The following is a 72,089-nucleotide window of genomic DNA, read 5'->3' as shown; positions in this document are numbered from 1 at the left end:
ACAGTGGTTGTCCTCTTTTTTGTTCCTTGCATTTTCATGTATGTTAGACCTGTTTCCAACTTTCCTATTGACAAATTTATTACTGTATTCTATGCAGTTTTCACTCCCATGCTGAATCCTTTAATATATACCTTGCGAAACATGGAGATTAAAAATTCTATGGCAAAACTGTGGAGTAAAGTGTTCACTCCAGGCATATTAAGAATTTCTCCTCACTGAACATGTACTATTGGTAAAGCAACATTCAGTAATAAATAATAGTTTACATTTGCACCAACTCTTGACATTGTGAGAAGTTTGATATTTTGTGAATGCAGAACATACAAGACTGATGTTCACTGCCATCCTTGTTTTGCTAGTGCTACTGAAGTTGCTTATATCTTCATGTTTACTGGAAATGCCACTCTTTTCATCCTTTACGATGTTTTTTGTTCAATTTCTAATAAATTGTACTTCTAATATAATTCCATTGATGTATGTCTTTGACTGCACTGTGAACAAATTATTTTTCTATATTACCACATTTATTATTTGTGAGTTTTGTGCCATTATTGGTGTTTATTTTGATGAACACAGACTTATACTTTAATAGAATTTAATATTGTTTGCATTTACTAAGAAGGTCATTTATATTTACAACGTACATATTTTATTCAGAAACATGTATGTTTTTGTGGGCCCCAACCTCCTGTGGAAAGTACCATGCCTATGCAGGTAGTATATAAGAAAGCAAAAGGATGATGTGATAGGGGACAAACCGCTAAGTAACGTTTCTGCACGGTCTCTACCTCAGTCACTTCCGCCTCTGCTTCCTGCCCTGCTTCCCTTCATAACAGTCTATAACAAGTTGTTTTGTTTATAATGCTTTATCACAGAAATAAAAATTTATCCAGGAAAAAATATTTTCACCAGTGAGATATCGATATGGCATACATTTTAGGGAGAATTGAATGGAGGACTTTGAATGTGATTCTGGAAATTTTACGGAGTGCTCAGAGCTCAGAAGTCAGAGTGTTTTATGAGATCTTGGAAAATAGGAACGTTGACAGCAATGCCAATGATGGAGGCCTGGCTTGTGAAATTTAGAAGGAATCAGAAGACTCTATCGGGGACACTGTGTCACAGTTCGAAGTAAGGTTATGTGGCTCTGGTCAGTTTGAGATGAATAATTGGCTCTAATTAAGAAGACACCAGAACCATTGAAGTGAAACTTTTGCCTTGCCGGGGCAATCTCTCCTGGTCAGCTGTTGTAATAGAATGAGATGTGGTTGAGAAGAGACCAGCAGAGTGGAGACTAAATTTTCCTTGAAATATTTCTTCACAATCAGCACATAAAAGCTGTGATTCAGACAGGGCCAAGGCTGTTCTTTATACTGACAGCTCCGCCTGATGACAGGCAAGATTTCCCAGGCTGTACAGGTTTTGAAGTCATGGCGAGGTCATGGAGATGCTGGTGTTTGATGCTATGAGATACAAGGAAAGACCATTGTTGAGAGGGCAGCCTCAGTTGCCGGAGAGACCCTAAGACAGAATGTATCATAAAGTGAGAAAGTCGTTGTATACGTGCTATCTTGCATAGCATCTTTTGGGGGTGAAATTGCATAATTCACTTGTAAAGTAATGCTATATTTGAATATTTGCTTTCATATTATTGGGATAAGGAAGTATTTCCAACACATTTATTAAAAGCAATCTCTTCCGCTAGTTGGTTTTAGTGGATGTTTATTATTCTTTATGTGCAAATATCAATGTTTCTCAACTGAATTAAAATAATTAATTGTTTATAATTTGGTATGTTATTATTACTTGTTAGTGAATTAGGCTTTAACACATAATGTGAAAATTTATTATTCTTATTGAAACATAATCTAGTATTGCAGGAATTTTAATGTCTGAATGAATGTAATAATTTTATAGACCAAGAATAAATTAAATGTAAGTAATTTTAAAAGTAATGGACTTCTTTTCCACACCCAATCACTCTCTTGGAAGGAATTATTTGTTTTATTGATACTTTCCAAATAAAACTGTTTTATTAATTAGTGCTATAATATTTTTCATATACATTAATTTTATTACACATACATAAAACAAACTACATACAGCAGGGAGAACCATGTGACAATCATGAGTTCTATAAATGTTACATTCATAGTGATTTGGCTATTTGTATTTGTCAAACTTGCAGTAAACATCTTTCCTGTCTTGTTGGGTCTAAATTTCTGAATGAAATTCAATATCTATCCTATCTTATCTCTTTAACTCCTTTATCTTGATCTAAAAAGATCTTATCCCCTAGCCAACTAAACTGGATTGCATAACTAAACTATCTGCTCTTCTTCATCCCTCAGAAACTTGACAATGAATAAGACCTAAATTCCTGAGTGAACCAGCAGTCCAGGCTAGCAGCTTCCAAAATGAACAAAATGACTGAGACAGTTTACTGCCTGAACAGTCACCCAACACTCTCTGTAACATTGGAGCCTTATGTTTGGCCTTCTGGCCCAATATCTCTGCCAGACTTATCCGCAAGGCAGGAGCTATTGAGGACTTCCTTACCCTGTCTTGGCAGAGTTCGGCTGTTGACTCTGCCTGCATCTAAGCTGCCCATTTTTAGGCATAATTCTGTTTGTAGCAGGAATGAGGACATTTTCCCTAGTGGCTTGTTTGCCGCATTTGAACCCATCTCCATAAGGAGGTTCTTTGATGCTCATCATCTTCTTTGAGGTCAGCTGGGTGTTGTTAGGAGTTAACTTGTCTTGTCAAAGAAACTTTAGGATAACAAAAACATCTTTAAATGTCATATTCTGTTTGTCTCTGAGGCTTTTGAAGACCTTATTTAACTATTTTACCTCATGTATCTATAGAGTCGTATCTATCTGTTAGGCTTAGGATATATATTATTGTGCTAGAATCTGAGAGGTATTTGACATGCCCATGTTTTGTATCATATACTAAATTCTATACCAATTCTATATAAATTATGAGTAACAATTAAGGCCTTGAGTTAAGGAGTAGGTTCAATCATCTACCTTTTGTTCTATCCTCTTTCTATATTTCTGCATCTCCCTTTCCTTCTTTTCAGCTCCTATCTCCTTACCTACAGATGAAAGATAAAGGAAAAGAGAGACATCCCAGGGTTCTGCCTAGTTTTTTCTCTGTGTAAGACCAATAATGACTTATGGCCACCTCCCAATGTGAATAAGCATCTGTAGACCAAGAGAGCAAACAGAAGCCTACCTGATCCACCTTAGAGGGAATGGGATGTCATTCTCTTGAGGTTTCTTCATGCTGAATTGGGGTGAATAATACCTTAGAAGGCCCCCCCCAAAAGTGGGGAAAATGGTTAAGCAAGCTAGAATTGCATTTGTGGTCCAGTTTCTAAATGTTGTGAGATTCCCAGCTTAATCCAAATTGGATCAGAAGCTTTCTACAATGCTGTCCAAATCTGATGGATGACAACAAACAGAGGCATCTGGGGCTGGAGCAAGGAGGACGCAGGATGTCAGCATCCAGCATGCTGAGAGGCATGGATCCTGTCAGGTCTGATCCAGCATCAGTGTCCGGTTCTTTCGTTCTGCAAACATAATTTCTCACAAGCATTATACAGCTCTACATTATAACTGTATGAGGTGTGTGGGATGCACAGAACAATTAAGGCTGCTTCTCTGCTCACTGTATGACCCGACATAAGGTGCCTGCAAATCTTCCTTCATGCTGTACTAACAATGGCTTCTAGTAATAAGTCACAGAGAGTCTGTGGCCAACATGAAGCCTTTCTATGCATTTATATTCATATCTCTGACAGTCTCAGAGCTATTCCCATGTAGTAGGATTAGGAATATAAGTTACCTGTTTGTTCTGCAGTTTGAATTCTTTACATCCCAATTGTAGCCTCCCCTCCCCCATCCCCTCCAAGTCCCACCCACTCCCTCATCAACCCCTGATCCCATCCCTTCCCTCATCCCCTTTCTCTCCCTCCCATAGTCCTTATAAAGGGAGCCCTCCTCTCCTAACATCTGACCTTAGCTTACCTAGTGTCCCCCTGTGCTACATATGACCTCTTCCTTTGTGGCTTTACAGGGCCACCCTACACTCTTGGCACTCTTTCCAGTGTCCAGCTTTGAGTCTCTGTATCTGTCCCTATCCCCTTCTAGGTGGAGTCCTTCAGAGGACATCTATGTTGGGCTAAAATTCACATATAAGTGAGTATATACCATGTCTTTTTGGGTCTGGGTTATCTCACTTAGTATGATCATTTCTAATTCCATCTAATTTTGCCTGCAGATTTCAAGATTTGCTTGTTTTTAATAGCTGAGTAGTATTCCGTTGTGTAGATGTACCACAGTTTCTTTATCCATTCTTCAGTTAAGGGACATCTCGGTTGTTTCTAGGTTCTGGCTAGTATGAGTAAAGCTGCTTTGAACATAGCTGAGCAAATGTCCTTGTTGTATGTTGGAGCATCTTTCGGATATATGCACAGGAATAGTGTCACTTGGTCTTGGGCTAGAACCATTCCCATTTTTCTGAGAAAGCATAACATTGCTTTCCAGAATGATTGTACAAGTTTGCACTCCCACCAGCAGTGGAGAAGTGTTCTCCTTTCTCCACATCCCCACCAGCACATGTTGCCATTCAAGCTATTGATCTTCGCCATTCGGATAGCTGTAAGATGGAATCTCAAGGTCATTTTGATTAGCATTTCCCTAATGGCTAGGGATGTTGAACATTTCTTTAAGTGTTTCTCAGCCATTCAGTATTCCTCTATTGAGAATTATGTTTAGTTCTGTACCCCATTTTTAATTAGATTTTTTGGTTTGGTGGTGTTTAATTTCTTGAGTTCTTTATATATTTTAGATATTAGCCCTTTATCAGATGTAGGGTTGGTGAAGATCTTTTCCCAATCTGTGGGCTGTCGCTTTGTTGTGTCGACAGTGTCTTCTGCCTTACAGAAGCTTCTCAGCCTCATGAAGTCCCATTTGTTAATTGTTAATCTTAGAACCTGAGCTGTTGGTGTTCTGTTCAAGAAGTTGTCTCCTGTGCCAAGGAGTTCTAGGCTCTTCTCCATTTTTTTCTTCTAACAGATTTAGTCTGGTATTATGTTGAGGTCTTTAATCCACTTGGAGTTTAGTTTCATACAGGATGATAAATATGGATCTATTTGCATTTTTTACAAATAGACATCCAGTTGGACCAGCACCATTTGTTAAAGATGCTGTCTTTTTTTTCCATTGTATGGTTTTTTGCTACTTTGTCGAAAATCAAATGACCATAGGTATATTTGGGTCTTCAATTTTACTCCAGTGGTGAACTGCCCTATTTCTATACCAGCACCATGCTATTTTTATTACTGTTGCTCTATAGTACAGCTTGAGATCAGGGATGGAGATTCCTCTAACATATCTTTTATTGTATAGGATTGTTTCAGCTAATCCTGGTTTTTTGTTTGTTTGGTTTTGGTTTTTGGTTTGGTTTGGTTTGTTTGTTTGTTTGTTTGTTTTGTCTTTCCATATGAAGTTGAAAACTGATCTTTGAAGTTCTGTAAAGTATTGTGTTGGAATTTGATAGGGATTGCATTGAATCTGTAGATTGCTTTTGGTAGGATGGCCATTTTTATATCTTGATTCTTCCAATTCATGAACATGGGGGAATCTTTCCATTTTCTGATATCCTGTTCAGTTTCCTTCTGCAGGGACTTGAATTTTTTTCATAAAGGTCTTTCCCTTGCTTGCTTAGATTTACACCAAGATACTTTATATTGTATGAGGCTATTGTGAAGGGAGTGGTTTCCCTAATTTCTTTTCCATCCTTTTGTCATCTGTATACAGAAGGCCTACTAACTTTTTCATGTTAATTTTGTATCCTGCTGAAGTTGTTCATCAGCTTTAGGAGTTCTTTGGTAGAATTTTGAGGGTCTTTGACATATACTATCATATCATCTGCAAATAGTGAAACTTTAATTTCTTCCTCTCCTATATGTATCCCTTGATCTTTTTTAGGTGTCTTATTGCTCTAGCTAGGACTTCAAGTACTATGTTGAAGAGAAATAAAAAGAGTGTACAGCCTTGTCATGTCCCTGATTTCAGTGGGATTGATTTAAGTTTCCCCCCTTTTAGCTTGATGTTGGCTATAGGCTTGCTGTATATTGCCTTTACTATGTTTAGGTATATGCCTTGTATCCCTGTTCTCTCTAAGACTTTTTAACATGAAAAGGTGTTTGATTTTATTGGATGCTTTTTCCACATCTAAAGAGATGATTGTGTGTTTTTTTCTTTCAGATTGTTTATATGGTTAATTACATTGATGGATTTCCATATATTGAACCAATCCTACATGCCTGGTATCAAGCCTACTTGGTCCTGATGGATGAGATTTTTTATATGATCTTGGATTCGGTTTGCCAGAATTTCACTGAGTATTTTTGCTTCTATGTTCATAAGGGAGATTGGTCTAAAATTCTCTTTCTTTGTTGGGTCTTTGTGTGGCTTAGATGACTGTGGCTTCATAGAACGAGTTTGGTAGTGTTCCTTCTGTTTCTATTTTGTGGAATAGTTAGAGGAGTATTTGGATTAGTTCTTCTTTGAAGCTCTGGTAGCATTCTGTGCTGACTCCATCTGGCCCAGGGCTCTTTTGGTTGGGAGACTTTTGATGACTGCTTCTATTTCCTTAGGGGATATATGACTGCTTAATTTATTTGCCTGATCTTGATTCAACTTTGAAAAGTGGAATTTATCAAGGAAATTGTCCATATCCTTTAGATTTTCAAATTTTGTGGCATATAGACTTTTGAAGTAAGACCTAATGATTCTTTTAATTTCCTTGGTATCTGTTGTTATGTCTCCTTTTTCATTTCTGATTTTGTTAATTTGGTTACTCTCCCTTTGTGTTTTAGTTAGTTTGGATAAGGGTTTGTCTATCTTGTTGATTTTCTCAAAGAACCAGCTCTTGGTTTCTTTGATTCTTTGAATTATTTTCTTTGTTTCTAATTTATTGATTTCAGCCAGAGTTTGATTATTTCCAGCTGTCTACTCCTTTTGGGTGTGTCTGCTTCTTTTTTTCTAGAGTTTTCAGGTGTTCCATTAAGTTGTTTATATGTGATGTCTCCAATTTCTTTATGAAGGCACCTAGTGCCATGAACTTTCCTCTTAGCACTGCTTTCATTATGTCCCAAAGGTTTGGATATGTTGTGCCTTCATTTTCACTGAACTCTAGGAAGTCTTTGATTTCCTTCTTTATTTCATCTCTGACACAGTTGTCATTGAGTAGAGCATTGTTCAGTTTCTATATGTTTGCAGGCTTTTTGTTAATTCTATTGTTGATGTTCAGCTTTAGGTCATGGTGGTCTGATAAGAATAAGGGGAATATTTGAAATTTTTGTATCTATTGAGGCTTGTTTTGTGACTAATTATATGGTCTATTTTCGAGAAGTCTCCATGTGATGCAGAGAAGAAGGTATACTCTTTTCTATTTGGGTAAAAAGTTCTGTGATTGTCTGTTAGGTACATTTAACTCATGACCTCTGTTAGTTTAATTATTTCTCTATTTAAATTCTGCCTTGAGGATCTGTCCGTTGGTGAGAGTGGGGTGTTAACTTCTCCCACTATTATTGTGTTGAGATTCATGAGTGATTTAAGCTTTAAAAGTATTTCTTTTACAAATGCAGGTGCCCTAATATTTGGGGCATAGATATTCAGGATAGTAATTTCCTTTTGGTGGATTTTTCCTTTGAGTAGAACAAAGTGTTCTTCGCGATATTTCTTGATAAATTTTAGGTGAAAATCTACTTTATCAGATATTAGAATGCCCACTCCTGCTTGCTTCCTGAGTCCATTTGTTTAGAAAATCTTTACCCAGCTCTTTACTCTCAGGTAATGTCTATATTTGTTGTTGAGATGTGTTTCTTGAATGCAGCTGACTGATGTATCTTGTTTTTGCATCCATTTTGTTAGCCTGAGTCTTTTTACTGGAGAGTTGAGGCCATTGATGTTAAGAAATATTAGTGACCAATGATTATTGGATCCTTTTATTGTGGAGTTAGTGGTAATTGTGTGTGCCAATGTCTGTTTTGGTTTTGCTGACGTGATATTATCTGTATACTGCATTTTCTTGGGTGTAGCTGACCTTGTGATGAAGTTTTCCTTCTACTATTTTCTGGGTTGGTGTTTAGATACTGCTTAAACTTGATTTTGTCATGGAATATCTTGTTTTCTCCATCTATGGTAATAGAAAGTTTTGCTGGATATAGTAGTCTGGATTGGCATCTATGGTCTCTTAAGTGTCTGGATGACCTCAGTCCAAGCTCTTCTGGTTTTCATGGTCTATGTTGAAAAGTCAGGTATAATTCTGATGGGTCTGCCTTTATATGTTATTTGGCCTTTTTCCCTCACTGCATTGAATTAATACCATTGAATTAAAAAAATAAACTTTTTTATGAATAACAAGTAGGGCCTTGTGATGAGGAGTAGATTCAACAATCTACCTCTTGTTCTCTCCTCCCTCCCTATTTCAATATCCCCCTTTCCTTCTCTTCAGCTCCTATCTCCTTACCTACAAAAGAAAGAGAAAGGAAAAGAGATACGTTTCTTACTCAAACCTAGTTTCCTTTCTGTAAAATACCAATAATACTTATAACCAATTCTCAATGAAAATAAACATTTGTAGACCAAGACACTAAACAGAAACCTATCCAACCCCTCTCAGATGAAATGGGACATCATTCTCTTAAAGTTTCTTCAGGCTGATTTAGGGCAAATAATTATTTTGAAGGCATTCTCCCCTTTAAAAATTGAGGAAAATTGTTAAGCAAGCCAGGGATAGCATTTGTTGACTGCTTCTATTTCCTTAGGAGATATATGACTGTTTGTTTACATGATCTTAATTCAACTTTGGCAAGGGAATCTATCAAGAAAAAATGTCCATTTTATATAGATTTTCAAAGTTTTATTGCATATAGGCTTTTGAAGTAAGACCTAATGATTCTTTGGATTTCCTCAGTGTCTGTCGTTAGATCTCTCTTTTCATTTTGGATTTTGTTGATCTGAATACTTTCCCTCTGCCTTTTAGTTAGGCTGGCTAAGGGTTTGTCTATCTTGTTGATTTTCCTCTTCTTTTCCCTAGTTTTCCCACCTCCAGGATTGCCTCAGATTCTGTTTTCTTTGCTGCGTCTCATTCTCTTTTTAGGGCTTGAATAGTTTTATTCACTTATTTCATTTCTTTCTCCCATCTGATTGTATTTTCTTATAATTTTTATAGGATTTATTAAATTACTTCATCCGTTTGAATGCATTTTCCTGTATTTCTTTGATTTATTTTTCTCCTTTAAGGCTTCTATCATTTTCTTTACCTCAGATTGAAATCTTCTTCTTGTGCCTCAGGGGTGTTAGTATCTCCAGGCCTTGCTGTGGTAGGACCACTGGTTTCCAGTGGTGTCTTATGGTTCTGAGTTTTGTTACTTGTGTTCTTACTCTGGCTTATAGCCATGTGGTTGTTTCTGGTGTTAGCAGGCCTGGGCATTATTCCCATGGGCTTGCTGTCTATGTCCCAGGTTGGCCAGTAAGGTTGTGAGAAAGTGCCTTTTGTGGGCACTGTGGCCATGAACAACCTTGCTGCTGTCTGTGGCTGAGCGGTCAGTGGGGTCCTCTCTCATTCCAGCACTTGGGTCTCACAGGCCATTTCAGACTCACCACAATCTTTGTGTAGAAGTATCCTTGTCAGGGATAGGTTACCATGGCCAGTATCTGGGGGTCCTGGGGAAGAGTAGGCTGTTGTCTCCAGATCCCCAGAGTTCTGCCCTTTGTTATTGAGATGAAGGGCTTGGGGGTGTAAGCGTCCATTGTTGTGGTTGGCACAGAGGGGTTCAAGGCTCCTCTCCTCACTGTCATCAGACTGGGTTCTGGGACAGTTTCTGGATGCACTGTTGAGAGTGGGACAAGATGACTTGGGGACAGGAGGAGAGGTGGCTCCTCAGCATGGCTTCTCAGGGCCTTTCCATTCAGCTTCTTGGTTTCAAAAGAGTGCTCTAGAGGCCTACAGATAGTGTCTTGAGAGGTGCCCTCTGGTGGTTACTGTGCTAATAACTTGTGCCACAGCTGGGATTTCTAGTGGAAGTCCCTTCCTTACAAGCTTCTTTGCTGCAGGGGGCAGGTCCTGGTCCCTCTGGGTTGTGTCCATGAGACAGGCTTTCTTACTGGAAGAAGCAGTTGGGTTGTCTTTGTGGCTGGTTCCTGCTCTTCCTTCATCTGCCTCCTCTGTTACTGAGGAGGTTTCTCCATCTCTGTTATTTGAGTAAGAGTTATAGGAGTAGCAGAGCCATTTGTAAGCTTTATAAATCTTTCGCTCAGCTGACTCCATGTTGGTCGCTGATAGTGCCTGGCTTGGCTGAATATCCAGAGTGGAAGCGCTCTGCTCACGGAAGGAATTTGGGAAGGAGCAGAGGTCATCCACCTTGATCTAGGGATAGTCGTAAACTGTCCTTTCCAATTTAGGTGTTGGTGGGCTTGACTAGAGTGTTGGGCTGCTCTTCCTGGGCTGTCTTCTCTCGCCTCCGCATAGCATTTTGCTGCCAGGTGGTGACTTGGCATTGGTTCAGTTCCTCTTCATTCTCCGAACCGCCAGCAACCGGAGTTGCTGGAATCCATCCTCAGGTATGGGTGACCAAGGCCAAGGGAAGAGACCTGTGTCCAGTTCGGCCTCACAGGTGTTCTCTTCAGGATCAAACACATTGGACAGGGCCAAGAGGCGCTTTTCCCAGTAGCAACGCAGAGCAGACAGGTGCTGCTGCCGAGAGCCTGGGTCCTTATATGTTGGCGTTGCTGGGGTTGACACCACTGTATTTGTGGCGGTGACACTCAGGGGCCCCAGGTGGAAGGCGTTGTTGGCAGACTCGTCTATTGTGGGAGATGGAGAGTAGGGCAGTGAGGCCAAGGATTCAAAGTCAATGTAGTCGGAGTGCTCACTAACCCCTGCATGCCTCTGAAGGATAGAGCTCTCACTGAGGTCACTGTCTGAGCCAGAGGTCCAGCCCTGGATCTCGTGCTGCACAAAAGAGTCAAAGAAAGCCATTATCCAGGGGTCTTCCTGGACTGACTGGTTAGTGTAGTCACAGGACAGGCAAAACTAACTTCAATACAAGGCTTATGAGTGTAGAGGCAGCGGGAACCATCTTCAATCTGACTGTCGAGGTCTCCTGTACATCCTGGCTGCCTGTATGGGCTCCAGATCTTGACACTCTTCGCTACCCCGGAAGAGCAGATCATGTAGATGTGGGGGTTAAACCAACTCTGCTTAACAATGGACCGATGCTCTTTCAGCACCATGAAGGCTCCATTGGCCACTCTGTCAATGCCACCTGCTTCTGGATCTGCAGGAATCTTCCATGTGTACAGGTTGAAGTCATCAGAGACTGAAAGGATATACTGGTCAAGAACCCCTGCAAAACAGCAGCTCTTCATAGTGAATGACTCGAAGTAGTCCCGATTATGAAGCTGGAACACCAGCAGGTGGGAGTGGACCTCATAGAGGACAGGGAGGCAGGCGGCACCGCGGGCCAGGAGTTGGGTCCCATTGCTGTTGAATCGCACGCTCATGGCACTTTGGAGAGACAGGTTGCCACCATAGCTCTGGAGGGAACTCTGGGGCTTTCTAATGCCCCACAGTCCAACTCCTTCCTTTGAATTGGCCGTGGCTAATAACCGGGGCTCCACAGGGTTAAACATGACACTGTGAAAGGCTAATGAGTAGTTTGCCAGGCAGAACAGCTCTCCATGGGGAGACTACCGGACTTTGCAAATGAGAACCTGGCCATTCTAGTTCAATCCATTTGTCCACAAATTTCGGGAATTCCTTGTTTTTAATAGCTGAGTAGTATTCCATAGTGTAAATGTACCACAGTTTCTTTATCCATTCTTTCACTTCGGGACATGTAGGCTGTTTCCATGTTCTGGCTATTATGAATAAGGCAGCTATGAACATGGTTGAACATATGTCCCTGTTGTGTGGTAGTGCATCTTCTCGGTATATTCCAAGGAGTGGAATAGCTGGGTCTTGAGGAAGCCCTATTCCCATTTTTCTGAGAAAGCACCAGATAGCTTTCCAAAGTGGTTGTCCTAGTTTGCATTCCCACCAGCAATGAAGGAGTGTTCCTCTTTCTCCACATCCTCACCAGCATGTGGTGTCAGTTGAGTTATTGATCTTAGCCATTCTGATGAGTGTAAGATGGAATCTCAGTGTCTTTTTGGTTTGCATTTCTCTGATGACTAAGGAGGTTGAGCATTTTTTAAGTGTTTCTCAGCCATTTGATATTCCTCTGTTGAAAATTCTCTGTTTAGTTCTGAGCCCCATTTCCCAATTGGGTAGTTTGGTTTGGTGGTGTTTAATTTCTTGAGTTCTTTATATATTTTGGATATTAGACCTTTGTCAGATGAAGGGTTGGTGAAGATCTTTTCCCAGTCTATAGGCTGTCGCTTTGTTCTCTTGACAGTGTCACCTGCCTTACAGAAGCTTCTCAGCCTCATGAGGTCCCATTTATTAATGGTTGACATTAAGGCCTGGGCTGTTGGTGTTCTGTTCAGGAAGTTGTCTCCTGTGCCTATGCGTTCCAGACTCTTCCCCACTTTTTCCTCTAACTGGATTAATGTCTCTGGTTTTAAGTTGAGGTCTTTAATCCACTTGGACTTGAGTTTTGTGCATGGTGACAAATAGGGGTCTAATTGCATTTTTCTACATGTAGACATCCAGTTAAACCAGCACCATTTGTTGAAGATGCTGTCGTTTTTCCATTGAATGGATTTGGCTTCTTTGTCAAAAATCAAGTGACCAAATGTGTGTGGATTCATCTCTGGGTCTTCAGTTCGATTCCATTGATCCACTAGCCTATTGCTGTGCCAGTACCATGCTGTTTTAATTACTGTTGCTCTATAGTACAGCTTGAGATCAGGTATGGAGATTCCTCCAGAGGATCTTTTATTGTATAGGATTGTTTTTGCTATTCTGGGCTTTTTGTTTCTCCATATGAAGTTGAGAATTGTTCTTTCAATATCTTCAAAGTATTTTGTAGGTATTCTGATAGGGATTGCATTGAATCTGTAAATTGCTTTTGGTAAGATGGCCATTTTTACTATGTTAATTCTCTCGATCCATGCACAAGGTAATGAGTGAGTTCACCCAGAAGCAAAAAGAGTTAAATGGTATATACTCACTTATATCGAGACACTAGTCCAAGGGGTACATCCCCATGAAAAACTTTACCTACCTGGAAAGTGGGTCAAAGGGGAGGACATCTGATTGAGACTTTAGGTGTGAGAAGCCTGGGAGAATGAGGAAATAGAAGGTTCCAGAGGGTCCTGGAAATCTACAAGCAGGTCTGGGTCCTGGGGTCCTCCTCAAACTATGGCACCAGCCAAGGAAAATATAGGCAGTAAACTTCGAACCCCTACCCAGACTAGCCGACAGAGAGGATATTCTCCACCATTAAGTGGAGAAGAAGATCTGACTTTCACACAAACTCTGGTGCCCCATATTTGACCATGTCCCTTGGATGGGGACACCTGGTGGCACTCAGAGGAAGGATAATAGGTCATCAAGAAGAGACTCGATACCCTATGAGCATATACAGGGGGAGGAGGTCCCCCTCAGTCACAGACATAGGGGAGGGAAATAGGGGGGAACCAGGAGGGAGGGAGGAATGGGAGGATACAAGGGATGGGCTAACAACTGAGATGTAATATGAATAAATTAATAATAAAAAAAGGAGAAAAAAGAAATGAGAGAGAGAGAGAGAGAGAGAGAGAGAGAGAGAGAGAGAGAGAGAGAGAGAGAGAACCTGGCCATTATCTGAAGAGCTGGCAAAAATACTGTAAGTCACTAGGCTCACCGACAAGCCCTATACTTCATCTTTATGAGCAAACACATCCAAGGTCTCACTGCTTTCAATGTCATGGAGGATAGCTTGCTCATCATTTCTTCTGGAGAAGACATTGGTGTTTCCACCATTGAAAGCTAGGCAGAAAGTGTCAGAATGGTGCTCCCCTTCAGGTGTCTGGCTTTGACCCTGGAATGGATAGCTTGTTTCATGTGCCATAGGAGAACTCAGCGGTCACCTCCTCATAGTTTTTCAGGAAGTCAGCACTGAAGATTAATCTCAGCACACACCATAGGCAACTGCTGAGACCAGTCACTGGCCTCCGTCGTTGGAGAATTCAATGCCATCGACACAGCCAAAATGGCCAAGAAAGTCCTTCTTGTAGTGGTTTCTGCAGCCCCACAGGTGTCTCCTCTGAAAGTCCTGAGTGAGCAGGGGGTCGCCATGTGAGACCTGCTGGGACAAGAAACCCACCACTGACCTCATGCTGCCCCTGAGGCCAGCTCTCCACTTCATGCTTGAACCTCTGCCGCTGTGCCTCCCTCTGCTGCATGCCTGGCTGCTGTACCCCTCCTGTCCCTCCCCAGGAGCCAGAGGCTTCTTTAACCAGTCATGGCACATGGAGCCCCTTGTATTTCTTTTTACAGACTCTCTGTTATGTTTATTCCTCTCTTTAGCCCCAAATAATGTTTCCTGTATTTTCCTTCAGCTCAGTTTATTGTATTAAACTCCATGACTCAAAGGCAACTTGGAGATATATGGAAATGGCTTATACTTCTGCGCAGCAGTTCACCAGCGAAAGCAGTTAGGGCAGGAAATCAAGTGGGAGGAACCTGGAAACAGGTGATGATGCAGAGGCCATGGCAGAGTGATGCTCACTGGCTTGCTCATTCTGCTTTTTCACAGAATGTAGAGCCACCACCCCAGGAATGTCACAATCTACATTGGGCTGGTCGACCCTTAACTAAGAAAATGTCTTATAGGTGAATTTTTTAAAATATTTATGTTAGCCATCTTGACAGGTGTCTTATGGAATCTCAGAGTCATTTTAATTTGCATTTCCCTGATGACTAAGAACATTCAGCATTTCTTTAAGTGCTGTTGGCCATTTGAGTTTCCTCTGTTGAGAATTCTCTCCTTAGCTTGGCACTCTATTTTTAAATTGGGTTATTTGTTTTGTTGGTGTTTAATTTCTTCAGTTTTTTAATATATATATATATATATTTGCATATTAGCCCTCTGTCAGATGTAGAATCGGTGAAGATATTTTCCCAATCTGTAGACTGCCATTTTGTTCTATTAACAATGTTCTTTTCCTTACAGAAGCTTTTCAGGTCATGAGGTCCCATTTATTAATTGTTGATCTTAGAGCCTGAGGTGTTAGTGTTCTGCTCAGGAAGTTGTCTTCTGTGCCAATAAATTCAAGGCTTTCCCCATGTTCCCTTACAATAGATTTTGAGTATCTGGTTTTTATCAGGCTACTGTTTGTCTTTCTTGGGCATCATTCAGGTATGTTTTATCTTTAAGCTCTTTCTTGACTTCAGTCTCTCTCTCTCTCTCTCTCTCTCTCTCTCTCTCTCTCTCTCTCTCTCTCTCTCTCTCTCTCTCTGTGTGTGTGTGTGTGTGTGTGTGTGTGTGTGTGCGTGCGTGCATGTGTATGTGTTTCTTTAAAATCTTTGAATTTTTTGCCATGCTTTATGATTCCTTTTTTTTTTTTTTTTTTTTTTGGTTTGGTTTTTCAAGACAGGGTTTCTCTGTGTAGCCTTGGCTGTCCTGGACCCGCTTTGTAGACCAGGCTGGCCTTGAACTCACAGTGATCCACCTGCCTCTGCCTCCCAAGTGCTGGGATTATAGGCATGATTCCTTTTTAAACGTAAAAGACCTGGAATTCATCTAGGTAGTTGTCATTGGTAAACATTTCTGCAGAACTGGCAGAATTTGGAAAGAAGATGCTGGATTGATTTTTATTTTTATTTTTGATGATTTAAAAAACTATTTAATAACCCCTACCAAGACCTAGCCAACGAACGTGATATTCTCCACCGTTGAGTGGAGAGTGAGATCTGACTCTCACACAAACTCTGGTGCCCCTTTTCTGACCATGTCCCCCGGATGGGGAGACCTGGTGGCACTCAGAGGAAGGATAGCTAGTTACCATGAAGAGACTTGATATTCTGAGAGCATATATAGGGGGAGGAGGTCTCCCTCAGTCACAGACATAGGGGAGGGGAGAAGGGGAGAAATGGGAGTGAGGGAAGAATGGGAGGAAACAGGGGAAGGGCTAACAATCGAGATGTAATATGAATAAATTAATAAAAAACTATTTAAAATAGATTCTTGTCTCACATAATACATATAGACCAGTTTTCCCTCCATTCACTCCTTCCAGCTCCCCTACTTCCCAACTCTTCCAGACTGACTCTCCTCATTTCCCTTCTGAGAACAGCAGGCCTCAAAACCAAATACATTAAGACAAGAAAAGAGCCCTCACACTGAGGATGAACAGGCAACCCAACAGGAGGAAACGAGTTCTAAGTGCAGGCAAAAGGGTGAATGACACACCTCCTCTCACCTTTAGGAGTTTCACAATAACATCAAGGTAGCAGCCATAACATGTATGCAGAAGACATGGTGCAGACCCCCTGGAGGCTTCTTCTTTGCTTCAGTCTCTGTGACCCTATATGTGCCCTACTTAGTTGATGCAGTGTGCCATGCTCTTCTGGTATTCTCCATCCCTTCTGACTTATATAATCTTGCTACCCAATCTTCCAAGGGATTCTCTGGGCTCTGAGTGGAGGAACCCAACAGAGACCTCCAGTTTAGACTCTGTAATGTCTGGCTGTCAGTCTCTGTATCCATACAAATCTACTGCTGGAGAAAGCACTTCTGATGACAACGGAGCAAGGCACTGAGCTATGAGTACAGAAGAATATCACTAGGAATTATTTCATTGTTTTTTGTTTTTGTTTTTTTTTGTTTTGTTTTGTTTTGTTTTTGTTTTTTGCCAGTTGTGTTTGGCTTTACCCTAGGTCTCTGGCTATCCAATATCTTGTTCCTAGCCATCCAAGCATTGCAGGACACGAGCTTCCATTTATAGCGTGGGCCTCAAGTTAAATCAGACGTTGATTTGCCACTGCTATGAGTTCTGCTCTACCAATGCCCCAGCTTATCTTGAAGGCAAGACAGCATGTAGGAAAAATATTTTGTGACTGGTTTGGTGTTAGGGTTCATTTTTTGGTAGCATGCAGAGTACCTTCCCACACCAGAGAGATAGAACATAGGTGTGAAGACTCCATTTAGGCACCAGCTTGACCTGACTATGTCCAGTGAACTGTATGAGTGCGGACCTCAATAATAACGCCCAGCTTGCAGTTTGTCCTAGCACCAGCTTGGGTTGTTTGGGGATCTCCGTGGGACCTCCACATCCATATTAAGTTGAGAATTGTGTCCTTTCAAGGTCTGGAAAGGATTGTGCTGGAATTTTGAAGAGGATTCCATTATTTTTGGTAGAGTGGCCACTTGATAGTACATATAATAACCCTAAAAATTTATAAGAGAATTCCCACAGCTGACAAACACTTTCAGTAAACTGGCTAGATATGGGATTAACTAAAAATATCATTATCCTTTGTACATACAAATGATAAATGGTACGTGAAAGAAGTCAGGGAGCCAGCAACTTTCACAATACCCTCAAAGGATGTAAAATATATTGGGATAACTAACTGAGCAAGTGAAAGGCTTCTATGAGGAAAATTCCAAGTCTCTGAAGAAAAAAAAAAATGAAGAAGAAAAACAGAAGATTTGTCATTCTCATGGATCAGTGGTAGTACTAATGTAATAAAAAAAATATCTTGATCTTTCATATTATTGATATTCTTCAGATGGAATCTGTGCATATGTATTTCTTTTGCTAATTCTGAGCTTGTTATGGATAAAGGAGGTTGGGGAAGAAGCAAAGATATAGAGGAAGGCTGGGTCTAGGGTTTGTATATGGCTTGGGTGAAATGCAGTTGTGTGGACAGAGGGGCCTTTGATCATATACTAGACTTGCTTCCTGTTACAAATTAGCATTGTAAGGGGATATAGTTCTTGTTTGACTTGACATGGGAGAATCTTGTGGTTTGGTACATAGGTGAGGAGGATCCTGTCTGAAGCTTAGATTGTCCTTTACCATAAAAGCAGGGAAGGCTGAAGTAGGCCTGTGTACTGGTTTGGAATCCAGACTATAACTGATGGGTTGGAGAAAAGGAGTGCCTGAGGCAGGTTCTGGTGATGCCTAGAGGTTAGCTGTGGCACAGGCAATAGTGGTCAGATTAGGATGGAGCGCAGAGAGTGGTGCCTTGACACAGGTGAGAAGACTCCTATGGCACAGGTATGGGTGGCCAGAGAAGGCTGTGTATTCACTGGCTGTGAGACCCAGGTCTGATTTGGCTGGTCGAAAAAAAAAAATGAAGATCAGGTTGTAGGGTTACTTAGCAAGCTAGATTCGGGGGGAATGACTGGACAGTCTTGGCAGGAGAGTGATAGAAGAGGCTGAGCACAGCAACCTGTGTAGAGACGCCTAAGAGGCAAGTCCAGCAGGAAGCCTAGATGTTGGTGGCTGTGCAGGAGAAGGTCGTCAGACTAAGCTTTGCTCTGGCTGTGGGACCTTTTCTGGATCTGGTGGGCTGAGGCAAAATGAGAATTGATTTAGTCACGAGCCTAGACCACGGAGAAGGACATCCATTTAATGTTTCTTTTGAACATGTACTAAATAATTAAATAAAAGAGGCCCGTTGACGTGTGTGTTTATAGAGTTAAGTGTATATATACTTATTTATATATCCACAAAGGTGTTGGTGGATCGCTAAAGCTAGTCATGATATTGTACTCTCTAACCAAAATGTATTCTTCCCTGATCATTGAGAAGTATTGTATCAATTATCTACCATCTGTTTGTTTCACATTTGTGTACATCTGTATAGGTATGCGTGTGAGTGTGCAAACGTGTGTGTCTAAGTGAGTGTATAAACCTAAATAACATTCATTAACACCTGAAAATAAAGACTAAATAACTAAGAGGAGAGGACATTAATAATGACTACATGTTAATTGACAAAATTGTGTGCATATATAGCATACAATGTGATATTTTGACATAATTTGGGAGAATGTGAATGATCCTGGAGGCCATTATGCTAAAATTAAGAATTTATTAAAAAGACACTTGTTTCAGTAGTTTTAAATACTTAAATCCTTTGAACAGGTGTGCATAAAAGTTTTGCTTGCTCATCGCCTATCAAGTGTTTTTAATGATTGTTTAAAATATTTTCAGGTTCCATGACAATTTACTTTCCATATAAGTTGTTGAGAGAAAAGTATCATTTAATTAAATATAGAAATGTTGGCCATACCTTTAAATTACTAATGCTCATTCTTTTCTCATATGCAGAAAATAACCTCAGATTTTGGTCTGTTGGAATCATTATATAAAGCAAAAAGATAGTAAAACGTTATTCAAATAAGTAAAAAGCTTTAGTAGGTGTTGGAATTCTGATAATAAGGACACAGAGAATTATGTTTTAGTATGTTTAAATTCTACATGTTTGATCATTTTACTCTAAAAAATTTGTACCCAATTCTATTTTTTCCATTTACTAACAAGAAAAACATCTTGAGTGGACATGTTCTTTACCTAACAAATAATATATTTGAGGTTACTGGATTTAATTAATTTGTTACACAAAATTTAACTTTCCAATATTAGTGGAACCTACCATCTGCTACTGTTGTGACTTGTATTTAGGTGTTTATGACTCAGAAAATCCAACGTGAAGCTAAGTACATGAAAGCATCTCACTAGAGCAGGTGACTATGTAACAAGTCAATAACAGAGAAAGTTCTTATTAACTGTCATTAAAAATAACTATTTTCAGGAGAGTTATTCAACTAAAATTATATAGTAATTAAATGATTGAGTGAACACAATGAAGGCCATTATAGTCCTATCTCACAAAAATTAAGGCCTCCGTCAAGAGCTTCCATACCCACTGAATGGCAGAACCATTGTCTCCCCAACAGATAGACAGTAAGTTGCAACTTCAAAGACTGCAGTTCCTACTGTTCAGCTCATTGCACCTGTGCAGATTCTCTCTAATTGTCAGTGCAAGACCGGTTTGCTGGGGTGATCTTGGGAACTTGGACCATGGTTGCTTTCTTCTCAAGGGTGTATTAAATATTATGTGCCTTACTTAAACATTCCATACCTTACTTTTAGCTCAGCCTTGATCAGTATACTTAGAAATTTGTTTTCTTATTATAGATTTTTCAAATCAACTTGGTTATTAGACATTTATTCTTGGCAAGATTCAAGGCTTTTACCTCTAGGGATTATTGAAAAGACATCTACTCAAAAGAGATGATCTCATTTGAATTTGTTCCAAATATTTAAACAAGCTTATCTATTAAAATAATGATGGTGAAAAAAATTCATAGACAAAATTACGAGTATAAGGGGAAGAAATATTTTCCTGATCAAATGACTTAAGAAGTCTCTGGTATTTAACCTTCGATCTATCCTGCCCTTATATTTTATTTATTGTTTATGGCAGCCTGTGAAAGGTCTCAACTTTCTTCAGTGTTCCATATATGGGGACAAGTTTTTAGTTAAAAAAGGAAAAGATTTTACAGAGACTCCGTCTGAGTGATAGAGCCTAAGGGCTTCTTTAATGCTTCAGTAATTAAAACTACAGAGTACCTGGATTATTTTTGAGCCACATGGAGGCTGCTGTACTTTATTAAAATCAAGACCTTTTGATGTCTTTAATACAACAGATTCAAAAGAGAAAAATTCATACAATGAATTTTAATGTTATGAGTTTTTATTTAAATATGACCATATAAAGATGGTTGACAATTTCTGGTTATTAGGTGGGCTTTTGTATGTCTGCAAGTAACAGATCTTTGAGTTTTTATGAAGAAAATTTTTAGAAGGTGGCAATATCCATCTACATTTTCTGGTAAATTTTTAAATTAACTTTAAATATTTTGTATGTAAGTTTTAACTGTGATGCTCTTAAATTTCTCTGAAAGACTGGGGTAATGGGAAGTTTTGTGGAAGCAGAATGCTAGGCAAAGATTCCTGTGATCCACTGAAGTAAAGCTGGTCAGCTAAGTCACATGTTCTCATAGGAACTATCTAAGTTGGGAAAATTAAGAGGTAACACAAACAAATCAATCCTAAACTACAAGTATAATTGATATGAATGCCACAGTTATATTTTTGTGTGGAAGTTTATATTCCACCTGGCAAAAAAATCAAGTGAAATATTTTATACATTGCAAATGTCAATGAGTTATGATTTTATTTTATGGGACATTGTGTTTTATGTACTTCATTAACAAAAGTGCACGATCGCTTTAGAAATATTTAAATTAGAAAGTTAAAAAGTTTGTATCATCACAAATGCTCTAAGTGTACAAGAACACGTCTATTATATTTCACTTGATTGTTGTTGTATTTTATGTGTGCATGTTGAAATGTCCAGTGAATATGTTATCATATATAAATAGCAAAAACCATATAGGAATACACCACCTTCTACCATAAAAGTTTGCTAGTTGATTGTTGTGTAGCACCGTACAGGGTTTTTTAAATGTTTATTTTGTTGGCTAATTTAAAGGTATTTTCATGAAAGTATGTGTTGTTATTGGAACAAATCCCTTCCTTCATGTCCTTATTCTCTTCTTCACCCAGCTTGTTACCTTCTAGTCTCCTTTGTTTCTCCTTCTCGCGTGTCTTCTGTGAATATATGATTTCATGTTTCTACTGAAAGTCTGATATTAACAAATTAGAAAAACTGTAATGTTGTTCCTTCTGATAGTGAGTTAAGTTGACTGATATATTCATTTCCAGCTATGCCTGTGTTTTTGCAAGTGGTATAACCTCACTCTTCTTTATGGTCGATAAAATTTCTTTGGTATGAAAGGTACTTTTTAAAATATAAGACTATTTTTCAAACATGACATGTGCTTAATAACTGAATTAAACCATTATTTTTTCTAGAAGTGTATTAACAGTACTAAAAATTGAATATAACCATATTATTCTTTAGTATTTATAGAATCAACTCTTTGATAATTTATATTATACATAAGTTTAGTACAGTATGGCTCATGTACTTTGAGTTTTTTTTCTCTATTATGTAAACAATCAACTAACTGGACCCTAGAAGGTTTGGTGTGGTGAAAACCAATGTTGATCAATACTGAAACAACTAAACAGTGTAGGAAGTAAGATGCAGAAGACAGAATTGGCGTGTTATGTGCTGTCCCTACGTTCTGTGACAGGCACGCATGTACCAGTTGGGAACTTCACATATGCCAACGATGATGTTCTGACTTGGAAGCAAAGATGTAAAGAAGACGTGTGTAAGATGCATCCCAGCTGCTTCTTCAGCAGCTCTGACTCTGCACATCTCCATCTCTGATACAACTCCGTGCAAATGGAACTTCCTTGCTTGCTGTTTGTCCAAATATATTTCTTCACAGGTGAGCATTGACAGTATTTTATATATATAATAAAACAGATAATTCCTAAGATATATCATATTAATCCAAATCCAGAAAGTGTTTCATTAAGTGCACATACGCTGTTTTATTTATTTATTTATTTATTTACTTTTGTGTTGTTTTTACAAAATTTTATTAAATATTTTTTACATATACACTTATATTATCACACATATATACAATAAACTACCTACAGCAAGAAGAACCATGACCCAATCAGTAATTATATATGTGTTACATCCATAGTGTTTTGGCTATTTGAATTTGGCAGCCTTGAAGAAAATATCTTTCCTGTCTTGGTGAGTCTAAAATTCTGAATGTAGATTAGTATCTATCATATCTTATCATTATCAACTTAAAACATCTATCTAGACCTAAAAAGATCTTAACCCCTAAACAACTAAGCTTAACTGTAAAACTAAATTATCTAGTCCATTTTATTTTCAACCCAGACTACATCTGTATTGCTGCTTAAATGGACAGAAATTATCATGAGGCATTCTTTGTTTGTTTGTTTGTTTGTTTGTTTGTTTGTTTGTTTGTTTTTCATGACGTATTCTTAATAGATGCTCAGAGTGAAACACCCAAAACTAGTAGCCATAGCCAGCACTGAGATGTCTGAAGTCCTAAGCAGTGTTTAGGCACTTCATATGAAGATAAGAGCACCAAACAACAACTCTAGGAGATGCAGATCGTGGAAGTCCCTGGGGTACATATGATGAAACGCAGACAGAGGACACTTACTAAGGAGGTCAAGATCAGAGCGAAATTAACTCAGTGAACCTTATGCTGTAACCAGGTGTGTGTTTTTAGGGTCCACAGCTTTCATCACTGCTATTTTTCTGTCTAAGTATTTTTCAGAATCTTGCTCTTTCTTAGTTAATATACTTGAGATCTAATGCCACAACAATGTTTCAAGTTTCTTAAAGAGGAAACCTTTTCTATGTTCATTTGCTGCTTATCCATGGCAAGGTGTAATATTTTTCTAAATAACTACTTTTGTGAGTGACAGATACTTCTGTACTTTCTGTCCAGAAATCCATTGTTACTGACATAAACCTTGTACTTAGAGGCTTATTGAAGGAAAATGAATGGATCTTGTCACAAGGCAAAGCTTAGTAGATATTTATTAAATGCCTACTAAGGTTAACTACCTGTAGAGGGCAGTATAAGCGTCATGACAGAATGGATTCATGTCTTGATCACAGTTCATGGCAGATCCTATTCTCCCTGATAGAAGAATAAATGGGCCAGATCAACAATGTCACAGAATTTGTCCTGCTGGGCTTCACTCAGGATCCTGCTGGGCAAAAAGCATTGTTTGTTATTTTTTTACTCATGTATATTATGACAATGGTGGGCAACCTGCTCATTGTGGGAACAGTGATTGCCAGCCCCTCCTTGGGCTCCCCGATGTACTTCTTCCTTGCCTGTCTGTCACTCATGGATGCTGTTTATTCCACTGCTATCTCACCCAAGCTGATTGTCGACTTGCTCCGTGATAAAAAGACCATCTCCTTCACAGCTTGCATAAGCCAGCTCTTTGTAGAGCATCTATTTGGTGGTGTTGATATTGTCATTCTGGTGGCAATGGCCTATGATCGCTATGTGGCCATCTGTAAGCCACTGCACTATTTGATTATCATGAATCGAAGGGTATGCATCCTCTTCTTGGTGATGGCCTGGGTGGGGGGTTTTGCACATGCCTTGTTTCAAGTTCTTGCTGTATATAAGCTTCCTTTTTGTGGTCCCAATATCATTGATCACTTCGGCTGTGATATATATCCATTATTGCTACTTGCATGCACTGACACCTACTTCATTGGCCTCTCTGTCATTGGTAATAATGGGGCCATGTGTATTGTGATCTTCACCCTCCTCCTCCTCTCCTACGGAATAATCCTACGATCTCTCAGGAACCACAGTCAGGAAGGGAGGCGCAAAGCTCTGTCCACCTGCAGCTCCCACATCACTGTCGTTTTCCTGTTTTTTGTTCCCTGTATTTTCATGTATGTTAGACCTGTTTCTAGTTTTCCTGTTGATAAATCCATCACTGTGTTTTATACTATTGTCACTCCAATGTTGAATCCTTTAATATATACCTTGAGAAATTCAGAGATGAAAAATTCTATGGAAAAGCTCCTGCAAAAAATATTAAGTCCAGATAGAATAAGGCTTTCTTTTTGTTGCTTATATTACTAAGCCCTGGGAAACAATCACAAATAAATCATTGTAGTATCAGTTTTATCTTGAACATTTATACTACCAATTGATATTGTGAAGCTCCTGGTTTTGTGAATGTAATTGGTAAATATTGTTATTTGTTGTGACTTTTATAACTAGTGCAGTTGGATATGACATTAATTTATTGGCTACTCCTTCAACGATTTTTGATGAATTGCATATTATATTTTTTCAAACTTTCCTTTTTATTCATTTGTTAATGAAACTTTATTGAAGAAAAGTAAATCAATTACTCAGAGAGCTAGTAGTTGATCAATCATCCATTGACAAATCTCACCATTTATTTTTTAAATATATTTTATTACTTTATTCATATTACATCTCAATGGTTATCCCATCCCTTGTATCCTCCCATTCCTCCCTCCCTCCCACTTTCCCCTTACTCCCCTCCCCTATGGCTGTGACTGAGGGGGACCTCCTCCCCCTGTATACGCTCATAGGGTATCAAGTATTGGAAGATAGATTAACTAATATCTCCAAGCCTCCGAACAATTTAAATGAAAATTGTAAACTGTTTTTGAGATCTTATTTTGGAATACAAAGGATATTTGGTTTCCAGTTCCCATTCTCTGTAAAACAAGAACAGCTCATTCCTTTATTGACGTGCACTAAATCAGCACATTTTCTGTTCTGCTGATGCTATAATTCAATACCAGTTCTCCAGCCACATCAGTTATGAGCATAAAGTACATCACGTAACCTCAAATCTCTAACATCAGAAGGCTTAAGCAAGAATAAATGCTGCTAGAATAACGCTTCTTCCGTTTCCCTCCCCCTCAGATGGCTTCTTCAGCATGTTAGAGCAGTGAGGATTGGTTTAGTCTCATAGCCAAGTTAGAGTGAAGACATTGATCACATAATACACATGCTCCAGTTTTTAAAATTTTCTGAATCTTGGGTAACTCTTCTCTTGTATGTACTTTACAGTTTCTAAAAGCAGTTATTGTCCCAAGCTGGAAGAACTTACGTCTTCTCAGATGAGCATGTGAATGAATGGAGGGAGGTACACACACACACACACACACACACACACACACACACACACACACACACACAAATGAAATTAAAAAAGATGAGGTCTGATAGGGGACCAGTCAGATAAGAAATTTAAAAAAAAAAGGAACAGTAATTTACAGTTTATTCCAGCTAGAATGCAGGTTATTCTGACTTTAAGGTGGCATCACGTGGCATATTTTCGAGACCATTCCTGAGATATTCTGTTGTACTTATGTCTGTCTGTTTTATACATCCTTGCAATCTTTGCCACTCGGGGTCACATGGGTTTGGGTCACATAGCAGTGAACAAATGGATAAAAGAACTTTAGAAGTAGTCAAAGCAGGAGACCACTGTGATCCCAGAATATCAAGACAAATGCTGCCACTATTGTTAACATCTTGATGAGAAATTTTCATACAATGATAAGTTAAATGCAACCGTAGGTGGTTTGAAGGGGTTGTCTCTATGAAAATGAATTGTCAAAAAGAATACACCACCTTGGTATGGGCTGTCCTTAGGTCCCATAATTGTTGCTTGCCACGGAAACATGTGTTATCCAACTGGACCTGCAGAACGTTGTGCTGGAGAGTTATGGGCCACATCACAAAGTCCCTCATAATTTTTTCATATAATATATTTTAATATTATAAAAAGATCCTCCTTTCTTCCTCCTCACCCAATGTGATGTTCTCTATCTCTCCTTTCCCTCTCAAAACCAAACCAACCAACCAAACAAGTATCAAAACAAAAAGGTCTCCAATAAGATGAAAATATCAAACCAAACAAAATGAACGAAAATGTTCCCCCTCTTCCCCAGCAAACCAAACCGAACCAAACCCATAGAGCTCATATTCTGTTGGCCAACTACTCTTGAGCATGAGGCCTGCCCTTGAGTTTGGTTGATATATCCAATGACATTCCATTGGAAAATACTCTTCTTCTTGCAGCTGGTAACGTTATACATAGGTTTTGGTTAGGCATGGGACTTGTGTTTAGTCTCTTCTCAGTATTGGAATTTTTGTCTTGCTTGAATCTGTACAGGACGTGTGCATGCTGTCATAGTCTCTCTTAATTGGTAGATGATTCAGTGTTTGAAAGACACTGTTCCCTTGAACTCATCCACCACCTCTGGCTTTTACAATCTTTCTACAACTTCTTCTGAATAGGCCCCTGAGCCTTGAAGGGAACCATTAAATGAAGATATTCCATTTAGGACAAATGTGATGTTCTTAATCCTGAATGGTTTTCTTAATATAATTGATTTGGTGGACTTTAGGCTTCCTATCAATTAATTCTATATTTTCAGATGGACTAAAAATTTTCTTCTATTTGTAGTTTTCCTCCACTAATTTTATTTATTTTGAGTAAAAAAAATTCTAATGTAACTAAATATTGCTTGAAACAATTCTTTTTAAATGTTTTTAAATAAAATTTATTAAGATAATCTGTCACTCATGTTTTTTTGAAATGTGTAAGCATTATATGGTGGTAATGACTTACTTTTCATTTTGTTATCCCATATTATTTATTTGTATGTGGTGAGCAATTTATGATCTACTTTCTTTGCCTTGAAAACTGGGCTGCTTTTTCTTATTATTTTAATAATTGCCCCTTTCTTTTGCTCTAAAAGTATTTTCTTGTTTGATGGCATAGCATGTTATTTATATTTTATGATCATATTCTTTTTTTTTTTCAAGTTTGAATCTGAGTTTATTTTGGAGATAAGCAAGCCAGGTTTATATACACATTTTAGAATAGGGGTGTCTCTCATGGTTACATTATTTTTCCATACAATTCAAAAATACAGAATGCAGTGTAATTATGTTGTCATCAATCTCGAATAATCATTCTTAAGTCATTAGATTGGTATCAGTGCATGTGCCCTCTTTATCAAAGTATGATCATATTCTTAAGGGTTTCTTTCTATGTTCACATTCTTATGGGTTTCTTTCTAAAACGTTTAATTTGGTGAATTAATTTTTTTCTAATTTAATACTTTATTACTAGATGGCAATGAAGCAGGTTTTGAAAAATCAATAAATTATTTCCCATTAAATAATTTTATTCCTATTGGGACTCTAAATGAGAGACGCATGGGAGAATAGCAAAATAAAAGGATCCAGAGGGTCCTAGAAATCTACAAGTAGAACAATATGATAGGCAGATTTGGGCCCAGGGGTCCCGCTCAAACTAAGGCACCAGCCAAGGACAATACAGGAGGTAAACTTTAAACCCCTTTCCAGATCTAGCCAATGGTCAGAATATTCTCCACAGTTGAGTGGAGAGTGTGATATGACTTTCTCACGTACTCTGGTGCCTCACATTTGACCATGTCCCCTGGAGGGGGAGACCTGGTGGCACTCAGAGGAAGGACAGCAGGTAGCCAAGAAGAGACTTGATACCCTATGAGCATATACAGGGGGAGGTAATCCCCCTCAGGAACAGTCATAGGGGAGGGGAATAATGGGAAAATGGGGGGGAGGGAGGGATGGGGGGATACAAGGGATGGGATAAACATTGAGATGTAACAAGAATAAATAAATTAAAAAAAAAAAAGTTCAATTCTGAACTTCATATGGAAAAACAAAAAACCCAGAACCATTGAAGTGAAACTTTTGCCTTGCTGGGGCAATCTCTACTGGTCAGCTGTTGTAATAGAATGAGATGTGATTGAGAAGAGACCAGCATGATTGAGACTAAGGCTTCTGGGAAGTATTTCCTCATGATCAGCACATAGAATCTGTAATCCAGACAGGGCCAAGGCTGTTTTTCATTCTGGCAGCTCCACTTGATGACAGGCAAGATTTCTCAGGCTGTACAGGTTTTGAAGTCATGGCAAGGTCATGGAGATGCTGGTATTTGATGCTATGAGATACAAGGAAAGGCCGTTGGAAAAGGCAGCCACACTTGCAATAGAGACCATAAGACAGAATGTATCACAAAGTGGGAAATTTATCTTTATATGTGTTATCTTACATAGCACTTTTTGGTGAAATTGCACTTTTCAAGTCACTTTAAATTGGAACATTTGCTTTCTTACTATTGTGATAATGAAACTATTTCCAATACATTTATAAAAATAGTCTCTTCCCCTAATTAATTATAATCCATGTTCACTGTAATTTACGGGCAAGTGTCAACTTGCTTCAGTATTTTATTATTATATGTCAGTTAAGTATATTTTAACACAGTGAAACGTTTCTCATTTAACACCTTTATTAAAACATACTCCAGTGTTGCAGTAATTTCAATGTTGGCAAAAATATAATAAGTTTATAGACTAGAACAAATGAAATATAAATAATTTAAAAAGTAATGACTTCTTCAGGACCCCCAAAGATTCTTTTGTGGGAAATTATTTGTTTTATTAATTCTTTGCATTTTTTGTTTCATTTTTGTTAGTGTCATAATGTTAATGAATTTTCTGCGTTCACTGTGTTTTGTATTTGTCTTGCTATTGTTTTGCTAATGTCCTGATGTGTGTAATTGAATTATTTATTTGAGTCCTCTCTGATAATTTGATGTTGTCACTTCAGATTGCTTTCATCGTAAATAAAGGTTTTTGCTGTTAAATTTTCTTTAATTTTAAGACTCATTTGGTTTCACTCTTGATTGCTATGGTGGCCCATTTACCACTCTGTAATGTATATAACACACTCCATAAGTTTGTGAGAGTCATTTCATTGTGGTTATATAGAATATAATGAAATATTTCAATTTTTAAAAAGTAAACAATTGTTTTGTGACCTAATATATGCTATATTTTAGAGAATGTTTTGTTAGCTGCTGAAAAATGTGTCTTCTGTAGTTTTTTGATCAAATGGCAGTTGGTTTCCTTTGTATTTTAACAAGTTAGTTATTATGGATATGAATGGAGAAAAAAGATAGAAGAAAAATGCAGTAATGATAGTTGTTACATGGGTAAGCCTGGAGGACAGTATTCTCAGAGAAATAATGTCCTCAATGAACATTTATTACATTCATTTTCAATATTTTTAAATTTTTAATAAGTTATATTAAGATTTTGGTTGATTCATAAACTATCACGAATTGTATTATCAATACCTCCTACTTCAAAATATCCTGGGGTTTTTACCATGAAGGCTGCAGAGAGGTCTATTAATTCATTCTCAGAAATATGGAAGTTTCCTGACATATAAATATTTTAAATGCTCTTATCTTATAGAATCTTCATTCAGATAGGCTGAAAGCATTACTAGTACTTATTTTTAAAGAATTATTTTTTTAATTGAGATTTTTAAAAATTAATTTATTCATATTACATCTCGATTGTTAGCCCTTCCCCTGTTTCCTCCCATTCTTCCCTCCCTCCCATTTCTCCCCTTCTCCGTGACCAAGGGAGACCTCCTCCCCCTATATATGCTCTCAAAATATCAAGTCTCTTCTTGGTAACTAGCTATCCTTCCTCTGAGTGCCACCAGGTCTCCCCATCCGGGGGACATGGTCAGAAAAGGGGCACCAGAGTTCGTGTGAGAGTCAGATCTCACTCTCCACTCAATGGTGGAGAGTATCATGTTCGTCGGCTAGGTTTCCCGGAACGCCACGGATCTGACAAGGCATCAGCTAAGCGTTGGTAATAGCAGCTTTCAAAAGGATTAGGACAACATTGCAGCTTTAAGAAATGGAAGAATTATTTTTTAAAGAATTATTTATTATGTATACAATGAACTGTTGTATGTACTCCTTCAGGCCAGAAGAGGGCATTAATTACATTGTAGAGGGTTGTGAGCCACAGTGTGGTTGCTGGGAACTGAACCCAGGAACTCTGGAAGAGCATACAGTGCTCTTAACTACTGAGCCATCTCTCCAGCCCCACATTACTAGTTCTTTCATTTCAGTTCGAAGAATAAAGAGAAAATGATTTTTGATCATGTGTAATTTCTCTTCCATTGATAGTAAAACCTTCAGAAATCTGATCATTTCAGAGGATTTTTTCCCCAAAGCAATATGCACTGCGTATCTTTACTTACTAACTGGCAAGGGAGGCATAATTATAGATGTATGTGTTCCATATGATATTGGATTTATCCTTTGTTATATAACTGAAAATAATTAAGCTTTAGTAGAGCTCATCTGGCCTCATGACCCATAAGATTCTACTTGTAAATAAAGACCACACTTAGAGATACTGACTAGAGCAGATAATGAGTCTAATTATAGAAATAAAGTGGAAGTTCTAGCCATAGCTCATTTTAAAATACTATGAGAAAACATAGACAGTAGCCTACATGATATAGACATAGAAAAGTGCTTGGTGAATAGGACACTCTTTGTCCAGGAATTAAGGTTAACAATTATCAAATAGAACTAGAACTTCTCAAAACTAACAGTCTTCTGCATAACTAATTAAAAAGGAATGAGCCAGGTGTGGTGGCGCATGCCTTTAATCCCAGCACTTGGGAGGCAGAGGCAGGTGGATCGCTGTGAGTTTGAGGCCAGCCTGGTCTACAAAGTGAGTCTAGGACAGCCAAGGCTACACAGAGAAACCTTGTCTCGAAAAACCAAAATTAATTAATTAATTAATTAATTAATTAGGAATAATCTGACCTTTTGACAGCTGTGCACTCTTTTATCTCCCATGAGCACATACCAGGTGGATTTTTTTCTTTTTTTAATATAGTTTATTAATTTATTCTTATTACATCTCAATGGTTATCCCCTCCCTGTATCCTCTCATTCTTCCCTCCCTCCCACTTCTCCCCTTCTCCCCTCCCCTATGACTGTTACTGAGGGGGACCTCCTCCCCCTGTATATGCTCATAGGGTATCAAGTCTCTTCTTGGTAGCCTGCTGTCCTTCCTCTGAGTGCCACCAGGTCTCCCCATCAAGGGGACATTCTTCACAGTTGAGTGGAGAGTGGGGTCTGACTTTCACATGAACTCTGGTGCCCCACATTTAATCCATTTTAAGATGAGCTAATTTACTTACATTTGAAAATCTGAAGCTAGGAACCACATATTAGAGATAACATGTATGCACCCTTTGTCTGTCTTCCTTCCTTCCTTCTTTCCTTCCTTTCTTTCTTTCTTCTTTCCTTCCTTTCTTCCCTTCCTTCTTTCTGTCTACCTGTCTTTTCATTTTTACAGATGAATATAATCTATAGTGAATATGTACACAATTTAATTATTCATTAATCTATTGAAGAACATTAGGTTGCTTCTATGTCTCAGCTACAATGAACAGGGCTCAATAAACACTGTTGAATAAGCAGCTGTTGGGTATGATGCTGAGTCCTTTCGGCATGCATCAAAGATTGGTATAGATGTTTCATATGGAAGATACATTTTTATTTCTTGAAGATTCTCCATCTGATTTCTAGAGTGGCTGTATCAGTTTGCATTCTCAGCTGTGAGTGAAGTTTCCTCTTTCCCTGTAACCTCACCAGCACTTGCTGATGATTGTTCTATTGATTTTAGCCATTCCAAATTAGGCAAGGTCACATCTCAGAGTTGTTTTAATTTAAGGATGATGAACAGTTTTGAGGTGTTTCTTAATATGGAAAGAGGAAGGTGGATAAAATGCCAAGTGTATGTGGAGAAGCCACAGGTAATCACACAATTATCTACTTACCTAAAAATCACCTACAATGCAGTAAGTCAGTATATAAATATACATATATAGTTTAAATTTTAAAAATATCATCAGTGTTAACAACGCTTCCTTCAAAAGCCAAAGACAATAGCCTCAACACCAGGCATGAGAAGCCCTTTTTTGAGTTGTTAGTCTGTGTTGTATTAGAGACCCCCAACACTTTACAAGCTTGACTACTGCCCCCTAGTTACTCTCTAGAGGTAGACAGTAAGTCCATGTTCCTGAAGGCACCATGCACTTTAGGTGCAGGACCCAAAGAGCCTTGTACTGGACTGACATGCATACCTACTTCCTGAGGACTAGCTTTCCTGGTACTAGAAGGCTCAGGTAAGATGGCTGAAGAGAGAATAAAAAATATTGCTAAGATCCAGAAAATCAGGGAGTTTTATGTGATACTATGTCTTCTAGTAATATCAGAAGATGAAAACTATATTTATAAACATATTTTCCCATAGACCAGTTCTGGGAACCAGTGAAGAAGAGCAAAGAGAAGGTATTGGTGGTTCTGAGGTAGGGAGAACTGAGCAGCTGGTGAACAGCTGGTTAAGGGAAACCAACTGTTGGTGAACAACTATCTGGAGGAACTAGTTGTTGAAGAGAGATTGAGGACCAGAGGAGAAAAGAAATATTGAGACCCGGGCATAAATTGTGCTCCAAAAACTGAAAGGTATTGTAGCCCAGGGGAACTTTATTTTTCTTCTGCTTTTTCCTTCTCAGCCACTTGTTTACTCCTTGGGCTAACCCCAGTTCTTTATTTAAAATAAAGTTTAGTTTTTAATTACACATTATAACATGATTTTCTCGTATTTTACAATCAATCGGGCATTTAAAAATCAGCAGAGCAAGAAAACAGTCTAACAGAAATACAAACAGTTCTATATAACCTACAATAAAGCATAGAGCAAAAACCAGTCCATTTCTAAGCAATGGTCTTCATGACCTGATTATTATTTCTTAAACAACACTCAGGAAAGTTTAATCATAAAATTTCCCAGGCTAAAGCCATTGTGTTTACATGATTGTTATAGCAACAAAGCTTGAAACTAAATGTTCTCAACACAGAAAATATTTGACTTACTTCCAGTCCCAAACCAACAGGTGTGCTATCTAAACCTAAGCTTAGATAAAATAGCTTTAAAGCATGACATTCCAAGCCCACCTTGTGTTGCATTCAAAGCAGATTCTAAAGAAACATTTCTACAGCTAATAGTATCTAGCCAGGTACTGTTATGTCAATGTCATAACTTTCTTTCATAGTCAGAACCAAGACTCTATAATTGTCTCCAGCCTTTGGCCAGATGCTTTCTTTCAACAGTCTCTGTGGTAAAAGGTTTTTCAGTGTAAATTTCACTAGGGCTGAGAAACAAACAAACAAACAAAAAGATCATTTTAGGAAAAAAAGTTGATTTTAAAGTAGTATTTTGGTAAAACTACACCAGGGCCATACGTAATATGTAGGGACAGTGGTGATCAGCTGGAGATATTTGGAACTTTGTCAAGCAAAGCCTCAACAGCTGTTCTGGATGTTTAAGGACCATGCTGGATACTAGGAGGTCTTTGGAATTTGGCCAAGCAAAGCCTCTATGACTTGTCCTCATGCCTATGACAATATTTTTATTCATATATATATATACAAATATACTTGTATATTCTTTTTTAAAGATTTATTCATTTATTTATTATGTATACAATGTTGTGCCTACATGCACACTTGCACCCCAGAAGAGGGCACCAGATCTCATTATAGATGGTTGTGAGCCACCATGTGGTTGCTAGTAATTGAACTCAGGACCTCTGGAAGAGCAGTCAGTGCTCTTAGCCTCTAAGCCATCTCTCCAGCTCCATACTTATATATATTCTTATTTATTTATATACAATTTGTATATAATATATTTGTATATACTTATACAAATATGTTTATAACAACAACTAATGAGAAAGAAATGACAATGAATTTTAAAGAGAACAAAGAAGAATATATGGAAGAGTTTAAAGGAAGAAGAGGGAAGGAAGAATGATATAATATATTAAATATAACCAAATAAATAATTTTGAAAAATTAGAAACGTAGTTATAATATGGCAGTGTGGAGTATATTTCTGAAGTGCATGGAATTATAATACAAAAGAGATGCTGAATGCTCAAGAATATTAAATCTAGATCAATAGCTAAAATTTGAAATCAGCACAAGTGGGTCTCACCAGATTATAAACAGAATGGGTGGTAGCTTGAAACAAAAGGTGAAGGTCAACTGATACGAATGGTCTATGTGAGTCTTTATTAAATTGTTAAAAAAAAAAAAAAAGCCCTACATCCTTGGAAGTATTGCCAAAGTCTAGATTTGCATTTTTTTCCATTTATTAAAGGCTTGTCTGGCTGAGCAAACGGGAAAATTACGTACATGAACTTGTTATTTATTAGGCACTGTCCTTAGGATGAGTCCCAGGTGATTAATCAGTGAACTCAATTGTGTGTCCTTTGACCACACTTTTACCATTTAGAGGGAAATTTTCAACAGATTTCCATATGGAGTTTACTTTCCAATTTGGGAGGTTCCTTTGAGAAATAAATTGTCTTGTTTTTCTTTAGATGAAATGAAATTATTAAAAAGTATTAAAGTATTTCTTAACCCTAAAAGTACAATTTGCTGGTTAAAATATATAGATGGTCATGTGCTTCTTTAATAACTTTATTTTTATTTGAACAATAATAAAATCTTTGCAATTATAGGTATAAAGTCATGTGTGATATTGTTCAAAATACGAATAAAATTTGAGGATATTATTCTAAGAGAAAGTGACTATATAAGCAATTATTACAATGATTATTATATAATTATATGTGATTATTATGTAATTATAACTATCTAATAATTGATAGTATGCATTTAGCTAACACCCAAGCTGTAATAAATTGTATTTTCAATACCATTAAACCAAAAATTATTTTCTAGGTTCTACTGTAATTTATTTTCTCTATAACTCATTGAATATAATATGGAATTATCAAGCACAAAGGAAAACATGTATCTGTTGATATTTGTAAATGTCATTTTTATTTTCTCAGATGGAGAAATGAGATGAGAGCTGTGCCCAGTCCTTTCTAGCTCTTTCTGAACCCACCTTGCCTGGTTCAACTCTGCTGTTTTGGCCTAAACTCCTCTCCAAGCTAACTGATTCAAACTGGTTTCTCTTGGGTTCTGATTGAATTGCTCTGCCTGGCCTCAAATAAATTCTGGCAATGTGTTTTAATCTTCTGGCTCCTTTTAATTCTCTAGCTTGTTCTGTCTTCACTTGTGTGTAGCTTATTCACTCTGCAACCTGTCTGTGTAAAACTGTAAAACTGGTAATCAACCCTTGGTGAAAAAAAAAAAATTTCTCTTTCATGCACTGCTCTTAAGTAGCCCCTCTTTCCCATCTGGTTCTCATGAGAGTTGGGCGTATCCTATCTCTGACACATTCTGTCACTCTGATTTGTTACCTTTTCTGCCCCTCAATTAGACATCACTTAGTCACTATCAAACACGCCCTCTTCCTTCTATAAACTAACCTTACCTCAATTGTTTCTGATTATAGGTTTGTACTAAGGGTGTGTCTGTATTCCAACCAGATCATATTGTAATACATAGCATGTCTGTATAATAGCCAGATAATATAGACCTAGAAGGATGTGATCCCTTGCCAGAGCAGCCATGTTGCTGGATTAAAATTCCTCTACAGATATTCTCAATGCATCTCTCTATGTTAATAATGCTTAATAATATGTTGTGATTAACTTATTTTTTGCTTTTATCTACTTGGTCCTCTTTGATGGACATATTTCTCTCTAGGTTAAGATAATTTTCTTCTATGATTTTGCTGGAGATCTTCTTCACACAACTTCATTGTGCTGTTCCTCTGTACAAACAGTTCAGAGGTTAGGTCTGTAAAAGGTCTCCCCAAACTCTCCCATATTCTCTTTATATCTTCTTATTGGCCCTTATTGAAAAATAAATTTTCTCTTTCATCGCTGACTTTGTTTTCAACATGATTCATTCTGTTGTTGAGGTCTTCCACAGACATGTTAAATTGGCTTGTGGGTTTTTTTTTTTCAGGCATCATTTCATATTGCATTTTACAGCTTTCATGTATTGGATTGACTTTCTTATTACATTAATATATTTGTCTTTCCTCTCATTGATTGTTTAATTATAATTATAATGATTTTTAAAATGTTTTCTTTGAAAGGTCTTCCAAGTAATTTTCATTAAAGTAAATATGACTCTCTCTCTCTCTCTCTCTCTCTCTCTCTCTCTCTCTCTCTCTCTCTCTCTCTCTCTGTGTGTGTGTGTGTGTGTGTGTGTGTGTGTGTGTGTGGTCTTTATTTCTTCTTTAGAATTTGTGCATCTGAAGTTAGTTTATTTGTTGAATTATTCATTCATTAAAAAGCTTTTTATTGATTCTTTGTGAATTTCACACCATGTACTTGAATACCTCTCATCTCCCCATCCCTTTGTATCTACTCCCTGCCCTTACAATCCCCCCACCAATAATAAAATAGAATTTTAAAAAAACTTGTAGAAGCTATAGTGTGTCACACAGTATACCATTTTGGTCACACATCTTTACTTGCAAATGTTCATTCGTCTGTTTCAAGGCTCCTGGCTTCTGTAACACTATCAATACAGGGATCCTCACAGGGACTTCTTTCAGGATGTACTGTTATTGCCTGCGTCGTGGAGATCTGCTGCTTAGGATCTGCAGGATCAGCCCTTTCACTCATTCCAGCAGATCATAAATGGTGTATTTATTGGAGTGGGCTAATTCAAAGCCCTGGATCTGGGCCTGAGAGGTAGCTGAATTGGTCAGTCCACCAACTCTTCTGTGCCCACACCACCAGGGTGAGTCAGCTCTCCAGCAATGCCCAGGATAGCTAACCCAGTGCTACACCCAGCAAAGGACAGGTACAGCTCTCCTGTTCTCACGTCCTTGGGGCTGCTCATCTGAAGCCCAGCCACCAGAGTTAGTTCTACTGTGCTGCCCAGGTAAGGTGCAGGGCCTGCTCTGCTTTCCCTAGTGCGGCAGCCAGTGAGGGGCTGGGAAAGCTCTCCTGAACTCATGACCTCATGGCCAGCTTTCCTGCCTAGTGCAGGCGGTGAGGGGTGAGGGAGTGAGGGCATCTCTCTCTCATCCAAGACACCATACAGTAGAGGTGGGAGTAGCTCCTACTTGCCCACACCCTTGGGACTGGCTTCCCTGATCCCACAATCAGGGTCATCTTTACTGTGCTGCCAAGTTGAGGTCCAAGGGACTAGCTCTCCCAAGTGTGGTGGATGGTGAGGTGTGGGGCCATCCCATCACATAGCTTCAGACAGCAGTACAGACTAGGGATATCTTTATGGCTTTTGGTGATAACATGGGCCTGGGATTAGACCCTGCTGCTATAGGATCACCAACCCAGACATGACTTTGGCAGTAGCATGGGCCTACGTGTCTCCATAGCCTCAGGTGGAAATGCAGGCCAATCAGATCAGCATGCACCACCCCCTAGTGGTGTCTACAGCCTTCAGATATCCACATGATCTCCAGTGGCAGTCCTGATCCTATACATCTGTTTGTACTTTTGTGATAACTCAGGCCACAGACATAGACAGTGATCTCGGTTGCAGCAGTATCATAACCCTTAGTGGCAGCCCAGGCCAGGACTTCACCATGACCTCCTCAGACCTTTGCCTGTCCCTCGGTTGAACACTGCTCAATCTCCAGCTCCACCTGTCTCCACATACATATACACTATGGAATACTACTCAGTTATTAAAAACAAGGAATTCCCGAAATTTGTGGACAAATGGATTGAGCTAGAAATGATCATAATGAGTGAGTTAATCCAGAAGCAGAAAGACTTAAATGGTATATACTCACTTATATCTGCATACTAGCCCAAGGGGCATGTCCCACAAAAGCCTTCACTTACCAGGAAATTGGGACAGAGGGGAGGACATTCTTTTGGAACTCTAGATGAGAGAAGCATGGGAGAATAGCAAAGTAGAAGGATCCAGAGGGTCCTAGAAAACTACAAGTAGAACATTATGATAGGCAGATCTGGGCCCAGGGGTCCCTCTCAAACTAAGGCACCAGCCAAGGACAATACAGGCGGTAAACTTTAAACCCCTACCCAGATCTAGCCAATGGTCAGAACAGTCTCCACAGTTGAGTGGAGAGTGGGGTATGACTTTCTCACGTACTCTGGTGCCTCACATTTGACCATGTCCCCTGGAGGGGGAGACCTGGTGGCACTCAGAGGAAGGACAGCAGGTTACCAAGAAGAGACTTGATACCCTATGAGCATATACATGGGGAGGAAGTCCCTCTCAGGAACAGACATAGGGGAGGGGAATAAGGGAAAAATGGGAGGGAGGGAAGAATGGGAGGACACAAGGGATGGGATAACCATTGAGATGTAACAAGAATAAATTAATAAAAAAAATTTTAAGCCCCTCAGATTTGCTTTCTCTTCCATATCTCTACTGTGTACTCCATCTTTCCCATCTTTCCATTACACATTGTCCATTCTAGTGGTGGCAGGTGCTTGGGTGTCTCTTCTGCCTGCTCTGGGTCAGTGTGCCTGGGGCAGGAACTTTTGTGTCTTTCTTCCAGCCTCCCCACACTCTCCCTTATAAACCACATGCTTCTTTTGTAGGAAGTGTTTTACAATATTCAGTAATAAGATAATTAATAGGAAGGCTGTGGTGCCAATTTCATCTGTTTGTATGGCATTTGGGACTACAGCCTGTATCCAAGGTCTTCTGTTTGTTGGTTACAGTTTTGATGTGTTCAGCAGCCCATTTTAGGAGTTTGGAACAAGTTTCTTCAACTAGTATAGCCTGGTCCTGAGTCAAAAGGCTGCATAAGTTGAATGGAGAATCTCAGTAAGCAGGTAGCAGGACTCTAGGTCTCCTGGTAACCTGAGGTAGGTGGCGATTCCATGGTTCAAAACATGTTGAGGTCTGTAGGTACCAAAGGAAAAAAGAGGGGCCAGGTGGGGGTGCTAATTTCTGGAAAGCAGCTGTGTCTGAAATGGAAGGAGGGAAGAAGATGAGAGAAAGGCATTGAAAACTGCAAAAGAAAAAGGTCAAGTCATCTATAAAGACAGTCCCATTCCAAGAATACCTGACTATTCAACAGAAACCTTTAAAGGCACAAGGGTCTTGAAAGGTAAGTTTGAAGTCATGAAAGAACACAACTGTTAGCCCAGACTGTTTTACCCAGAAAAGGTATCCAGGATAACAACAGACTAAAAGATTTTGTGACTACTAAGCCAGGCCTACAGAAGATACTAAAAGCAACACTTCAGTTTTTGCAAAAAATGATCATCTTACCTAAGCAATCACAGGGAACAAATAAAAATGCCAGGATTTAAAAAAAATCAAAGAGATCTGAGAAAATGTCTCAAGGTAACTTTTTATGAGAGCAAATACACATTTTGAGTTCCTACAGCATCGTCTAACATAGCGATGCCTTTAACTTCGTTCGTATTGGCTGTGACCAAAAGTTCCCTGAGTGGTCTGTAAAGATAGAGCGAATGGCTCCACAAAGAAACCGTTCTCCATCTTTCTGTGATAATTGTACCTTTAGAAATATAATCATGCCAGATGCTTATTCCACAATAAATGTACACATCTGTGCATCTTTTCATACTTACTAATAAGAAAGGAGCAATTGCAGATATATGAGGAGTTTGTATATATATCCATCTTCAACCTAGGTTTACAATGGACAACTTTTAGGCCATAAGACCTTTGTGACCCAGAAGATCTGATTCGTAAATAAACACATAATGACATTTGCTCACTGGGTCTGATAACAAGTGTGGTTACAAGGATAACACTGTAAGCCTAGAAACTGTTCCTATTGGAAAGTAATCATTTCTTTCATATAGAAATAGCTGTTCAGTTAGCAATGGCTTGAGGTTAAAGAATTTAATGAATGAAATAAAATCATGATAGCTTCATCTCATAGAGACTCAGAATTCAAACAACTCTACTTCTTCCAAATTACAGAATTGTGACTGGCTGTCTTTTCAAAGATTATGTGGTCAGCTACTGAAGTTCTAATTTCTCTTCCTTAGAATCTCAGTGCTTCTTGGGTAGAGTCTCTCTCACTGTCAGAGTAAGGCTGTCCTCTGGAAGGTGCAGCTTGGTAAGGAGACTGGGCTAGCTTTCCCCTTTAGACTGATTTATACGTACTTGCCTTACGTTAGTGTGTCATAATGGTTAATGGTTAGTTACTAATCATCTTAGTGTAGATTCTTTCTGTCATATTATGAGTTTATTCATGTCCCTTGGCATTTAACTACTTTCTTTTTTTTTTTTTTTTCAATACCTGAGCCTTTATCCTCTGGAGATTATTCGGGGAAATAAATCTATCCAGGGGAGATTTCTCCATTTGAATTTGCTCCAAGTATTTTAACAAACTAATTTGTAGTGGTCTTAAAGTCTTTATTTTGGAAATAGTGATGATGCAAAGAATTGTCAGACCATGAAAAATTATCTACACACACAAGTGGATGTCGCAAGAGATTTCTGAAAACTCACCTATCCTTATTGGTATTTAGTTCTTGAGCTGTCAAATTTTCTATAAATGTATATCAGTGCTTAAAGAAGTTTGTACAAAGTACCAACTGTATTGGATGGTATTCTTTAGATATAATCATTTTTATAAGTGGAAAAGAAGATAATTTGGAAGAATTTTGAGTGAATAAAAGACTAAAGAGGTATCTCTCAACTTGAAAGAAAACTTTATCTACAGCTTTGCTATGAGATTAATCTGGTTTTCCTTTGTTAGATAAAATGTTTAATAGTAAAGCTATTAATAAATAGAATTTATTCTCAATCATAAAATCAAGGTCTCTTATGCTGATTCACTAAAAGGAGAAAAAGATCACATAACTAGCATTACTTAATTTCTTATTTTTTCATGTTGTTGTTCATTTGCAGCATCAGAAATGGGCTTGGGGAAATTTATTTTAACTTAGGTGGTCAATTTCACACATAGTTGCCCAACTATAACAACTTTACTTTTTCATAGTTTCATAGCAAATAAATTTATTCAGATGCTTTTATACAAGCATTGATATTATATTTAGGTGTTTTATGTCTGTTTATACTTAACAGCCTTCTTTATTACAATAGGTCATGACTTTTTCATCAAAGGCAAATCCAAGATTTGAATTTTTGAAATCATGTGTTGGGTTGTACCAGATGAATATTTTTTATGTTTTGAAGTACATGTATTTTTTTAAAAATTCTCATCGTCTTATGAGAGCCATACAAATAGGGAAAGTAAAAGTGACAAATACAAAAGTTAATTGGAGCATACTTATGTACAGATTGTTTTCACAGTCGCACATAAAAATCGTTATCTGTTGTATGTGAACAATGAATGGAAACTAAAATTTTACTCAGTTTTATAGATTATACTTTATGTGATATTTAACAGATACAGAATATTTTTTATATCTAAAATTACATATGTCATGTGATAGAGTGTAAGGGAAATTGTCATTTGTTCTTAAGGACTAGTGTAAGTTTTTGTATGTACATTTTAAAATGGTGCCAGACAATGTGTTAGTGTGTACATGCATCAAAATTGTGCTCAGGTTGTCCCTCACAAACTATCACATAGATTCATGTTTTATTATATCGCTAAGTTTCTACCATTTCTTAAAAACTGTATTAAATTATTTTAAGAAAAGTTTTAATGGATAATATCTAAAATACAATCAAACTATTCTACAGTTTTATAGGACTATTCTTTGAAAATTTTGTGATCAAACTTAAGCAATCTGCTTTGACTGTATTGTGGTAATTATTAAACTGGCCATAGGTGATTTGACCCAGTGGAATTCAACACTGGTATTTAATGAAAGTGAAGGCACAAAACCTAATAGGAAAGATGACACGCAAGGGTGAGTACTGGACACAGGGTTTCACTCTTAGGTCACTTAGCGTACACAAACCAGAGCTGTTTTCTGGATGTAGCGTCTACAAATTCAGATCTGAAGGACATAGGCCATTATGAGAATGATACACACTGAGGCAGCATCAAGTCTGGCTTCCCAAGAAAACATCTCATGTCCCTTCACTATGAAATCCATTCAAACAGTATCATCTTATTTACTTGTTTGTAGATAAAAAGCCATCCTTCCACAGGTAAATAGTTTTTGTACCTATCAGCGGAAAAGTGGATAAATCTTGGGACACACATATTAATTTACCACTGGCCAAGGATTGGCTTTTCCTGTTAAGATGCCCCTTTCATGGATGTAGACACTGAATTTATAACTGAGCCCTTTCTCCCCAGGAAAATGATTAAAACCAATAATGCATGTTCTCTACCTTAGTTCTCTATTTCTGTTTTCTCCTGTTTTACTACCTATGCCATTTAAAAATGAGAAAAAGCTGACTTTTCATATAGTAACTGATGTAATCCAGTGTTAGAAGATTACTGAGTTATTTGAAGTTCATAATATCAAGGATGTGTGGTCAGAATCCAGAGAAGCGCCATAAGAATTAATTGAAATAATTGCTATATATAGAAATGTGACAAGTGCATTTGTAGTTACTTGATGCAGGTTAAAATCATACCTCTTTAGATTTCATGACAGTTCTACACAGACTTAGTCTTTTGAGAAGTGCAGGTCATACACTTGTTAAATTATCTTCGCAATGAGCTTCATGCTTCTAGAAATCAGTCATATTTTGATCATCATCTTATCAGATAAATCAACTTATAAATTAATTTAAATATTGAGGTTTATGATAATGTAGAAGACAGATTTCTGAAAAGTAGGCATTATTTTTCTGTCACTACTGACAACCGTTATGGTACAATGTATTTTAAATAATTCTCAATTTATGAATGATTATAATACATAGAGCCAAAGAGGTCATGAGAAACAGAGTACTACTTGATAAGACCACCATAGGGAAATAAAAAATTCAAAGAAAATTTTTATTTAGATTTTTGATGAAACCAAAGACTTGTTTACTGAATTCACATTGCAGTTCATCACTGTAGAAGCCAAGGATGAAGATGTTCTCCGTGTCACAATAAAGCCATGCTCTTAACTTCACAGCAGGGTCTGTTGGAGCTGCCGTTTCTGATACAATCCACTAAGAAGGACAATGAGAGAGAACAGTAATATTACAGAATTTATCCTGCTGGGCCTCACTCAGGATCCTGCTGGGAGAAAAGCATTATTTGTCATGTTTTTACTCATCTACATTGTGACGATGGTGGGCAACCTGCTCATTGTGGTGACCATCATCACCAGTCCTTCCCTGGCCTCCCCGATGTACTTCTTCCTTGCCTCTTTATCGCTCTTGGATGCTCTTTTCTCCACTGCCATCTCACCCAAGTTGATTATGGACCTACTCTGTGATCAAAAGACCATCTCCTTCACAGCTTGTATGAGCCAGCTCTTTATAGAGCATCTATTTGGTGGTGTTGATATTGTCATTCTGGTGGCGATGGCCTACGACCGTTATGTAGCCATCTGTAAGCCACTGCACTATTTAGCCATCATGAATCGAAGGCTTTGCGTCACTTTGTTGATATTCGCCTGGACTGGAGGTTTTACACACTCCCTGATTCAAATTGTCTTTGTGTACAACCTTCCTTTTTGTGGCCCAAACGTCATTGATCATTTCATTTGTGACATGTCTCCATTACTGGTACTTGCCTGCACAGACACCTACTTCATTGGCCTCACTGTCATCGCGAATGGTGGAGCCATGTGTATTGTGATCTTCATCCTCCTCTTAGGCTCCTATGTGGTCATCCTAAGGTCTCTTAAGACTCACAGTCAGGAAGGGAGGCGCAAAGCCCTGTCCACCTGCAGCTCCCACATCATGGTGGTTGTCCTCTTTTTTGTTCCATGTATTTTTATGTATGCCAGGCCGGTTTATAACTTTCCTATTGATAAGTGCATTACCGTTTTTTATACAATTATCACTCCCATGTTGAACCCTTTAATATATACCTTGAGAAATTCAGAGATGAAAAATTCTATGGAAAAGCTTTGGAGTAAAATGCTGCCTGCAGATTAAAATGGAAAGTCTCCCTGTTGAAATTACATTTTTCAAAATTGTGAACAAAATCAACTAGGAACGATTCTTACAAAGGATGACACCATTTATTAACTGTATTATCTAGGATGCTTTTCTTTATGCAAATATTTTGAAAATGAATCTTTCCTTTTAAGATTGTAAACAAAAGGCACGCGATTTTGCCGCATTGCAGAACAAAACTACATTTCTCATGAACATACTTGTTCTGTTTTGAAATTTAAAAGGACTCATTCTTATAAATTGAGAAATGATAACACAATGTTGGATTCATGATCACTCACATTAATCTCTTCTGATCTTTCTAGGATTATGACCTAATAGACACATTTCTGGAACTAAAAGAAAGGTTTGAGTTAGCAATCATTCATCAACCCATCTCAACAGCACAGTTGGGCAGTACAATGTGCATATTCCTTTAAGATGGCTTCCATTCCTCCTGTCGGAGTCTCCACTCTTCCAGCTCAGGTTTTTGGATTGAAGATTATATTGTGCCTCGTTTAGGACACTAATAATTTAGGATACTATTAATAAATAGTTTGTTAGGTGCCATGCAGCTGGTAATGAAACCAGATTCTAGTTCTTAAAGGCTACACTAAAATTGTTATAAATAACTTTTTACAGTCTTCTTGACTATTTAACACATTCTATTTTCCTAGCTTTTAAAGAATTGTTTCTCAAGCTGCTTAATGGTGGTGAAATAATTGACAAAGTATTACTGAAGCATCATGTACCCAAATATGTATTCACTTTTGATATTTTACTTATAAACTTATAAAAATTATTTTCATGTGGTGTTATGGGAAACTAATTGCTAATGAAGAGGTTTCTTAGGTGGACAAATCAGCCAGCTCATCACCTGCCATATTTAATCTATCAAATACAGGTCAATTTCATTACCCACTGTCCTATGTTCACTAGTTAGAGCAATTGATGCACATGAAAAATTTAGGGAGCTAATTGTGATGAGATTCATTTCTTTTTATATAAAATTTTATTTAAATGTTTTTAAAGAGTATGATGCTATTACCTCCTCCCCCCAAGAAAAAACACCGTCTGGATCCCTCTTTCTACCATCTAAATTCATTTTCTTTCTTTTTTTTTTTTCTTATGCAAAAATAAGAAAAAAAGAGGAAAAGCAAAACAAAGGAAACAAGAAACTGTACAAAGACAAAAAATAGGAAGCCAAAATTCAAAATAAAAAATAGGGAGCCCTTTGCTGTTGGTTAATTACTCCTGGGCTTGGGGCCTGGCTGTGATGTAGTTACACACTCACTAATACTCTGTTTGGAAACAAACATAATGATATTTTCCTTTGCCAGACAGGAGGTATCAGTTGCAAATATCTCCTTGGTTAGGAATGGAACTCTGTGTCTACTTACGAATTATGTATTTGGATTTTGTCTGATTTCAGCTTTTGTAGGCTTTCTGTTCTGTCCCAGACCTCAAAAGAGGGCTTCTCATGTCTGGTATTGGAGTCTTTGGCTCTTGGAGGTAACATCATTAGCTCAGATGAGAAAATTTTTATTAAAACTCCCTATTTGTATATTTACATACTGAATTACATGTATTATAGGTTTTTATTTAAGTACTTAGTATTATAATTCCTTTGGGATTTTTCAGCATTCCACATTGTTATTTTACCTACTTCCCTATTCCAGTATTTACCTTTTATCTCCTTCCTTAAGAATCCCCATTTGAACTCCAACGGCCCAGGCCTTAATGTCAACCATTAATAAATGGGACCTCATGAGGCTGAGAAGCTTCTGTAAGGCAAGAGACACTGTCAAGAGAACAAAGCGACAGCCTACAGACTGGGAAAAAATCTTCACCAACCCTACATCTGACAAAGGTCTAATATGCAAAATATATAAAAAACTCAAGAAATTAAACACCACCAAACCGAATAACCCAATTGAGAAATGGGGCTTGGAACTAAACAGAGAATTCTCAACAGAGGAGTATCAAATGGCTGAGAAACACTTAAAGAAATGCTCAACCTCCTTAGCCATCAGGGAAATGCAAATCAAAACAACTCTGAGACTCCATCTTACACCCATCAGAATGGCTAAGATCAAAAATTCAAGTGACACCACATGCTGGCGAGGATGTGGGGAGAGAGGAACACTCCTTCATTGTTGGTGGGAATGCAAACTAGTACAACCACTTTGGAAAGCTATCTGGTGCTTTCTCAGAAAACTGGGAATAGGGCTTCCTCAAGACCCAGCTATTCCACTCCTTGGAATATACCCAGAAGATGCTCCAGCACACAACAAGAAAATTTGCTCAACCATGTTCATAGCAGCCTTATTCATAATAGCCAGAACATGGAAACAGCCTAAGTGTCCCTCAGTAGAAGAGTGGATAAAGAAACTGTGGTACATATACACTATGGAATACTACTCAGCTATTAAAAACAAGGAATTCCCGAAATTTGTGGATAAATGGATTGAGCTAGAAATGATCATAATGAGTGAGTTAACCCAGAAGCAGAAAGAATCAAATGGTATATACTCACTTATATCTGCATACTAGCCCAAGGGGCATGTCCCACGAAAGCCTTCACTTACCAGGAAACTGGGACAGAGGGGAGGGCATCCTATTGGGACTCTAGATGAGAGACGCATGGGAGAATAGCAAAATAAAAGGATCCAGAGGGTCCTAGAAACCTACAAGTAGAACAATATGATAGGCAGATTTGGGCCCAGGGGTCCCGCTCAAACTAAGGCACCAGCCAAGGACAATACAGGAGGTAAACTTTAAACCCCTTCCCAGATCTAGCCAATGGTCAGAATATCCTCCACAGTTGAGTGGAGAGTGTGATACGACTTTCTCACGTACTCTGGTGCCTCACATTTGACCATGTCCCCTGGAGGGGGAGACCTGGTGGCACTCAGAGGAAGGACAGCAGGTAGCCAAGAAGAGACTTGATACCCTATGAGAATATACAGGGGGAGGTAATCCCCCTCAGGAACAGTCATAGGGGAGGAGAATAATGGGAAAATGGGGGGGGGAGGAATGGGAGGATACAAGGGATGGGATAAACATTGAGATGTAACAAGAATAAATTAATAAAAATAAATAAATAAAAAATAAAAGTTAAAAAAAAAAAAAGAATCCCCTGTTGAAGACCTTCTCCACAGTTGTGTGGAGAGCGGGGACTCACTCTGACATGAACCCTGGTGCCCCATATTTGACCACTTCCCCCTGGTGGGGAGGCCTGGTGGCACTCAGAGAAAGGATAAGCAGGCTACCAGGATGAGACCTGATAGGCTGTGACTATATGGTGGGGGAGAAGGTCGCCTTCTGCCACAGACCTGGGGGAGGGGAATAGGGTGAAAGAGGGAGGGAGGGAGGAACTGGAGGATACAAGTGAGGGGATAACAATTGAGATGTAATCTGAATAAATCAATTTTTAAAAAAAGAATCCCCTGTTTCCAGCTGCTCCTATTAGATTGCCATTGTTTTTCTTTTTGATTATTCTCTATTCAGGCCCCAGGCGCATTTGTTTAAAAGGATAATTTTCTTTCTTTGTTACTTACTTTCTTTCTTCCTTCTTTTTTCTTTCTCTCTTTCTTCCTTCCTCTTTCTTTCTTTTAACTCTTTGTTTTAGTGTCCTTTCTATATTCTTGATATTAAACCTCTGTCAGCTATAAAGCTGGCAAACATTATCTCCCAGTCTGTGTGATTTTTCTTCACCTAGTTGATGGTTTATTTTGCTGTGCAGAAGCTTGTTGGTTTTATGAAAACATATTTGTCAATTATTTGCCTTAATTCTTGGGCAAACTGAGTCTGAGTCAGAAGTCATTTCATATTTCTATATCTCACTTAGGGTGATTTCTTCTTTCAATATCACATTTCAGGTTTAAGTTTTTTATTTAAACATTTTTTTAATTTTTATATATACATTTATATTATTACACATGTATACAATAGACTACCTATAGCAAGAAGAACTATGACACAATCAGGAATTAGATAAATATTGCATTCTTAGTGTTTTGGCTATTTGTGTTTAACATCCTTAAAGAAAACATCTTTCCTATCTTGGTGTGTCTAAAATTCTGAGTGTAAATCAATCTCCATCACATCTTGTCATTATCAACTTAAAACATCTATCTAGACCTAAAAACATCTTAACCCCTAAACAACTCAGCTTCGTTGTAAAATTAAGCTACTTGGCCTTCAACTCCATCAGAGACTTGAGAAGGAATAAGCTCGATTACCTGAGTATGCCAGGAGTGCAGGTTAGTAGCTTTCCAAAGGAAAAGATGACAAAGATCGTTTGCTACCTGAATAGTCACCCAAAATTCTCTATAATGTTGGAGCATCTTCTTCAGTCTTCTGGCCCAGTATAACTGACAGACATATTTGTGAGGCAGGAACTATTGAGGACTTGCTTACCCTTGATCCATTTGGGGTGTTATTTTTTTGTACAAGGTAATAGAAACATGTCTAATTTCATTTTTTCATATGGCAAACATCCATTATTTTCAGCACCATTTATTGAAAATGCTTTTCCCCCCAGGGTATAAATTTAGTGTCTTTGTCAAATATTAAATGGATGAAATTATGTACTTTCATATTTAGTTTTAAATTTTGTTCTATTGGTCTACAGATCTGTTTTGCGCCAATGTCATATTGTGTTTATTATTAGGTCTATATAATATATCTTAAGATCTTGAGTTTTAACAATCATGACATTGTGGATGTGTTTTTTGTTGTTTGTTTCATTTGTGTGTTTGTTTTGGCTAAGGATTGTTTTGGCTATCTGGAGTCTTTTGTGGTTCCGTATGAATTTTAGAATAGTTCTTATCTATTTCTGAGATGAATGAGATGAGGATTTTGACTAGAATTGCACTGAGCCTGTAAATAGATTTTATTAGTATGGTTATTTTCACAGTATTAATTCAAATAATCTGTAAACAGGAGATGTGTTTTCATTTTGTAGTATCATTTTCTCTCTCTTCCTTCATAGGTTAAAGGTTTTCATGGTAGATTTCCTTCAGTCCTCTGGTTAGGGTTATGCATAGATAGTCAATTTTCTTTGAAGCTATTGTGCATGGGATTGTCCTCTTTCGTGTTCTTCCATTGCTTTATTATGCCAGCTAGTACTTTGATCACTGTTCCCGACCCGTGGGTTCAGTTATTCGTGGAGTGGCGAGGAGGGTCGTGACCTGTGAATAAAGAATAGGGCGAGAGAAAGGCACGAGCCCAGGAAAAACTTTGCTTATCGAGGGCCATTTATTATAAGGGGGAATCCAAATTTATAATAAGCTTCTGAAAGGGCGGGGTGAGAAGGAATGCAGTGGAAAGTTACAAAATCTTCTGGGCCAGGCCCAAGGACAGCAGGTGTGGAGTGGGGCGACTATACAGAAGTCTCAATACACCGAATGTTCTCTTTCTCAAGGTCAGGCTGGATCTTTGTGGTAGCCAGGCAGAATAACTATCTCAAGTATGCAGACAGCTGTGGCTTTCAGCCAGCAGGGCCTCTCAGCCACTGGGGCAGGTCAGGCAAGGTCCTATGGTTCCTGACAGATCACAATGTTGAAAACGATATAAACTAGTGTGTTTGGGCATACTTTTGTACACTGTGTATTCAGATACTGATTTCTGTGCCCCAATATCTGGTTGCAGTCCCAACATGGGCATTGTCAATTCTATGAAGAAGCTCTTGTCACAATGTTGTATAAAAAAATTACTCTCCAATTATCTCTGATTGATTAATAAAGAAGCTGATTAGCCAGTGACTGGACAGATAGCAGGCTGGACTTCCATTCCCAGTCAGTGGCTCTCAGGGGGAGTGAGGAAGACAAATAGGTGTTTGTCATGAGGACAGACAGATACATCAGAGGGCAAAGGCAAGACTGAGACAGCAAGTAAAAGGGCATGTGACTGGGAGGCAGCCAGACTAGCATAACTGGGTTAGAACAGATGAGTATCTGCCCAGTTATAGAACTTAAAGCTTGTTGAATAAATCTAATAGGTCTCTGTGTTAAGTAGTTGGGAGTTATGGTGGGCATTAGAAAATGTCCCTACTAATACCATAATTTGACAATAGTGGACATCCCTATGTCCCCTCTTATCTCAGTGGGATTGTGTGAACCTTTTCTCCATTTAGAATGATGGTGGCTGTGAGTTTCTCATATATAGCTTTTTTTTTTTTAATGTTGAAATACATGTCCTCTAGCCCTATGGCCTCTAGGAGCTTGTCACGACCCCTCCAGTGGAGTCTTTGTGACAAATGTCACCACAGAACCCGAGGCGATGCCCGCTACCCAAGGGAGAGCCTCCTGGGATAGAGCTTATGTTTCTGCCAGGAGTAACGGATTACGGCACTTCTTGTTTTGGAATATCCTGACTGTTTTTCTCGCTGTTTTCTTTTTCTGCCTTTGCTTTTACTTTCTTATCAAAGAACTTTTCAGACGTAACTGGGTTGCTAGGTGACCCTTAACTTGAAACTGCAGCCAAGGGTCACTCAGTCAAGTTTACCACTAAGTTCCGTTCCCCTTGTTAATAAAAACATGGCTAAGAATTAATCATAGTTCATGTTATGACTTACAAATAAAGTGTTTGAGTAAGCTCCAGACAGTGATGAAAGAGCTAAGAGAAAAACTGTCCTGACTCACAGATGTTTGGCATAATGAAAGAACATTGACCTTTGATAAAGAGGGCACATGCACTGACACCAATCTAATGACTTATGAATGACTGTTCAAGATTGATAACAACATTATTACACTGCATCCTGTATTTTGAATTGTATGGAAAACGTAATCACAGAAAAAAAAATCCCCATTTCAAAATGCGTATAAAAACCTGGCTCATTTGCCTACAAAATACACTCAGGCTCAAACTTCCCCTGAGTTGGTCTGTTTTGTCCTTCACATATCTTCTGCCCATCGACTCTTCGAGAACTACCGACCCCAAAGACCTATGCCCGACTGAGACAGTCCACGCCAGGAGCTGTCATGAAGGCATGTTGGATTTTTGTCAAAGGCTTTTCCTGAAACTGTTTAGATGGTCATGTGGTTGTCTTTAAGTCCATTTATGCAATTTATTACATTTATTGACTAAGTTTGTTGAGCTATCCCTGCATTTCAGGCAAGAAGCAAAATTGGTTATGGTGTATAATCCCTTTGATGTATGCCTGTATTACATTTACAAGAAATTTATTGAACATTTTTGTTTGTGTTTATCATGGATATTGGCCTGTTATTATCTTTTTTTGTTATGTCTTTACCTGGTTTAGGTAGTAAAGTGATAATGGATTCCCGGAAGGAACTTGAGAGCACTCTTTCCCCCCCTCAACTCCCCCTCTCATAGTTTAAAAAGAACTGGCTGCAGTTCTTTGTCTTATCAAAATTCTTCTGTGAATCCATCTAATCCTGAACTTTTTCCTCTTTCTTTTCTTTCTTTTTAAGCTGAAGGCTTTTTATTACTATTTCAGTCTCCTTATTCATTATGGGTCTGTTTACTTTGGTTACTCTTCTTGGTTTGGCTGATTCTAGAAGTTCATTTCATTTAGATTTTCCAGCTTTGTGGTATACAGGTTTTTACAATATTACCTTATAATATTCTGCTTTTTTTGGTGTCTGTTGTACTGTTTCTTGTTCATTTTTTATTCTGTTAGTTTGGGTCCTTTCTTTCTTTTTTTGGTTAGTTGGGCCAAGGGTCTGTCATATTGTTCATCTTCTCAATAAACTAGCTGTTAGATTCATTGTTGTTTCTTTGTAGGTTTTTTTTTTCCTTTCTGTTTTGATTTTTATTATTTCTTTGCATCAACTAAATTTGATTTTGGATTTTTTTCTTTTCTAAATTTTTAGTTGTATAATTAATCTACTTATTTATGCACTTTTGGAATTTTAATGTAGGCACATAGAGTTATAATTTCCCTTATTGGTTTGCTTCTAGTGTGTCTCAGAGATTCTGTTGTGTTTCATTTTCCTTTGCTTCCAAGAAGATTGTTTTTATCTCTATCTTGACTCTTTTTAGTCATTATTAGGTGATGAGTTGTTTAATCTCCATGAGAGCTCATATTTACTAGAGATTTTCTTGCTGTCAAGTTTTAAGTGAGATAGGACACAGGAAGTGATTCATCCTGTTTCAATTTGCAAAGATTTGTTTTTTCTCTTAGGATGTGGTCTACTTTAGAAAATTTTCCTTGTGATGCTGAGTGGAATGTGTTATCTTTGGTGTTTCAGTAGAATATTCTGAAGATATCTGCTAAGTCCATTTGGTGCATATTATCAAGTAATTCTTATGTTTTGTTTGTTTATCTATTGGAGAAAATTGTGCTATCAAAATCACTTACTATTAATGTTAATCTGTTTCTTTAATTCTAGTAGTATATTTTTATGAAGTTATGTTTCACTGAATTTTGTGGATAGTCATGTCATCTTGCTAACTGTTCTCTTCTTAGTTAGGGTTTCTATTGCTATGAACAGACACCATGACCATAGCATCTCTTATAAAGAAAAATATTTAATTAGGGTTTGCTTACAGTTTCAGAGGTTTAGATCATTATTGTCACAGCAAAAGCATGGCAGCATACAGGCAGACATAGTGCTAGGAAAGGGGCTGAGAGTTCTATATCTGGATTGGCAGATAGTAGGAAATAAACTAAGCCAGTAGACTTTGTTTGAGTTCTGAGATCACAAAGCCTACCTACTAGTGACACAGTTCCTCCAACAAAGCTGTGTCTACTCCAACAAGCACCACTTCCTTTGGATCAAACATTCAAACACATGAGTCTATGGGGATCATTCCTATTCAAATCACCACAGTTTCTTTGAGTAGAATGAAGTATATGTCTTTATCTCTTCTGATTAGTTTTAGTTTGGAGTCTATTTTGTCAGATGTTAGGATAACGATGCCTTCTTGTTTCCTGGTCCCATTTGGTTGGAGGACTTTTGTTCATCCCTTTACTCTAATGTGGTTCCTCATAAGCAGCAGGTAGATGCATTTTCTTTCCCGGTCCATTCACTCAGTCTATGTTAGTTGATTGGAAAATTGAGTCTATTGGTGTTTAAGAGTTACTGAAATGTGTATGCTAGTCAAATTTCTTCTATTGGTTTTTTGTTTTGTTTTGGTTTGGTTTTTTTGGTGTTGTTTGTGTTTTCAGTTGTACTTTGTATTTTAATAATTTTGGCTTTGTATTTTTTCCCACAGTTTCTCAGCTGAGCTCATTCATCTCTTTATTCCTAAATGATGCTTACTGTGTTTTTCTTTGTTGAATATACATTTTAATTAATTTATGTTTTAAGTTGCTGTTTTTCTTTAAATTCATTTTTAAATTTTATTCATTTTACATGCCAATTGTAGGCCCCATCATGGAATTTTTTTTCTTTGTTCTTCATCAGAGCAGATACTTTTGTACAATATATTCTTTTTTTTTCTTTTTTTTTATTAATTTATTCATATTACATCTCGATTGTTAGCCCTTCCCCTGTTTTCCTCCCATTCTTCCCTCCCTCCCACTTCCCCCCTTCTCCCCTCCCCTATGTCTGTGACTGAGGGAGACCTCCTCCCCCTATATATGCTCTTAGAATATCAAGTCTCTTCTTGGTAACTTGCTATCCTTCCTCTGAGTGCCACCAGGTCTCCCCATCCAGGGGACATGGTCAGAAAAGGGGCACCAGAGTTCGTGTGAGAGTCAGATCTCACTCTCCACTCAACGGTGGAGAGTATCATGTTCGGCGGCTAGGTCTTGGTAGGGGTTCGAAGTTTAATGTCTATATTCTCCTTGGCTGGTGCCTTAGTTTGAGGAGGACCCCAGGATCCAGATCTGCCTGTCATAAAGTTCTTCTTGTAGGTTTCCAGGACCCTGTGGGTCCTACTATTTCCTCTTTCTTCCATGCTACTCTTGCCTAAAGTCTCAATCGGATGTCCTCTCCTCTGACCCACTTTCTTGGTAAGTAAAGACTTTCATGGTACGTATCCCTTGGACTAGTGTTTTGATATAAGTGAGTATATACCGTTTGTCTCTTTTTGCTTGTGGGTGAACTCACTCATTATGATAATTTCTAGATCAATCCATTTGTCCACAAATGTTGGGAATTCCTCGTTTTTAATAGCTGAGTAGTATTCCATCGTGTAAATGTACCATATATTCTTTTAGGTTGACTTTCATAGACTTTTAGGACTTGGAATACATGATCCAGGTTCTTTCAGCTTCTGGTTGCTCTACAGGGTCCAAGAAACTTCTTTAGTAATGGATTATAGAAAAGATTTTTGAAAGTGCCATCTACATCTGGTTTAATTTTATAATGGCTACTGTTTAATTTTCACATTAAAATAACAATGTTTTTATATTACATGGGGGGCAATAAAACTCACCGGATCTATTTTTTGTTTTATGAGTAGATATTTTACATGGCTTACAGGAGTAAGTGATGTTGTTGTAGAAATATTTATATGGGAAAAGTTTAACTTCACTGTGGCAACTTCATCAGCGTATAATAGATCAAATGTATTAATATTTTAAAATCTTCAATTGACTTTTTGTGTGTAAATCTTAAATAATGCCTGAAAAAATCTCAGCACACATAGAGGGAAACCCATGATCAGAAAGTAGTAGTGTTTCTTCTACTGTCCCCCAGATTCACAAATGATTAAAATCCTGTAGTGTACTTTAAAAGCAAACAATAGACTGTCATCTTCATAGAAATGCTTTCTTAAATACTGATGTTGAAAACATATTTCATCTTCTACTATTTATACAGTATACAATCAAATAATTGAAATCATAAAATACATAATGTGCCATATACTCTAAGGGCTATATTTTACTGCAATGAGTGAATATTAAACTAATAACAGTCTATTTGAAGAACTGAAATAGAGCACTAAAAACAATGAGAGTTACAGAACCAAACATGTTGGGAAGTAGATGAGACTTTCATATTTATATCACTCAACAGGTCTACAAGTGCAGATTTCTTGAATCAGATGTTGGCCGTATGGCCTGGGAACTTTAGTAGAAGCATCTCAAACTAATTCTAAATAAAGTTCAGACCTTCACTTCACATGCCACTACTACTACTACTGAGATAGCGCCACATAGATTTCCAAAGTGGCTGTACTAGTTTGCATTCCCATCAGCAATGAAGGAGTGTTCCTCTCTCTCCACATCCTCACCAGCATGTGGTGTCACTTGAATTTTTTATCTTAGCCATTCTGATGAGTGTAAGATGGAATCTCAGAGTTGTTTTGATTTGCATTTCCTTGATGACTAAGGAGGTTGAGCATTTCTTTAAGTGTTTCTCAGCCATTTGATATTCCTCTGTTGAGAAGTCTCTGTTTAGTTCTGAGCCCCATTTCTCAATTGGGTAGTTTGGTGTGGTGGTGTTTAATTTCTTGAGTTCTTTATATATTTTGGATATTAGACCTTTGTCAGATATAGGGTTGGTGAAGATCTTTTCCCAGTCTGTAGGCTGAAGCTTCTCAGCCTAATGAGGTCCCATTTATTAATTGTTGACCTTAAGGCCTAGGCTGTTGGTGTTCTGTTCAGGAAGTTGTCTCCTTGTGCCAATGTGTTCCAGGCTCTTCCCCACTTTCTCTTCTAACTGATTTAATGTCTCTGGTTTTATGTTGAGGTCTTTGATCCACTTGGACTTGAGTTTTGTCCATGGTGACAAATATGGATCCAATTGCATTTTTTTACACATAGACATTCAGTTAGACCGGCACTCTTTGTTTGTTGAAGATGCTGTCCCTTTTCCATTGAATAGATTTGGCTTCTTTGTCAAAAATCAAGTGACCATATCTGTGTGGGTTCATTTCTGGTTCTTTGATTCAATTCCACTGATGAACCAGCCTGTTGCTGTGCCAGTATCACACTGTTTTAATTACTGTGGCTTTATAGTACAGCTTGAGATCAGGTATGGAGATTCCTCCGGAGGATCTTTTATTGTACAAGATTGTTTTAGCTATTCTGGGTTTTTTGTTTTTCCATATGAAGTTGAGAATTGAACTTTCAATGTCATTAAAAACTTGTGTGGGTATTTTGATAGGGATTTCATTGAATCTGTAAATTGCTTTTAGTAAGATGGCCATTTTTACTATGTTAATTCTCTCAATCCACGAGCAAAGAAGATCATTCCATGCTCAAGACCCAACTATTCCACTCCTTGGAATATACCCAGAAGATGCTCCAGCACACAACAAGAACATTTGCTCAACCATGTTCATAGCAGCCTTATTCATAATAGCCAGAACATGGAAACAGTCTAAGTGTCCCTCAGTAGAAGAATAGATAAGGAAACTGGGGTACATATACACTATGGAACACAACTCAGCTATTAAAAACAAGGAATTCCCAAAATTTGTGGACAAATGGATTGTACTAGAAGTAAATTGGTATATACTCACTTATATCTGCACACTAGCCCAAGGGGCATGTACCATGAAAGTCTTCACTTACCATGAAAGTGGGACTGAGGGGAGGACATCCTACTGGGACTCTAGATGAGAGAAGCATGGGAGAATGGGGAAATAGAAGAATCCAGAGGGTCTTAGAAACCTACAAGAACATTATGACAGGCGGATCTGGGCCCAGGGGTCCTACTTAAACTATGGCACCAGCCAAGGACAATACATGCAGGAAACATCGAACCCCTACCCAGATCTCGCCAATGGACAAGACATTCTTCACTGTTGAGTGGAGAGGGGACTGACTTTCACACGAACTCTGGTGTCTCATATTTGACCACGTCCCCTGGATGGGAAGGCCTGGTAGCACTCAAAGGAAGGATAGCAGGCTACCAAGAAGAGACTTGATACCCTATGAGCATATATGGGGGAAGAGGTCCCCCTCAGTCACAGTCATAGGGGAGGGGAGTAAGGGAAAAATGGGAGGGAAGGAGAATTGGGAGGATACAAGGGATGGGATAACAATTGAGATGTAATATGAATAAATTAATAAAATATATTAATGGGCTCAGAATTAAACAGAATTCTCAACAGATGAATATCGAATGGCTGAGAAATCCTTAAAGCCAGGCATGGTGGCGCACGTCTTTAATCCTAGCACTTGGGAGGCAGAGGCAGGTGGATCTCTGTGAGTTCAAGGCCAGCCTGGTCTACAAAATGAATCCAGGCAGCCAAGGTTACACAGAGAAACCCTGTCTTGAAAAACCCAAAAACAAAAAGAAAAAAAGAAAAGAAAAAGAAATCTTCAACATCCTTAGTTGGGTCTAATTTCTTTAGTTCTTTCTTTATTTTGTGTATTAGCCTTCTGTCCTATATAGGGTTGGTGATGATCTTTTCCCATTCTGGTGGCTGCTGTTTTATCCTGTTGACAGCATCCTTCACCTTCCAGAAGCACTTTACTTTCATGAACTCCTACTTATTAATTGTTTATCCTAAAGCCTGAGCTGTTGATGTTCTGTTCAGGAAGTTATCTCCTCTCCAATGTATTCAAGGCGCTTCATTATTCTGTCTTTTATTAGATTTAGTGTATCTTGTTTTATGTTGAAGTCTTTGATTCACTTGAACTTGAGTTTGTGCAGGGTGATAAATATGAATCTGTTTGCATTCTTCTACACACAGTCAGTCAGACACGCACCATTTGTTGAAGGTGCTTTCTTATTCCCATTGTATGGATTTGGCTTCTTTGTCAAAATTTAGGTTTCTATAGGTGTATGGGTTTAATTTCTGGGTCTTCTATTCAATATCTTTTATCAACCTGTCTATTTCTACACCAGTGCCATGCTGTTTTTCTTCTGTTATATTTTCTGCACCTGAGATTTTTCTCCTCTATTTCTTGCATTCTGTTGGTGATGTTAGTATCCATAGTTTCTGTTCTTTTTCCTAAGTTTTCTAACCTCCAAGATGCCCAAGTTTGTGTTTTCTTTATTGTTTCTATTTCCATTTTCAGATCTTGAACCATTTTATTCACTTCCTCCACCTTTTGATTGTATTTTTCTGTACTTCTTTAAGGAATTTCTTCATTTCATCTTTAAAGGGAGCTCGATAATCTTCATAAAAATAGATATGAGGTTATTTTCTTGTGTTTCAGTTGTGTTAAGATATCTAGGGCATGTTGTAGTGGGGCAGCTGGGTTGTGCTGGTGCCATATTGATATGGTTCTTGTTTATTGTGTTTTTATGTTGACCTTTAGCTATCTTGTTGTCCCTGGTGCTGGCTACGTGTTTCTGGTGCCTGGAGGAAACCTCAGGAAAGTGGATAGATCTCTGAGATAGAGGTTGAAATTTCTTGAGGTTTGGAAGCCCTTCTTACTAATGTGGGTAGGGTCATGGGCTGGAGGCTAGAACAGTGTGTCCCTGGGGCCCTGCCAGGCCTTCTTAGGGAGACATGTAGAGCCCCGGGCCAGTATCTGGAACTGAGGGAATACTGTGCAGGTCTCCTCTGCTGGCTCTGTCCCAAGTTGATCCCCAGGAAGGGGATTGGGGTGAAGGGGTTTATTGTGGATGATCCTGGAGGCTGGTTCTGTAGGTCTCCTTAGGAGATTGGGTAGGGCCTGGGCCAATGGCTTGAAATATGTGTCCCTGGGGCCCTGAAAGGCTTCCTCAGAAAGGAAGGTAGAGTAGCGGGTCAGAGGCTCTCTTTCTACTTTGAAATGCTAAAATAGTTAATTACTATGACATAAAATTTAATCTAATATCTCTAATAATGTTCATTAATTACAAAATATGTTATTGTTTATCTCTTGGATATGTCAATCATTCTTACTATGTAGATGATTGTAATGGTTAATTCTTTTTTGTATGGGTGAAATAATAAAAAAGTATTGATAACAACTGTCATATATATGTATGTTTCTCAGTGTCAGTAGTGTTGTTTTTGTTGTTGTTGTTGTTTTGTTTATAAACATTTTGGAATTTTACTTTTAAAAAATCACAACCGTGAACATTGTTCAAATTGAAGGCCCTCTTGGTTCTCCACAATGATATTGAGCATGCTCACAAGGGGTTTCCCGTTGTTAAGTCCTAAACAGCCATCTTTAAAAGGAAAAAAACAAAAAACAACAACAACAAAAAACCAAAAACCAAAAAAACTTTTTAAAAACTCAGCACACTACCATTTAACTTGTTTTAATGTTTCTTCACAAATGGTGAAAATACTAAAGTACACACAAGGAATGGTCATAATGTTGTGGCCAACATTATAAACATGGAATTATAAATTTAAAACATTTTCTGGTTTAAAATATAAATCTGGTCGTCAATGCAGCTCTGCAGGTCTCTGGTAGGGCTGGTCTCTGTGTTCTTGACGGTGCTCACCTTTATCCATTTTCCCAGGTCCTCCACATCCGGCTCTTCTTCCTCCCATCTGTTCCATCAAAGGTCCAGGAGGCCCCCCAGGACCACCTCGTCTTCCGCCACCAAAGCCACCTCGGTCCATGCCACAGCCACCTCGGAAGCCACCTCTGTCTCCACCTCTGCCACCTCTGAACATTCCTCCAGGACTGCCACAGTCCATAAGTCCACCTCTTCCTCCTCGCATGCCACCAGGGCCGCCTCGGCCTCGATCACCACCCGGAGGTGGAGAGGGTGGAGGGAGGAAGCCCTCAGGCTTAGGGGCCTTACACTGGTTCCATTCTGTTCTCCAGGTGAAGTTCTGGTTTCCACAGCCCGGGTTGGGACACTGCCAGTCTCCAGCTCGGTGTTGGACGTTTCCTCCCCCAGAGGGGTTCCCTCTCGAACCTTGGGGACCTCTTGCTGGGAAGCCTCCTCTGTCTCCTCCACGGCCTCCCATGTGACCCATGGGTCCTCCAGGACCTCCTAGGCCACCAGGACCTCCACGAAGTGGTGGTGGCATCCCTCTGCCCTCACGAGGTCGCATGCCACCCCGCATGCTGTTCATTGGAGGCTTCTTTTGGGCAAGAGAAACTTTAAGTTTGCTTCCTTGAAAGTCTTTCCCATCAAACCATTCCATGGCAGCCTTGGCAGTTGGCGGATCTTCATAGGACACTGTGGCATCACCTTTAGGCTTTCCTGTCTCCTCATCCAAGTAGATATAGATCATGAGTTGCCCAGTTCTCTTGTTCATCTTGACAACCCTACACTGCTTGAAGAAGTCGGCCAGATCATCCAGAGTCACATTGTCATTTAATCCTTGCACATAAATTGCACTATTGTCAGTCTTCATCGGGATCTATAGGAAGGCCTAGATCAAGATCTGGTCCTTCATCCATGGGTCCACCAGGCTTATTGAAGCCACCTTGTTCTCCAGCGCCCATTCCACCATGTCCTCCTCCCCACCCACCTCTGCTCATGCCACCTCGATCAAATCCCCCTCTTCCTCTGCCCCAGTTATCAGGGCCACTCATGCTCCGGTTCTCTCCTGATCTGGACAATCCTCCAGACTCCTGACCTGGACAATCCTCCAGACTCCTGACCATAAACACCCATGCAACTGGGGTGGTTGTGTCGGAATGAACTTGCTGCCCATAGCTGCTGCTCTGTTGGCTATATTGACTTGGAGCCTGGCTGTAGGATCCAGTCTGAGGGGGTAACTAGTGGGCGACTGCTGCCCATAGCTGCTTTGTTGACCATAGCTACTCTGCTGTCCATAGCTACTCTGCTGTCCATAGGTGTTCTGCTGAGAGTAACTGCTCTGATCGTAACTAGTCAGCTGTGAAGAGGAGTGGCTGGTAGGATAGGATGGAGGTGCGGTGACTGGCTGCATTGGGTAGCTCCCAGGTACCTGGGGATAACTGTAGTTACTCTGTCCATATCCTAGGCTGGGTTGGTTATAACCTCCTGTGCTAGATTGAAGTTGACTAGTCTCAGCGGGCTTGTTACCATCCTGTGGTCTTGTAGGTGCGGTGCCTGCTGGCTGCGGGCCATAGGTTGGGTAGGCAGGCTGGGCGCCATAGGCAGACTGAGCTGCATATGAGGCCTAGGTTGTGGTGACTGTAGCAGTGATGGTGTCATAAGCACCAGTGCTATATCCTTGGGCAAGCTGGCTGTGTGCCTGGGGGGGGGGCCAGTTGGAGTGGTATAACCAGTGGGAGACTGTCCATAAGAAGTCATATGCAGTCTGCCCGTAGGTGGCAGTGGTCTGAGCCTGGGTATAGCTGACATCAGTAGGCTGTCCATAGGTTCCATAGCTTTGTTGCCTATATGCCTGGGTAGTCTGCACATACCCTTGAGTTGGCTGGGTGGTATAAGCACTGTAGCCCTGCCGGGCTGCAGCTTGGCTGTAGGTACTGTATTCCGTGGACGCCATTTTCTCTCCTTCCTCCTCCTTCTTCTCCTTCCTCCTCGTTCTCGTCAGCAGTGTTTTAGACACTTTTTGCATAATAATAACACAACAACAACAGCAGCCACAGCAACAAATTATCAGGGAATGACATTCTAAGCATGATATGATGAAATAAGGGCATTAAAAGTTTTATTCTGTTATCCATTGTCATTTTTCCAGGAGTGAATGAACCTGAAGTTTCAACACAAACTATATAGGCTGTGGAGTCCACATTATTCTCCACTGCTAGCTTTTCTGCCCAAATGCCCTGGTTCTTTTCTTTATTACCTGATGAGAAATTAGAAGCAATTTGGCTATAGTATTAATCACAACATATTTACAATTGATCAGCAGTTTAAAGTCATAATCACAAGCTTGGAATTTTTTCTGAGTTCTTTATAGGAGATCTTGATGAAGATGTGCTCCGTGTTCCAATGGACTTGCAACCATGGTCACGACTTCATGACACATGCTGTTCTTCCGAATGTCACTTCTGAAACAAACCTTACAAAATGATCAATGAGAAAGAGAAGCAATTTTATATAATTTGTCCTCCCAGGCCTTGACTCAATATCCTATTCGTTAAAAAAAAAATCTGCGTTTTCATAATTGTGAGTCATGGTGACCATTTCAGAGACAGAGACTGGCAGCTACTCCTTAGGATAGTCACTTTATTGATTCCTGACTTCTATCCCTAAATGCTGTTTATGTCACTTCCATCTTTTTCTTTAAGGAAATTCTAAAATTCTAAGTAAAAACTAAATTCACTAAAACTCCATAGAAATTCTGTCATCATTCAAATGTCTCTACTCCATTCAAATGTGCATCAGCATATCTGCCTGTCTATCAAGAATTTTGTTGCCAACTACAACAGATTATGCAGTTTAACATCTTCTCAGAGCTCCAGAGCTTCTTGGACAGACTGTGGAGTGAGGCAGTGCTCTGCTGAGGCGAGGCTGGGCCATGGCATAGAGACGCCTTCATCTTTACTCTGGCTCACTTATCACTTGCCTCATCTAAGTATTTTATGGCAATAATTGTATAACAATTTATAGCAATAGTTTATTAATTGTCTTACTTTGGAAATATTCCTTTTACAGTAAAGTCCATGTCACTTGACAATTAACTGCTTTTGTTGTTGTATTAGCCAAGTGTTTTCTCCCTAGAGATTATTCAAGGAAGCAAACCTTTCCAGGAGAGATTTCTTCATTTGAATTTGTTCCAATATTTTAACAAATAATTTATCTTGACCTCAGAGGTGCCTGTATAATCTTATATATCCAGGGACAGTCTCCGTAGCTTTGAGATGAATGTGTGGACACATGGGGGCGTGGTTTCAGAGAGTGAGGAAAGTATTGCAAGATGCATTTTTAGTGAATGAGTGGCTGAAGACATTTTCCTCTTTTCAGGGGAATACTGCGTCACTGCTGTGTATATGGGGAAAATCTCAGCCTGCCCATCATTACATAGAACTACAGAAGACAGTCACATGGAAGTTACCATAAACCCTTCATGTGAAGTCTTTTTCTTCCCATAATTTATCACAAGAAGAAAATTTCACATGACAAGGTTTACTATGTTTTTAATTTGGCTTCTACTTAATAGTGTCTTCAACTTTGGGATTCAGAACTTTTATTTCTGCAAAATAGGCCACTTTCATTTATACTTATGCAGATCATAGCATCTTTATTTTTCTACAAAAATTCACTTAGATCAGGTAAGAATGTTCAATTAGCTTTGTACATTATGTATTTATGTTATATTTACAGGCCTTTTATAGTATGTTAGCAATTTTATCTACTGCAGTCTTTCTCAGTAAAAGAGGCAATTACTTTCTCCATCACTGAGAACTCCACCAAGAAACCAAATATTTAAGTTCTGGAGCTAATGGTGTAGGCGCAATAGGTCAATATTTTTGCGATACATGAAGAACAACTCATATTTTGATTATACATTCCCCATAAAGATATCTGAACTGGAAAATGTTTATAACACAGAAATTATCCAGAACAAACATAGCTTTGATTAACTTTATGTCTTACCTGGTGTTTGTTTTCCACACAGGTAGGTGACACTCACCTGTTACATGGGTAACCATACAAACTCAATTTATTCATTTAACATTGTTCATGGATGTTACATTTTGAATGACATCTTAGCAAAGAAATGAAGTTTATAAGGCATGTGTATACAAGACCTTCTGGTCACATGTAGCAAGTATATTAGAGTATAAGGGAGCAAAGTTGTTTCTTTCTGTTCTGGGGGATTCTTGTGGGATTTTATGTGTGAATGTTAAAATGATAGCTATAAAGATGTTAGGACATATACAGAGGGAAATCCGTGATCAGAGACTGCCACCTCTACTGTCACCTAGATTCAAATAAATGTTAACATACTACTATGATCCTAAACTAACAATTATTTTTCTAGAAATGTATTATTATTTATTGAAAATATAGTACAACTAGTCCAATATTTTCATACTGTCAAACCCTTAAATATTTTTCATAGTATAATATGTAGCTTAATAACCACACTTTCAGTATTATAGAATATGAAGATGAGAAATAGTAAATTTATCCCAGGAAGTATAACACTGATACATAAAGAAGCACTGAGATTGTGGGAGGTGAAATGTGAAAGCACAAACAGTACATATACAATATTTTACTCATGTCATTTGACAGGTGTGCTGTTCTCAGTCTGTTGATTCTGGAAGTGCAGATCTCCGGGATCAGATGTTGACAGTAAGGGGAATGATACACACAGAAAGCATACCATAGTCAGCTTCTGAATAAAGCCAGGCTTTGTTTCACGTGTCCTACCTCACTCTGACAACTATGTGAACAGATGCTTCTTGCTTCTAGGCAGGATACACCTCTGCATAGGAAAATATTGTGCATACATGTGTTTGTATATGGAGTTTAAGTACATGACTGTAGTATGGAGATACAGTGAGACTTAAACAAAGCTCTTGTACATCCAGACACAGGACAATTCCTGAGGAGGAATAGAATCATCTAGAGGACCTCAACCCTGACTATTGGAAGAAAAACTCAGACTGCTCACCACTGTGTGTTCAACATTCTAAAAGCTGAGGGGATGGTGATTTTTCGTGGCCACAGACAAACATGAGGACAGGTCTTATTTTGAACTCTCGTCTTTGAAACAGGCCTCCTAAAAAGATCAATGGGACAGAGCAGCAATGTCACAGAATTTATTTTCCTGGGCCTTACTCAGGATCCTGCTGCTCAAAAAGCATTATTTGTCTTGTTTTTGCTCATCTACATTGTGACTATGCTGGGCAACCTGCTCATTGCAGTGACAGTGATTGCCAGCCCTTCTTTAGACTCCCCGATGTACTTCTTTCTTGCCTGTTTGTCACTCCTGGATGCTTTTTATTGCAATACCATTTCACCAAATTTGATTATAGACTTATTATATAATAAAAAGACCATCTCCTTCAAAGCATGCATGTTCCAGCTCTTTGTAGAGCATTTATTTGGTGGTGTTGAGATCTTTCTTCTTGTATTCATGGCCTATGATCGCTATGTGGCCATCTGTAAGCCACTGCACTATTTGACCATTATGAACAAACAGGTTTGTATCATCCTTTTGCTGGTAGCTGGGGTTGGAGGCCTAGTACATTCAATGATTCAAGTTTTGACAGTGTATAAACTTCCTTTCTGTGGTCCCAACGTTATTGATCACTTCATGTGTGACATGAACCCATTGCTGGGGCTTGCATGCACTGACACGTACTTCCTTGGCATCACTGTCATTGCCAATGGTGGAGTAATCTGTGTGGGAGTTTTCACCTTTCTCTTAGTCTCCTATGGAATCATTTTAAACTCTCTTAAGACTCACAGTCAGGAAGGGAGGCGCAAAGCCTTGTCCACCTGCAGCTCCCACGTCATGGTGGTTGTCTGCTTTTTTGCTCCTTGTATTTTTATATATGCTAGACCCGTCTCTACCTTTCCTATTGATAAATATATTGCTGTGTTTTATACAGTTGTAAGTCCCATGTTGAATCCGCTGATATATACCCTGAGAAATTCAGAAATGAAAAATTCTATTAAAAAGGTCTGGTGTAAAACACTAACCACATAAAACAAGATTAATAACTCAATGTGTTATTAACTGTGAACTGAAAACCAGATATGGAGTTTAGCACAAGATGCTGTCCTATACTCATGTAGCATATTTTATTACACAAAGTTGCCCTCAGAGAAAGTCTACAGAGTCACCAGCCAGCCAGCCACAGGATTCACGTCCCATCTCAGTGTCCCCAGTTGATGGTGAAGCTGGGCTTCAATAAAGAAAAAAAATGTGAAATGTATAATGTCTTTATCTTTAAATAATAATTGAACTGCCAGAAATTTGATCATGGTAGAATATTCTTCCACATTAAATATACACTTAATGTATCTTTTTAAACTTCCCAGTGAGAGAGACGCAGTAGTAAGTATAGCTATGCACGTTGGAGGTGCTCTTTGGAAGGCACTTCTGTCTTGGCAAGCCTTCTTGGGCATAGACTAGTTGACTCTGGTGCCTTTTTGTGGAGATCTTGTCTCCTCTGTCTCTCTGTCTCTCTGTCTCTCTCTGTCTCTCTGTCTCTCTCTTCTCTTCTCTCTCTCTCTCTCTCTCTCTCTCTCTCTCTCTCTCTCTCTCTCTCTCTCTGTCTCTCTCTCTCTCTCTCTCTCTCTCGTCTCTCTCTCCTCCTCTCTCACTCTCTCTCTCCTCCTCTCTCCCTCCCTCTCTCTCTCTCTCTCTCTCTCTCTCTCTCTCTCTCTCTCTCTCTCTCTCTCTCTCTCTCTCTCTCTCTCTCTCCCCCACAATACTCCCAAGATCATCCTAATCTTTGATTGTGGGTCCCAGCATTTGTTTTGATCAGCTGCTAGGTGAAGCCTTTCTCTGACGTGGACTCTGTTGCCTGCTTTTGGATCACTTTCCCCTAACTGAGCTGCCTTGTTTGGCCTCAGTGGAAGGACCAGGAGGAGAGCAGGCATGGGAATGTAACTGAGATGTAAAGCGAATGAATAAATAAAAAACTTTTAAAAAGATAGCAGTGAAACAGTACCTAGCTGATGACACCAGCAGTCAACAATTCAACTGATCGTATGCAGCTGCACATGATTTCACTTCTTGAGTATGAAGCTAAGCAAAATTGAACACATATTTCTATAATACTCATTACCTGCTAATACATCTAATATTTAAAATTTTTAGTAATAGGTATCTATCATGTTGTCTTCATGTTGGTGAAGAACTTATCAAAAAGATGTTATGTATAAATAACATTTTTACTAACACTTGTGTTCCACTTGAACAGTTTACTTAGATACTTTAAAGCAATTTATTTTGGCATAATCAAAACTTCATTTTGTAGTTTCTGTTAAAAATCTGACTAAATTTCTTCTCAGTCTTCATTCATTCTGGGAGGTCACAAACCAAAGAGAATATGAGTATTTTAATTGCAATATGGGACAGCATATGCAGTTGTATCTGTGCTCTGATATGCTTTTGCTTTGTATTCTTGCCTTTAAACAAACATTATTGTGACATTCAAAGTCTACAACATGATAATATGATAAACATATCCATAATTAATAGATTGCTCCAGTGAAGAAATTATTTTTCTTTAGTGCCTCACATGTAGCTTTTCATACTGTTTGCTTCTTTGCAAAGCCTGCCAAAACTCATTATTTAAGCATCACCTCCAGAATAGCTGTTTTGTTTTCTTTTTTTTTTATTAATTTATTCTTGTTACATTTCAATGTTTATCCCATCCCTTGTATCCTCCCATTTCCCCCCCCCCATTTTCCCATTATTCCCCTCCCCTATTACTGTTCCTGAGGGGGATTACCTCCCCCTGTATATTCTCATAGGGTATCAAGTCTCTTCTTGGCAACCTGCTGTCCTTCCTCTGAGTGCCACCAGGTCTCCCCCTCCAGGGGACATGGTCAAATGTGAGGCACCAGAGTACGTGAGAAAGTCATATCACAGTCTCCACTCAACTGTGGACAATATTCTGACCATTGGCTAGATCTGGGAAGGGGTTTAAAGTTTACCTCCTGTATTGTCCTTGGCTGGTGCCTTAGTTTGAGCGGGAAGCCTGGGCCCAAATCTGCCTATCATATTGTTCTACTTGTAGATTTCTAGGACCCTCTGGATCCTTTTATTTTGCTATTCTCCCATGCGTCTCATTTAGAGTCCCAATAGGATGCCCTCCCCTCTGTCCCAGTTTCCTGGTAAGTGAAGGCTTTCGTGGGACAGCCCCTTGGGCTAGTATGCAGATATAAGTGAGTATATACCATTTGAGTCTTTGCTTCTGGGTTAACTCACTCATTATGATCATTTCTAGCTCAATCCATTTATCCACAAATTTCGGGAATTCCTTGTTTTTAATAGATGAGTAGTATTCCATAGTGTATATGTACCACAGTTTCTTTATCCATTCTTCTACTGAGGGACACTTAGGCTGTTTCCATGTCCTGGCTATTATGAATAAGGCTGCTATGAACATGGTTGAGCAAATTTTCATGTTGTGTGCTGGAGCATCTTCTGGGTATATTCCAAGGAGTGGAATAGCTGGGTCTTGAGGAAGCCCTATTCCCATTTTTCTGAGATAGCACCAGATAGATTTCCAAAGTGGCTGTACTAGTTTGCATTCCCATCAGCAATGAAGGAGTGTTCCTCTCTCCCCACATCCTCGCCAGCATGTGGTGTCGCTTGAGTTTTTGATCTTAGCCATTCTGATGGGTGTAAGATGGAATCTCAGAGTTGTTTTGATTTGCATTTCCCTGATGACTAAGAAGGTTGAGCATTTCTTTAAGTGTTTCTCAGCCATTTGATATTCCTCTGTTGAGATTCTCTGTTTAGTTCCAAGACATTTTCTCAATTGGATTTTTGGTTTGGTGGTGTTTAATTTCTTGAGTTCTTTATATTTTTGGATATTAGACCTTTGTCAGATGTAGGGTTGGTGAAGATTTTTTCCCAGTCTGTAGGCTGTCGCTTTGTTCTCTTGACAGTGTCTCCTGCCTTACAGAAGCTTCTCAGCCTCATGAGGTCCCATTTATTAATGGTTGACATTAAGGCCTGGGCCGTTGGTGTTCTGTTCAGGAAGTTGTCTCCTGTGCCAATGTTCCAGGCTCTTTCCCACTTTTTCCTCTAAGTGGCTTAGTGTCTCTGGTTTTATGTTGAGGCCTTTAATCCACTTGGATTTGAGTTTTGTGCAAGGTGACAAATATGGGTCCAGTTTCATTTTTTTACATATAGACCTCCAGTTAGACCAGCACCATTTGTTGAAGATGCTATCCTTTTTCCATTGAATGGATTTGGCTTCTTTGTCAAAAATCAAGTGACCATATGTGTGTGGATTCATATCTGGGCCTTCGATTCAATTCCACTGATCAACCAGCCTGTTGCTGTGCCAGTACCATGCTGTTTTAATTACTATTGCTTTATAGTACAGTTTGAAATCAGGTATGGAGATTCCTCCGGAGCACCTTTTATTGTACAAGATTGTTTTAGCTATTCTGGGTTTTTTGTTTTTCCATATGAAGTTCAGAATTGAACTTTCAATGTCTTTAAAATTTTGTGTAGGTATTTTTTTTTAATTTTATTAATTTATTCTTGTTACATCTCAATGTTTATCCCATCCCTTGTATCCTCCCATTCCTCCCCCCCCCCCATTTTCCCATTATTCCCCTCCCCTATGACTGTTCCTGAGGGGGATTACCTCCCCCTATATATTCTCATAGGGTATCAAGTCTCTTCTTGGCTACCTGCTGTCCTTCCTCTGAGTGCCACCAGGTCTCCCCCTCCAGGGACATGGTCAAATGTGAGGCACCAGAGTACGTGAGAAAGTCGTATCACACTCTCCACTCAACTGTGGAGAATATTCTGACCATTGGCTAGATCTGGGAAGGGGTTTAAAGTTTACCTCCTGTATTGTCCTTGGCTGGTGCCTTAGTTTGAGCGGGACCCCTGGGCCCAAATCTGCCTATCATATTGTTCTACTTGTAGATTTCTAGGACCCTCTGGATCCTTTTATTTTGCTGTTCTCCCATGCGTCTCTCATTTAGAGTCCCAATAGGATGCCTTCTCCTCTGTCCCAGTTTCCTGGTAAGTGAAGGCTTTCGTGGGACATCCCCCTTGGGCTAGTATGCAGATATAAGTGAGTATATACCATTTGATTCTTTCTGCTTCTGGGTTAACTCACTCATTATGATCATTTCTAGCTCAATCCATTTATCCACAAATTTCGCGAATTCCTTGTTTTTAATAGCTGAGTAGTATTCCATAGTGTATATGTACCACAGTTTCTTTATCCACTCTTCTACTGAGGGACACTTAGGCTGTTTCCATGTTCTGGCTATTATGAATAAGGCTGCTATGAACATGGTTGAGCAAATTTTCTTGTTGTGTGCTGGAGCATCTTCTGGGTATATTCCAAGGAGTGGAATAGCTGGGTCTTGAGGAAGCCCTATTCCCATTTTTCTGAGATAGCACCAGATAGATTTCCAAAGTGGCTGTACTAGTTTGCATTTCCACCAGCAATGAAGGAGTGTTCCTCTCTCCCCACATCCTCGCCAGCATGTGGTGTCGCTTGAATTTTTGATCTTAGCCATTCTGATGGGTGTAAGATGGAATCTCAGAGTTGTTTTGATTTGCATTTCCCTGATGACTAAGGAGGTTGAGCATTTCTTTAAGTGTTTCTCAGCCATTTGATACTCCTCTGTTGAGAATTCTCTGTTTAGTTCCAAGCCCCATTTCTCAATTGGGTTATTCGGTTTGGTGGTGTTTAATTTCTTGAGTTCTTTATATATTTTGGATATTAGACCTTTGTCAGATGTAGGGTTGGTGAAGATTTTTTCCCAGTCTGTAGGCTGTCGCTTTGTTCTCTTGACAGTGTCTCCTGCCTTACAGAAGCTTCTCAGCCTCATGAGGTCCCATTTATTAATGGTTGACATTAAGGCCTGGGCCGTTGGTGTTCTGTTCAGGAAGTTGTCTCCTGTGCCAATATGTTCCAGGCTCTTTCCCACTTTTTCCTCTAAGTGGCTTAGTGTCTCTGGTTTTATGTTGAGGCCTTTAATCCACTTGGATTTGAGTTTTGTGCAAGGTGACAAATATGGGTCCAGTTTCATTTTTTTACATATAGACCTCCAGTTAGACCAGCACCATTTGTTGAAGATGCTATCCTTTTTCCATTGAATGGATTTGGCTTCTTTGTCAAAAATCAAGTGACCATATGTGTGTGGATTCATATCTGGGCCTTCGATTCAATTCCACTGATCAACCAGCCTGTTGCTGTGCCAGTACCATGCTGTTTTAATTACTATTGCTTTATAGTACAGTTTGAAATCAGGTATGGAGATTCCTCCGGAGCACCTTTTATTGTACAAGATTGTTTTAGCTATTCTGGGTTTTTTGTTTTTCCATATGAAGTTCAGAATTGAACTTTCAATGTCTTTAAAATTTTGTGTAGGTATTTTGATAGGGATTGCATTGAATCTGTAGGTTGCTTTTGGTAGGATGGCCATTATTACTATGTTAATTCTCCCGATCCATGAGCAAGGAAGATCATGCTATCTTCTCAGGTCATCTTCAATCTCTTTCTTCAGAGTTTTGAAATTTTTTTCATACAAGTCCTTCACTTGCTTAGTTAGGGTAACTCTTAGATATTTTATATTGCTTGTGGCTAATGTGAAGGGTGTGGTTTTCCTAATTTCTTCCTCTGCAAGCTTGTCATTTGTGTATAGGAAGGCTACAGACTTTTTTGAGTTAATTTTGTAGCCAGCCAATTTGCTGAAGGTGTTTATCAGCTTTAGGAGTTCTCTGGTGGAATTTTGAGGGTCACTTATGTACACTATCATATCATCTGCAAATAGGGATAATTTGACTTCCTCCTTTCCCATTTGGATACCCTTGATCTCCTTTTGTTGTCTTATTGCTCTGGCTAGAACTTCGAGTACTATATTGAAGAGATATGGAGAGAGTGGGCAGCCTTGCCTTGTTCCCGATTTTAGAGGAATTTCCTTGAGTATGTCACCATTTACTTTAATTTTGGCTATTGGCTTGCTGTATATAGCCTTTATTATGTTGAGGAAAGTGCCTTGTATCCCCGATCTCTCTAAAACTTTAAACATGAATGGGTGTTGAATTTTATCAAATGCTTTCTCTGCATCCAAGGAGATGATCATGTGGGTTTTTTTGTTTTGTTTTCTATAACTTTATATTATTTCACTAGGAGAGACAAATAGTGCATTGATATATATAAGAACTAGTCTGTACCTATAAACAAATGTGTACTTACAACTTTCATCACTTAAAAATACTGTCTTAATCACACCACCCTCTGGTATATATAGCTTATTTCTGAATATTATAAAGGCTCACCCTTTATGAAAATTACTGAAAGTAATTTTTGTACCTTTCTGATGACATTCCTGTAGCTTTCTACAAACTGAATCAGTTTGCCATCACATTTGTCTATCCTTAAAATAC

The 72,089-nt window shown here is 38.7% G+C and overlaps 4 protein-coding genes and 3 pseudogenes across 4 annotated transcripts in view; 4 read left to right on the top strand and 3 right to left on the bottom strand.

Moving 5' to 3' along the window:
* LOC127188552 (olfactory receptor 4A5-like) overlaps positions 1–219 on the top strand; it is a 945-nt gene extending 726 nt beyond the window's left edge. The window contains exon 1 of the mRNA XM_051144986.1: positions 1–219. This exon is cut by the window's left edge and continues 726 nt beyond it. Coding sequence (XP_051000943.1) covers positions 1–219 — 219 coding nt within the window.
* Positions 220–9,496: 9,277 nt separating this feature from the next.
* Positions 9,497–14,374, bottom strand: LOC127188387 (DDB1- and CUL4-associated factor 5-like; annotated as a pseudogene).
* A 9,282-nt stretch (positions 14,375–23,656) lies between these two features.
* On the top strand, positions 23,657–24,613 carry LOC127188551 (olfactory receptor 4A5-like). The gene has a single exon (XM_051144985.1). The coding sequence runs from the start codon at positions 23,657–23,659 to the stop codon at positions 24,611–24,613; it is 957 nt and encodes a 318-aa protein (XP_051000942.1).
* A 1,222-nt stretch (positions 24,614–25,835) lies between these two features.
* On the bottom strand, positions 25,836–26,264 carry LOC127188386 (ubiquitin-conjugating enzyme E2 D3-like; annotated as a pseudogene).
* Positions 26,265–43,427: 17,163 nt separating this feature from the next.
* LOC127188550 (olfactory receptor 4A5-like) lies at positions 43,428–44,351 on the top strand. The gene has a single exon (XM_051144984.1). The coding sequence runs from the start codon at positions 43,428–43,430 to the stop codon at positions 44,349–44,351; it is 924 nt and encodes a 307-aa protein (XP_051000941.1).
* A 15,059-nt stretch (positions 44,352–59,410) lies between these two features.
* Positions 59,411–61,582, bottom strand: LOC127187856 (RNA-binding protein EWS-like; annotated as a pseudogene).
* A 3,187-nt stretch (positions 61,583–64,769) lies between these two features.
* LOC127187857 (olfactory receptor 4A5-like) lies at positions 64,770–65,690 on the top strand. The gene has a single exon (XM_051144065.1). It carries the CDS (start codon positions 64,770–64,772, stop codon positions 65,688–65,690), a length of 921 nt encoding a protein of 306 aa, XP_051000022.1.
* Positions 65,691–72,089: the final 6,399 nt, after the last annotated feature.

The sequence above is a fragment of the Acomys russatus genome, chromosome 4 (genome assembly GCF_903995435.1).
Source record: "Acomys russatus chromosome 4, mAcoRus1.1, whole genome shotgun sequence".
Taxonomy (NCBI): Eukaryota; Metazoa; Chordata; class Mammalia; order Rodentia; family Muridae; genus Acomys; species Acomys russatus.
This window is presented reverse-complemented; position numbering and strand designations above follow the sequence as displayed.

Coding starts and splice junctions, on each gene's coding strand:
- LOC127188551 (XM_051144985.1), top strand. CDS start 23,657: ATGGGCCAGATCAACAATGTCACAGAATTTGTCCTGCTGGGCTTCACT.
- LOC127188550 (XM_051144984.1), top strand. CDS start 43,428: ATGAGAGAGAACAGTAATATTACAGAATTTATCCTGCTGGGCCTCACT.
- LOC127187857 (XM_051144065.1), top strand. CDS start 64,770: ATGGGACAGAGCAGCAATGTCACAGAATTTATTTTCCTGGGCCTTACT.